This window comes from Quercus robur, chromosome 4 (genome assembly GCF_932294415.1).
Source record: "Quercus robur chromosome 4, dhQueRobu3.1, whole genome shotgun sequence".
Taxonomy (NCBI): domain Eukaryota; kingdom Viridiplantae; phylum Streptophyta; class Magnoliopsida; order Fagales; family Fagaceae; genus Quercus; species Quercus robur.
The window spans coordinates 37,921,945-37,994,033 of NC_065537.1; the positions used below are offsets into that span (position 1 = coordinate 37,921,945).

The 72,089-nt window shown below is 36.6% G+C and overlaps 2 protein-coding genes across 2 annotated transcripts; both read right to left on the reverse strand.

Moving 5' to 3' along the window:
- Positions 1-35,011: 35,011 nt before the first annotated feature.
- LOC126721446 (desiccation protectant protein Lea14 homolog) lies at positions 35,012-37,455 on the reverse strand. The gene is made up of 2 exons (XM_050424478.1): positions 37,175-37,455; positions 35,012-35,420 (listed from the first exon to the last, which is right to left on the reverse strand). Exons 1-2 carry the CDS (start codon positions 37,378-37,380, stop codon positions 35,171-35,173), a joined length of 456 nt encoding a protein of 151 aa, XP_050280435.1. The 5' UTR covers positions 37,381-37,455; the 3' UTR covers positions 35,012-35,170.
- Positions 37,456-67,280: 29,825 nt separating this feature from the next.
- On the reverse strand, positions 67,281-69,225 carry LOC126721445 (desiccation protectant protein Lea14 homolog). Its single transcript, XM_050424477.1, has 2 exons — positions 68,974-69,225; positions 67,281-67,647 (listed from the first exon to the last, which is right to left on the reverse strand). The coding sequence occupies exons 1-2, from the start codon at positions 69,177-69,179 to the stop codon at positions 67,398-67,400; spliced, it is 456 nt and encodes a 151-aa protein (XP_050280434.1). The 5' UTR covers positions 69,180-69,225; the 3' UTR covers positions 67,281-67,397.
- Between the last annotated feature and the right edge of the window lie 2,864 nt (positions 69,226-72,089).

Sequence of the window (72,089 nt, forward strand, 5' to 3'; positions counted from 1 at the left end):
CATGGCATGCCTTAACATTCATAGGTCCACATATATCCGAATGGACTTATTCCAAAGGATGAGTTGCCCTTGGAGCCTTACCAAAAGGCTTCCTATAGGCCTTTCCAGCTAGACAAGGTTTACACATAGGTAGGCTTACATTAGTGATAAACAACAATAGGCCTTCTCTAGCTAGTCTAGCCAATCTATCTTTTCCTATGTGTCCAAGTCTAGCATGCCACATTACAGAATAAGAAATATCATTGTTATGAGCAATAAGAGAAAAAGAGGAATGATCTAAATCCAACATAAAGAAATCATTAAATAAATAACCATGTCCATACAAGGTTTTATTTAAATAAAAATCCAACTGAGGACCATCGAAACGGAAACTAAATCCAAGTTTAAGCATAGTAAGTACTGAAAATAGATTACATTGGACACCAGGTGCATGAAGCAGATCATGAAGAAGTAACATACGTCCCAGAAACAATTTTAGCTAGAAGGTTCCAACTCCTATGACTTCTTCTTGAGTTCTGTTACCCAAAATAACATACTGTGTGCCTGTTGGTATCTTTTTGTAATACACACACCCAACTCTATCTCTGGCTATATGTTTGGTTGCTCCTGAATCTACAATCCACCCAGGAATAGTATGAGCAACAAAAACATGTGTACAAACATAAGTAATAGCAGAGTTGTTAAGAATGGATACCTTCTTCAGCTCAGTGCACTCACGAGCGAAGTGACCCTTCTTACCACAATTGTAGCACTTGATCTTTGCCTTGTCCTTCTTAGCACGCTTGCCCTTTTGGCACTTTGCTATCTTGCCTTCTTTAGGCCCAAGGTTACCAGCTCTTTTGGCATTCCTCCCTTGTCCTTTGCGTTTAGGCCTGAATTCCTTCTGCTGCCCAAATTGGGCGATAAGAAGGGTGTTTTGGTGCGCCCCTCTGCACTCTGCCTCAAGCTTAAGATGACGAGAAATATTAGCAAAAGTCTTGATATTCTCACTATGTGTCAAAACGAACTTCATTTGCCCCTAAGTAGGTTCAAGCAGTGAATGTATCATTGCTGTGACTTGTTGTTCATCAGAGAGATTATTGCCAGCAACCTTTAGGTCACAGATCAATGTAGACATTGTTCTTAGATGTTCAGCCATGCTATGCTTTGAATCCATAACATATTGCTCAAACTTCAAAGTAAGAGCTCACAACCTAGTTGCTGAAGTCCCTCCATAGGCAATCTTAAGCTGGTTCCATATCTCTTGGGCATTTGGGTAGTCCTCAAACTCCAAAATAAGATCATTGTGCATGCTACTTAAAATAGTGAAGGGTGCACAACGATCTTTCTTAACCCAAGACTCATAAGCCTCTAAGTCACGACAATGTTGGGTAGTATTCCCATTTTCTGGTCGCATCATCACATTGGTTAGGGTTTCAAGGACCTCTTGTTCATTAAGCAAATATTGAATTTTTCTATGCCACATATCATAGTTGGTTCCATCTAGTTTCTCTCCCTTAGATCAGCAACTACATTCTTAGTGGCCATGTTCACTACATTCATTACACAAGTTGACATTAACACATACATTTTTAATTTTATTTCCAAAAATCATAGAAGCAAGCAAGCATAGACATGAAAAATGGGTGATCCAAACCCTTTGATATGGGCCAAGGTATATGGACGATGATAAAGACCATAGGGTCTAGATCGAGTCCGAACCAAAAGGCCAAAACACAAGAAAGTGCGATAAAAGGAACAAAAGGGCTGTAATAGCACATGACATGACAAATAAGTCTAGGCTCAGGCATGCAAACATGGCATGGAGTGCACAAGCACATGGAAGATGGCATAAAGCATAGATCCAAGCACGCAAGCATGTGAAAACATAGATCTAGACATATAAGCATGTGAAAACCTAGATCCGAGCATGTGAGCATGTGAAAACATAGATCTAGGCATAGGCATGGCAATGTGTGTGAACATGTGAAAGCTAGCACATAAACATGGAAGAATATGAATCCAAGCACGTAAGCATGTACAGATGTGGATCTAAGCATAAGACATGGCGAAAAGCATACAAAAACATAGATCCAAGCAAAACATAACCATAGACATGATATCAAGCATGTGAGTACATAACCCTAACATCAACATAGAGCAAAAAGATGAACAAAACATAGGAAACATTGCATAAAACCCTAAGCATGTAGATCTAAACATATAAGCATGTAAAAACATAGATCTAAGCATAAAAACATGGCACAAGGCATAAACATGTAGATCCAAACGACTAGCATGTGAACAAGCATAGGAACATGTGGATCTAGCCAAACAACACATGGAAAAGGTAGATCTAGGCATAGAAATCATGGCATAAAGCATAAAGCACATAGATCGGGACAAATAGACATGTGAGCAAGCATAAAAGAACATGGATCTAAGCTAAGAACATGCTAGAAACAAGATGAAGCAAGAAACATATCAAAGAAAGTAATAAATCATGTTATTCAAGAAAAACAAACAAGATAAATGCTAGAAAGAGATTTAGAAGGTTAAGGGTGTGGATGATAGCTAAAAAAGCTACATCCACACCCCTAAACCCCAAATCCAAAGTGTAGAACCAAGGAAAGGAAGATTAGGTGCAAAAACAATACCTTGTGTTCTTGATGAAGAGGGAAGAATCAAGAGAATTTGATGTGTTTTGGAGTGTTTTTTGGTGTTTAGAAGAGAGACAAAAAAAAAAAAAAAAAAAAAAAAAAAAAAAAACGTAGAGAAAAGTTGGGCAAAGGGGGAAATTTCAAAAAAAAAATCTCTTTTCTCGTTTTTTGGGGTGTGCCTGTGGTTATTTATAGCCTCAGGATTGAATTTCGAGGCAGCGGCCCTTAAAGATCTTGGCTTCCTGATTCTGAAAAGGTGTGGAACCTAAAAATCCAACGGTCAGATCAAAAGTTATGGCTCTCTGAAGTTTGCGATGCGTTGATCGGTGCGTCATCCCGATTTTCGTGATATCTCAACCGTTCTAACTCCAATTTTGACCCATTAATATTCGTTGGAACAAGAATTCAATAATCTTCATAATGGCATTGGTTTCAACTCATTATGGCAGCTGAATCAAAATTAGGGTTTTCAGGCCCACTCGGGATTGACTTCAGGTCAAACTTGGTCAAACTTGTTAAAAATATCCTAGAAACTCGGGTTTCGTGTAAATCTATGAAAAACGTTGTTTTGTGGAAGTTTGGACCTCGTTTGACTTTTGATTAAACCTAGGGCTAACCAAGGGCATTTTGGTCATTTTGGCAAAAATAGGCACTTTGGGTGCTTCGATGCCCGAACGGGTTGTGCCACGTCATTCTAGATGTTCTCATAGCCCAGTAAAGAGAAAATAATATTTTTGGATTTTCGGGAGTTCAACACGCAAATCGAGGGTGAACAAAATACAATATCAACACCCCATCAGAAGGATCTGTCCTCCTTGAGCCATCTCTTCTATGGCTATTCTCCTCATCCTCATTCCTATTAACTTTGCGATTTTCCTCCTGTTGCAGCTGCAACCTCATCTCTTGGTTCTGCCTAGTAAGCTCATCTATATTAGCTGATGGGCCAAGAATGTATTGACCCCTTGTGATGAATTAACCAATCAATTAGTCAAGTTAAATAATTAATTCAATTAGCATGCAACAAGCGTGGTAAGATAAACAAATCACCAACTAAGTTAAAATGCAACGGAAAATAAATTGACACGGTGATTTGTTTATGAATAGGGAAAACCTACACGGCAAAAACTCCACCGGATGATTTTAAGGTCACCACTCCCAAGAATTCACTATTATCACAACAAGCAATTATAAGTAAACGAATCTCAGTACCTTATACCAACCTACAGTTGAACCCTTACCCCAATACCTAATTGGACTTGTTTTGTAGTGACAATCACTCCTTTCAGTGCACGGCTCCCAATACATGACTAACCAATTCGATGCATGGATCCCAGTACGTGGCTTACTCACCAACTTGAGAATGATGTTGGCTGCAAAGTTCTTCAGTTCATCAACACGATGAAGATCACGAAACTCCTTGGTTACAAAACCTTACGGTGTACAAACACAACAGCTTCTTAAAGAGAAAGATGAACTAGGGCATATGTCTCTAGTTCACAATATGCTTGTGAAAAACTTTTGCATTGAGGTGCATCATCTATGACAGCCCTTAAAACAATCTTTATATATGTTTAGGGTTGTGAAAAAAGAAAGCTCAAACATCTATTCAGGGATTGGAGTGAAATCAAATCTAAAAAACTGATTTTCATAAATCTCGATAGATACCCTATCTATCGAGCGGCTATCGAATATCGGGCTTAAACAGTCTTTTAAACCTCGATAGATACTAGCTATCGAGCTTTAAAAATCCTACACTTCTTCACTTGATTCTTGGACAGACTTGCATGGTTTTAACACTTGAACTTGAAATCTTGTTCCTTGAAGCATTAAACACATCCTAGATCTACCCAATTACAAATAAAATGCGTTTTGTCAAAGGATTAGCCAATTCTATATTGACATATGTTCCTAACATGATTCACATATGTCCTAACATTAGCCATGAGTGTCTGAATTTGCAGGGCTAATGTCACTGAATCTTGAGGTGCGTTAAACTCCATCTGGATGTTAGAAAGGGTAGAGCTACATTTTCAAACTATGGTTTGAAGTCTTCCCTACAGACAATGCCAAGCTAATGATGCTAAAATCGTCAGCTACTTATGTTCATCCAGACGAAATGTGACGTTGGTACCTCAAGGAACCTAAACGAGATCAAGTGATGGGACTTTGCTCGATTGGTCCCCAGTGTGGTGCCAGCCATAGAACCTCCGATGATAAAGTCAGATGATGGTAGAGTAAAATGAGCCAAGATAATTATAGTATGCAAGTCTTTTTGTATCTGAATATATGTGTGTACCTTTTCTAGGAGTCTGGCATTGTTTATATAGTGTTTTCCCTTCTAGCCGTTGGTGGCATTCAATGGTGGCTTGAATGCCCTCTCATAACGTCTTCTGATGGCTTAATGAGTTAACCTGATGTCTCCTCCAACAGCCATATTTCCTGCATTTATTGATGTGTAACGGCTTCCCATTAAATGTCCATTTAATGGTATTTTTGGTCGTCCAATGTGGATTGTCTAGACGAAGGAAACTACTTGGTTGATCAGAATCCAAGGCAAGAGAAAATCAAAAGAATGGTAAATACAAGGTCCAAGGGATACAAAAGGAAGAGACGACTTCTTCAATTTTGTTCGTTACACAACTGGGGGCTATATCCCATTTTGTAACCCGACCTCATGTAAGGTTTATGTTACATGCATGGGAGTAAATGTCATTAAATGGGTCAGATTGGCTGGCAGTTCATGCCCATTTTTGGGCCAAACTTGAACAAATTCTAACATTTTTATCTTTTAACTTAAAAACAAAATATATATGAAACTGTATCCAGATACTTAAAAGACTAGAGTTCAACTTTCGGCCGCTTGCATTTCTGTTCTTGAATTGTTTGGCTTGAAATATTGAAGCTCACATTGCATTTCAATTTTACAACAATATGTTTCTTAATTATCTTCATCACTTGCACTTACCCTGGAATTCTTGAATAGCTGCTCAAATTGAGTAGTCCCGAGCTCACGTCAGCTTGAAGATTTGGGTAGGACATAAGCCGGTCCGTAATTATATCCACCGTAATATTCACCCTCACCATCCTCCTAGCCTCGGCCTCATCTGGCGGTCCTTGTGTCTCCCCAACCACCATGGCATGGTAATAAAGGGTTGTGATAGTGTGTGTTACTATATTTGAAGGATACAATGTTAGGATTTTTTATAGACACATCGGCAATTACTGATATGTTCACCCTAGGCTTAGGGATCGTGCCATAAATCAGCTCAAGCCTACTGATATTAACCCCATTCAGAATGATGATGGGGTCCTTGAACACCCCAAATATAAGAAACAAGGTCACAATGGTTGTGATTAGAATAAGGAGTGCTATGCACCCATAACATTTGTTGCGTGTTGTGGGCTTATCTTTTCTTTGTGTGAGGCCGCCTCATTTTCGTCACTCCTTAATTGGGTAGCAGGGGCTAGTGGTTTGATGTGTTCCGCCTCCTCCTCCATGGCTAAAGGTTGGAGGAGGCTGTGGAATAGGTTGTAGAATAATTTGAAGTGTTTTCCACTATTCTTTATAATGTTATTGAGATCGATCTTGATTGGGGTATTGAAATCATATGATTATCTTAATCTATATATATATATAAAACCGAAGCCTCTGCTGGCACCACAATTTTCCACGTCAGCACAATATTTAAAAAATAAAAAATAAAAACAAAAACATTATAACACCTCAAAACCCTAGCAACCTTACCTCTCTCTCAAGTTAAGAAATATAAAGCCACAGTTTCTGCAAACTCTCTCTCTCCAAACGTAAAAATTCAACCCCTTTAATTTCTCTTTATATTTTTGAAGCTTATATAGAGTAATAGTGAGTTATGCTGATTTTGTTTTTTTTTGTGTGTGTATAGATGGTCATAATATTCCGGTATTCCAAGAGAAGTTTGTATTTTCATTAATTGAAGGCCTTAGAGAGATAAGTGTTGCAATTTGGAACAGCAATATACAAAAGACGATTTCATTGGCAGCGGAAAGTAATTACTTTGTCTCATATTTTTGTTTTTTGAATTGATTTTGTGTGCTTTTTAGACCCTTTTGGATCAATTTTGTTAATTGGGTTTTTTTTTTTTTTTTTTTTTTTATAGGGTCCAATTGGGGAAGGTTCTTTCAAAGGATTACGACGACCGCACTTGGTGTCTGTATACTAATAGTGGGGGGTAAGTGCTATAAATTACTAACCCTTTTAAGTGTATAATCTGTTTCTAAAATTATCTATAATATTTTGTCCTCCAAAAATTTTATCTCTTTAATTTTAATATATTGTGTTTCTTAAGTTATAGACAGATTTTCTTTGTTTCTTATTTTCAATAATAAATCATTTTATTGCAATATCGGTAATTGTTTGAGAAATCCAATATGTTCATATCTCTATAGAATAGAGAATAGTAGAAGCCAATTTTATTACAACTACTTAAATTGAGTTGACTTAATTCCGTACAATTACAAAGTATAGCATGAAAGATAATGGAATTAATTATTGTAATTTTTATTTTCTTTCCATGTTTTTATTGTTGATGAGATATTAAGGCTCAATTGCATAATATGTGTAAATTTTTCAGAATGCTACTTTAAATAGTAAATCAATGTGTCTCTTATATTTGGGTATTAGTTAAAATTATTTTCAAATAATTGTACCAATAAAAGTGAATATGTATAAATTTTGTTTAACTATCCCGTGCATCGCACGGATTAGCGACTAGTTGATATAAAAGTCATTGACCACCACACAAATCATTTTATTACAATAGCTCTTACAAATAACCTCTGACCACAGCAAAATTTCATTCTTTTTTATTGGGCGGGGATGTCACTTCATGGCAACTACTTGATGTGTTGTGTAATTAATTTAATGCAATAAAGTCTTCCCTTTGCATTTTACACCCCCCCCCCTAATGAAATAGACACAAAAATTTAGATGAGGTTACTATTAGTATTAGGAAAATGTTAATGAATGTCCTTAGGACATTAATTAATAATTTATAATAAAAAAAAATTATGGGAAAAAAAAACAATTAATATTTTGACAGCTTTTTTCATTTCTTACAAAAGTAGTGTCAAAACTTTCTTAAAATGAATTGTTAATCAATGTCTTAAAGGTACTCATTAGTATGACCCTTTCAATAATTTGATAATTACAATAGAAAATTAGGAATATATTTGAATCCTAAACATCTTAGTTAGAAAAATTAAAAAAGTGACAACTAATTAAACTACAATACTCTTAATATCTTTACCATAATTGAGGGTATAAATTTAGGTAACTGATTTATAAACGACTGTAAGCTTAGAGTTAGAGGGTCCAAAATACAAATAAGAATAATTTGCTTTCCTTGCCCGATCGAAAGAAAAAAGTACATTAAGCTGTACGGACTACTTGGCAATTAATACTAGTATAATGTACAAGCTGTATAATAAAGAATATAAATAATACTTGTATACAAGCTGTACTGACTATTGTAATTATCGAATTATTTATATCAATAAATATATATATATATATATATTAATTAAAAAATTATATAACTAACATATATACAAGCTATACGGACAATTGTAATTATTGAATTATTGAAAAAAACTATTGTAAGTATGTTAATATATCATTTTTGTTATAATTCGTAATACTTTTTTTATGTTATCTTGTCTAAAAACAAAATTTTGTATTTTTTTTATTATTTTGTAATCAAAATATCGTCATTTTTTTACGTGTTCAAATGTTCAGAAATTAAAGTGGTATATTTACATTGTTGTAATACATATATATTGCAAGAATTCCTAAAAATAAAAATAAAAAGCTGATTTAAAAACAACACCAAATTTAAAGAATATAAATAATATTTTAGTGTATATATATTAATTATATACTTGCAATATTCTATTCATTAAAAAAGAAAATTTCTCTAAGTGGAGTACATGATGCATGTAGCCAAAATGATAAATATAGGACATATCCAATATAAAAAAACAAAAGAATGTGCAAGCCTAGTGCCACATTGAAACATGATTCATGCCATTATGATTAAAAAAACCCAAAAAAAAAAAAAAAAAAAAAAAAAAAAAACCTCATGAGATCACCGTATGAAGTACCACTTGATATATATATATAGGTCTTAACAACCGTGGTCATCAATTAGCATCATTGTAGTTATGCCTTGCCACTTTCCTGTCTAAGTTTACTTAATGGGTAGAACCTTCTTCTCTCAGTCAAACATTTACTAAATTCAAGCCCCCTTTCTTTTTTTCTTTTTTTTCTTTTTTTTTTTTGAGAATCAGATCAATAGAACCAACAAAAAGAGAATGGGTAGAACCTTCTTCTCTCAGTCAAACATTTACTAAATTCAAGCCCCCTTTTTTTTTTTTTTTTTTTTTTTTTTTTTTTTTTTGAGAATCAGATCAATAGAACCAACAAAAAGAGAAGCAAGCAATTACACAACATTGTTTTGGATTACAACAGACACACAAAGAGGAATCTCTTCAAGCCAAGTCATCTCTGTATCAAAATGAATAGCATTGCGGGCCAAAGTGTGAGCAACCTGGTTTGCCTCCCTCTTTGTGTGATGGAATTCACAGCTTTTCATGGCCATTGACAAATGTTTCACGTCATCTATTGATAGGCCAAAAATGTATTGACCCCTTATGATAAATTAACCAATTGATTTAGCCAAGTTAATTAATTAATTCAATTAACATGCAAAATGCGTGGTAGCACAAACAAATCACCAATTAACTAAAGAATAGCAGAAATTAAATTGATACAGTGATTTGTTTACGAATGGGGAAAACCTACACGGCAAAAACCCCACCAGGTGATTTTAAGGTCACCACTCCCGGGAATCCACTATTATCAAAACAAACAGTTACAAGTAAAGGAATCCCAGTACCTTATACCAACCTACAGTTGAACCCTTACCCCAATACCCAATTGGACTTGTTCTGTAATGACAATCTCTCATTTTTAATGCATGGCTCCTAGTACTTGACTAAACAATAGATGCACGGATCCCAGTACGCGACTTGATCACCAACTTAAGAAAGATGTTAGCTGCAAAGTTCTTCAGTTCATCACACAATGAAGATCACGAAGCTCCTTGGTCACAAAATCCTAAGGTGTACAAACACAGCAACTTCTTCAAGAGAAAGATGAACTAGGGCAAATTCTGTCTCCGATAACAATTTGCATGAACAAAACTTTGCTTCACACTTACGCAACTTATGTAACCTTTGACAGCCTTTAAAATAATCCTTAAATATGTTTAGGGTTGTGAGAAAAGAAAGCCTAAACACATACTCACAGATTGGAGTGAAATCAGCTCTGAAAAACTGAATTTCATAAACCTCGACAGATAGGGTATCTATTGAGCTAGCTGTCGGGCTTCAACAGCTTTTTAAACCTCAATAGATGCTAGCTGTCAAGCTTTAAAATCCAGCACTTTCTCACTTATTTCTTGGACAGACTTGCATGGCTTTAACACTTGAACTTGAGACATTGTTCCTTGAAATATTAAACACATCCTAGATCTACCCAATTACAAGTAAAGTGCGTTTTGTCAAAGGATTAGCCAATTCTAAATTTGACATATGTTCCTAACAGCAAATCACATATGTCCTAACATCTATGATGTGTCCAATAGGGCAAGTAGTTTCAACAGTATCTTGGATAGTTTTAACCACCGAAAATGAGTCACTCTTAATTATAATACAACTGAAACTAGTCTCAATTGCAAACCTGATAGCCTGCCGAATAGCCAATGCCTCAATGACCTCTGGATCTTGCACACCTTCCACTTTCTCCAACAAAGCAGCCAGCACCCATCCTTGACTGTCATGCACCACCACACCTATGCTTGCTTTGTTAGTTCTTTGAAGATAGCTCCATCAACATTAGCTTTGAACCAACCTTGGGAAGGTGGTACCCATTTCAAATTTTCCTTCGGTCTAGCAGCTTTCATTCCTTTCTTCGTGGATTGAAATTCAAGTTTGAAGTTGTTGGCCCAGGTAACCACATCATGAGGGACTTTATCAAGCTCATTCACTCTTATTTTGTTTCAGCAAAACCATAAAGACCAAGCTAGGATTGCGAATAGCTCTAATAGCTCTGGCTAATCTAATTGGAAAATAAAATTTATTACCTCCTCAAAATTCTGGTGTTGTGATTTGCAAACCAAGCTCCAAATTGGGCTGCTTTCCCACACAATCCTTGCTGAAGGATAGAGCCATAGGATGTGGTTTGTGTCTTCTTTGTCTGCACCACATCTATCACAAACTTCCCAAACTTGCACTCCTTGTTTCTTTTAGTTCATCTTTATGGGTAGTGAATTAATTAGTGCCCTCCTAGGAAGTGCTTGGTCTTTGGAGGGATGTTCAGCTTCCGTATCTTACACCAAATAGTATCCTCTTTGATGCATGAGCTACTTAGTTGATTAGCTTCCTCCCTTGCAAGTACCATTCAATAGGCACTATGGACTGTGCATTTGCCATCCTTCGTTTCAACCCATATCAAACGGTCAGGTGGTTTTCCTTCACTCAATGGAATTTTTTTAGTAAGTGTAGCTTTTCATGCCAAAAAATTTGGTTAATTAAATCATTTCTCCATCTCATGTTTTCCTAATCAATGAGCTCTTCAACTTTAGCATCTTAAGGTAATTGATGAACTGGGGATTGGACTTTTTGTGTGTGAGTTTGGTAGCCATGGGCCTCCCCAAATTTTCACATTATTATCTCTCCCAATCTGCCACTTGCTACCTATATTTATTATATGTTTAACACCCTTTATACTGTTCCAAGCATATGATCACTTGGCTCGGTCATTTAGATTGAGTATATTCCCATCCAAAAAGAAGCAGTGTTGGAATACTTTGTAAGGCAAAGTGCTATTGTTATTTAATTGTCTCCAATATTGCTTTGCTAGGAGAGCTTCATTGAACTTTTTAATGTTGTTTAAAGCCTATACCGCCTCCAAATTTGGGTTTACAAAGTCTCTCCCAATTTACCCAGTGGATCTTGTACCACCTATTATCACCACCCCACCAAAACTTCCTTATCATGATCTCTAGTTCCTTGCAAAGAGAGGTAGGTATCCGAGAACAACTCATCACATATGTGGGAATTGCTTGTGCGACTACCTTAATTAGAATTTCCTTGCCAACCTATGATAGTAGTTTTTCACCCTACCCTTGTATCACTCACCACACCCTCTCCTTTATGTTGCTAAAGGAAGCTCGTTTATTCCTCCCCCACAAAAGATGGCATGCCAAGATATTTTTCGAACTCTTTTATCTTTGGAATGCCAAGACTCGCCTGTATGGTGTTCTTTGTGTCTTCATCCACATTTTTACTAAAATGGATAGTAGTCTTGTCTTGGTTCAATTTTTGCCCTGACTCTACTTCATATTTCTGTAGGATTTGTTGAATATTTCTACATTCCTCAACATTTGCTTAGTAGAGAAGTAGGTTGTCATCTGCAAAACAAAGGTTTGTGATCATGGGACCTCCCCAACTTATGGCCACACCTATGATTTTTCCCTCCATCTCTGCTTCTTTCAATTTAGCTAATAGACCCTCTGCACAAATAAGAAAAAGATATGGGGAGAGAGTGTCTCCTAGACGCAAACCTCTCTCCGGGTGAATGGAACCATGAGGTTCACCATTAATAAAAACAGAATATGAAACTGAAGATATATATTGCATAATCAAAGAGACCCATTTTTCCTCAAAGCCCATTTTTTCTCATTACTTGGCTTAGATATCCCCATTCAACTATATCGTATGCCTTACTCATGTCAAGTTTTATAGCCATAAAACCCTTTCTACCCTCACATCTAGTTTTCAAGTAGTGTAATGTTTCAAACACCACTAAAACATTATCAGTAATCAATCTACCTAGAACAGATGCACTTTGAGTTTCAGGTATGATTTTAGATAGAATGGGTTTTAGTCTATTAGCTCCCATTTTTTACATGATTTTATATATAACATTACATAAACTAATGGGGTGAAATTCAGACATTCTTTTGGGCTTGAGACTTTTGGAATTAAGGTGATGAAAGTATGGTTTATACTTTCTGGTATTTTACATGAGTTCAGGCAAGAAAGAACAGTATTAGTAACATGAGACACAATAATATGCCAATATGAATGATAAAAGAGTGCAGGCATACCATCTGGCCCTGGGGCCTTTAGGGGAGCCATGTGTCTTAGAGCTAGGTAAACCTCCTTTGTTGTGAACTCTTGTGAGATCTCCCTATTCATGTCATCATTAATGAGTTCATGTACTCCTCTGAGAGACTGTTCACCTAGTTATGGTCTCTTTAATGTGAAAAGGTTTGTGAAATATCATACAGCCACATCCTCAATTCTATCTACATCTTCATGCCATACTCCATCATTATCTTAATTCCTTGAATCCAATTGCCCTTCTTTCTCCTTAAAGCATATGTGTGGAAGAATTAGTGTTTTGATCCCCACTCTATAGCCAATTAATTCTAGATCTCTGTTGCCACATCTTTTCTTCTTTTATCAAGAGCACATTCACTTCTCTTCTCAAGTCATCCTGTTGTTGGACAATGGCCTCAATTCTGGGTTCCTCTTCAAGCTTATGTAATTTCTTTTTCTTTTCCTACAAAAGATTGGTAATCTCTCCAAAGTCCCTTTTGCTCCAGTCTTCTAAATTCCAAGAACATAACTGAATACACTCAAAAAAAATTTCCATATCTCCATCTCTTTCCTTATCACCACATGAATTTCTAACAGCAGCTTCATACCCTTCTTAGCCCACCCACATCAATTCAAACCAAAATGGATTATTCCTCCTTTTGTCTCTATTTTTTGTTCTCAAAATAATTGGCCTATGATCCAAGGAAGCCATTGTTAAATGTTGTATATACCCTTCATGAAAGGTATTTATCCAAGTCGGGTTTGCAACCCCACCATGAAGTCTTTCAAATATGTCCGCCCCTTCACCATTCCTTCTGAACTAAGTGAATTTTGGACCTCTGAATCCCAAGTCCATTAATCCACAATCATCTGAGGCATCTCTAAACTATTGTATTTGTCTTTCCGACCTCTAACGCCCTCCCCACTTCTCATCAATGCTTAGTATATTATTAAAATCACCAAGGCATACCCATGGCTCATCCATATCTCTACATAGGAGCCTTAAAATTCCCATGATTCTTGACGCTTGCAAGTTTCTGGGTGTCCGTAGAAACCCATGAGTTTCCATTGACCTTTCTTTGGGCACTGGATGGTAGCGTCAATATGATTCTTCGAGTAGTTGTTGATGGTAAGAGGAAGGTTATTTTTCCAAAAGAAAACAAGCCCTCCATTGAGGCCATCCCTTGAGCATACCAATTTGTTATCATAGCGTAATTTAACTTGAATTTGTTCCAAATTGGATTCTTCCACTAGTGTCTCCATGAGAAACACCACGTCTAGCATCTCCTTTCTTACCATATCAATTAGCTCTTGAACTATCCATTGATTGCTGATTCCACAACAGTTCCAACTTAAACAACTCATATCGATTTTAGCGTACCATAATTCATCCAAGAAAATATCCAAATGGGAATAGAAAGTTTCAAGGGTACAAACAACAAAGCATGCAAACCAAAGAAAAAGGAAAAGTCCCAAAGTCTAAACCACAGATTATCAATTATAGAAAATACAAAATCATATAAAACTACTCACGGTTGGGTTACTTTGATCCTCATCTAAGGTGGCTTTATTCAACAAGAGTAGCTAAAATCGGCATGGAGAAGCCACCCTTGGCCAAATCACACCAAATCTAGAAATGCCCACACTTGCTGGAAATTCATCCCATAAAAAGTTACTTCTGGCGACTTCAATCACCCACACCAACACAAATCTCCACAGAGGTTGTAGATGGCTGAGAGTAGCCATTGAGAATCCAACCAGCAACAGCACTAGTGGATTAATGTCCCTTATGGAGGAAGGGGGAAATTGCCCCCGTTGGTCCGCCACAAAACAAAAACAAACAAACAAACAAAAAAGAGCCCTACCCCTAATCACACTAATAATTTTATTTTTTTCATTTTTGTTCGTTTATTTTATATATTTTTGGTGATGTATTTATTTTATATCATTATTATAGTCAACATACTATTATCTATATAAAATATGTCAAAGTTTATTTGAAAAATTGGGGGGGGGGGGGGGAGGGGGGGAATTTATAAATGAGTCTTAAATGTTCAAAATCTATAAGGTAAAAATGGAAAACAAAGGGAGAGGAAAAAAAAAAAGGGAAAGGGGAGTCAACCCTTATGCCCTCAGTCAAGGGCCTCCCCAAAGGGGCATGATGGCTAACCTAATCCCATTAAATTGCATTTGTTACCACTTGACATGTTACTAGCCCTTCCATTCGAAAGATTTTTTTTGTAGGGCATTATCCTTCACCCACCTCATCTCAGGCTCTCTAAAGGGTGAAAATATATTGTGTTTCATCTCTAGACAACAGACCTCTCATAGCACATGGATCCCATACATCAATGGGACCCATATGCTATGAAAGGTTCTTTGCATGGAGCTAAAACACAATATACCTTCTCCTCCAAGTGGCACGGGTGATTGGACAAAGTCCCGATTTAAGGAAAGCAACATTAAAAATTCATCCTAAAAGGAAGCTCTTTAAAATTTGGCATTCTATCTAGTTGGCTCCCCAATGAGTTGTCTCTTCTTGTTACTTGGATGCTTTTCTAAAATTATATTTGGCATTCTATCTAGTTGCTCTTGTATCTTTCCCACTTGTAACTCTAAAGATCTCTTCCGTTTCTCCGGTAAACCATTATGCAACCGACTATGTCTCCAACGATGTTCCATAGGTAAATAAGCTCGATGATTAATGAATCCAATTTTACTTTCCAAAGCTTCTGAATATGGTTGATCGTTGCAAGTGTAACAAGAATGATAACCCTTTGTCCTCCACCCGGATACGTTACCAAATCCAGGATAGTCATGTATTGTCCACAACAAAGTTTTACGCATCTGAAAATGCTCTTTACTATAAGCATCATAAGTTTCTACACCTTCTTCCCACAACTCCTTCAACTCATCAACCAATGGTTTCAAGTAAATATCAATATCATTCCCCGGTTGATGGGGACCGGGAATAAGCAAGGACAACATAAAATATGGCTCCTTTATAACCAACCAAGGCGGTAAATTATAGGGGATAAGTATGACAGGCCACATACTATAATTATTGTTCATATTCCCAAAAGGATTAAATCCATCTGTAGCCAACCCTAACCTTACATTGCGAGGTTCGAGGGTAAAATCAGGATGTTGCAAATCAAATTCCTTCCACTCCTCACTATCAGCCGGATGCCTCATTATCCCATCGTCCACACGTTTGTCTATATACCATCTCATGTCCTTAGCTCTTTGGCTTGACATGTACAATCTCCTCAATCTCGGTGTCAATGGAAAGTAACGCAATACTTTATGAGGAATCTTCTTACCTTGGGTACGTGTATCTTTGTACCTAGGCACCTCACACACCGAACATTTATCAAGATTTTCATTTTCCTTCCAAAATAATGCACAATCATTTTTGCATGCATCTATATGCTCGTATGACATACCCAAGTCACGTAATATCTTCTTTGCTTCATAAGTTGACCTTGGAACCAAGTTACCTTTTAGTAAAACCTTTGTCAGCAATTCTAGCATCATATCAAGTCTCTTATTACTTAAGTTGGTCATTACTTTTACATTCAACATCTCAATAACAAACTTCAAGATACTATAATCAGTGCAACCCGGATACAACTCACGTTTTGCATCTTCCTCAAGTTTGTCAAAATGACGCACCTCCTCATCTTCGGTTGCATTTCTTGGTTCCCCTCTAATTCGGTCATCTACCAAGGCATCGATACCATCCATATGATCACCATCCGACATTTCATTATCATGAATGTTCTCGTTCAATACACGAGGTTCTCCATGATTATATCAATTAATATAAGATTGCATAATTCCACGATGAAGCAAATGGATACGCACAATTTGAGGAGATTGTCGATAGCAATTCACACAGTGAATACACGAACACGGAATATTACCACTCAAGTCCACAACTACTCTTGCAGAATTAATAAATGCATTCACCCCTTCAATATATGGATGACTTAATCTGCCATCGGGTGTCTTACCCATTGTCATCCAACTTTTATCCATGTTTGACTACAATTATAAAATGAATCCTACTTTAGTAAGATAAGGACAACTCATGCATAATGTATTCTAACATCTAAGTCTATAAGCCACTGAGATAAAGTTCTATCACATTCATGAATGCACAAGTCTATATTAATACTTAAACAAATATACGTTGCACACACAAATATACACTTCCAATATGAATTTAAACCACCTTATAGCACCATGCAAGCCACCCGTTTGCTCCAATACAACAACCCACCACAAAACCAATCACAAACATCACAAGTATAGAGTGCTTACAAGTATTGAAATTGAATAAAGTAATATTCATTATATCTAATTAACAAGTTCCATTCACATTTTCAAGAAACTAAAAACACTCCCAATATGAATTTAAACAACCTTATAGCACCATACAAGCCACCCGCTTGCTCCAATACAACAACCCACCACAAAATCAATCACAAACATCACAAGTATAGAGTGCTTACAAGTATTGAAATCAAATAAAGTAATATTCTTCATATCTAATTAACAAGTTCCATTCACATTTTCAAGAAACTAAAAACACTCCGAATATGAATTTAAACAACCTTATAGCACCATGCAAGCCACCCGCTTGCTCCAATACAACAACCCACCACAAAACCAATCACAAACATCACAAGTATAGAGTGCTTACAAGTATTGAAATCGAATAAAGTAATATTCATCATATCTAATTAACAAGTTCCATTCACATTTTCAAGAAACTAAAAACACTCCCAATATGAATTTAAACAACCTCATAGCACCATGCAAGCCACCCGCTTGCTCCAATACAATAACCCACCACAAAACCAATCACAAACATCACAAGTATAGAGTGCTTACAAGTATTGAAATCGAATAAAGTAATATTCATCATATCTAATTAACAAGTTCCATTCACATTTTCAAGAAACTAAAAATACTCCCAATATGTATTTAAACCACCTTATAACACCATGCAAGCCACCCGCTTGCTCCAACACAACATACCATCACAAATCCAATTTCCAACATCACAAGTATAAAGTTTTATAAGGTTTTCAACTAAAATTTACTTACTTTGCTCAAGCTAAGCTTACAACTTTCAGAAAAAATCCAAAGTTATTGCAAACAATGTGAATTTAGCCTGCAAAAGAAAAGTTAAACTTATAAGTACTTCAGTTTTTATAATGAATAGCTCTTATGAAAGGCTAAATATGTTACTGTGACAACATCCAATCCAAGCACAAAAAAAAGAAAAAAAAAAGCCAATTCGACAATCTTACCAAAACCATCACAAGGAAATCTGATTGTCATCTCTAGCATCAAACAATACAAATTCCTTCAACATCGGACTAGAATTCTAGGGTTATTAAAGGCTATACTAAATAGCCTCTTTTGAGTCATTGTAGATGGCCTTTTCTTACTACTTATCAAAAAATAAATGGCCTTTACTTACCTACTTTATGAAATTGTACAACCTAACAGCTCTATATATATATATATATATACCTTTTTAAGTTTTTTGTCATTAACCAAACAAGTTTAGTGAACAAATCCCTTAGTAGTATAAACCATACATGTTTCTTTCAAATAAAGAACACAACAGTACAAACAGAAACATAACATTTCAGCTCCTAAACTTGTTAATCCACATCCGCTAACATCAAACATGTGATTGAACCCAACTAAGCATGGTAAAATTGTGTTCCTCACCTTGATACATCTCTTAGAGGCCAAAGATAGGATGATATAGGAAGATCATGTATTGCACAACCAACTCAATGTCATAAAAATTAGTTCCTTCCAAATATACACTTCCAAAAATGCTCTAGAGTAAATTACCTGAGCTGGATAGACCTCTCCTCCTGTAACATACTGGATAGACCCATTCTCAACAAAAATAAAAATACCCATTCTCAACAAACATGAGCTGGGATTAATTACAACAAAAATACCCATTCTCAACAAAATAGTTCAAATATTTTTCAGCTCTAAGGATGGTAAAGTCAGTATGTTACTGCCATTTCTCAACACTTCAGTTTTTCTTTACTGCCCTCCACCTTGCTCTTACAAGGGGAGACACGCCATTTGGGCTAGATCATTGGCGCAATTTCTCAAAACTAGGCCTCTATCGAATACTCAATCAAGTTTAATGAACTTTCTTGTTAGTTTAATGAAACCCAAATAAATAAATTACCACCAAAAAGACAATACAAGCAAATTTAATCAAAATCAACACAGTAGCATCATATAGTGACACAGGTTTGTTTGTTTGTTTTAGCTTAAAACTCCAATTTAATTTGTGTGTAAATACATGTAGGTTGTTGTAATATGTAAGTGATCCTACTTCAGCGATAGAAGAAAGAAAGAAGAAACTGAGATTTAATTAATGGCTAGCTCAAGCCACGATTGAGAAACAGGAGGACTCCTAGATCGTTAAACAGAGTAATTTATTGGATAAAAATAGCTCGCTCGATCAGCACAGCACTCAAGACTCAAGAGGATTTTATGATCAGTCTCTACTCTCTAACAGCTGGTAATAGCCAAAGGTAACTATTTATATTTATTATTTAAAATTAGTCATCCATATTCAGTTATTTACAGATTTTATTTTATTTAAAAAGCTTGTAAATTTTTTTAGCACACTATTAAAGAGAAAGTCTCAGGCTTCTCTAGGATTAAAATCCAAACTTAGGTGATTTGCCCAGAACCCATTAGCAAAGCTCTAGTAAGTATACTTCGATTTCTTATTTTCTATTGATTCCCAAAAAAAATTCACCGCTAGCTTTTTATATTTTAAAATCTCACCAGCAACTTATACAAGCTTCATCCAAAAGCACTAAAAGTTTCAATATTTCACAGAAATTAAAATTATCATGTTTTAGATTATTAGATAAACAAAGTTTTAAACTTTTCTTGCAAAAATTACAACAAAAACCTGGTCTCTGAAAATACAACCTGAACTCCAATTTTGTTTCCATAAAATCATTTTTGTTTCCATAGAATCCAAGGGTGTTGTTGGGAAAGAGCATACCTTGAGAGACCTGAGCCTAAGGGAATGAAAGAAAAAATAAATAAATAAATAAATAAATAATAAAAAATCAGAAAAACCTTACCGATCGTCGCGAATGGCAACGGCAATGGCAACGGCAACGGCGACGGCGACGGCGACGGCTTCAACAGCAACGGCAACGGCGACGACTTCAACGGCGACGACTTCAACGGCAACGGCTTCAACAGCGACGGCTTCAACGGCAACGGCTTCAACGTCGTGTAATAGACCTCGACGGCGACGGCTTCAACGTCGTGTAATAGACCTCGACGGCGACGGCTTCAACGTCGTCGTAATAGGCCTCGACGGCGACAGCTTCAACATCGTCGGAGATGGCGTCGACGGAGATGGGTTTCTCTCTTTTTTTTTTTCTAGTGTGGGTTTCTCTCTTTTTTTTTTGAGCGTGAGTTCTCAGTTCTTTGTTTTGCTGAGTGTGAGCTTCTCTTTTTTTTGGGAGTATTTATAGTGGTATTTTAGCGACGAAATTTTTTCGTCGCTAAAGACCACTTTTTGTGACGAAAAATAAATTCGTCACTAGAAGTGGGCAATAGCGACGAAATAAAGACCACTTTATAGCAACGAAATTCTTTCGTCGCTGTTTCCTACTTCTAGTGACGAATTTCTTTTTCGTCACTAAAGAAACCATTTTTTTTGTTAAGATTTTCAGCGATCGTCGCTGTAGCATATTTTTAGTGACGAATTTCTGTTTCGTCACAAAAGGACCCAGAATTTCTTAAACTTTTAGCAACGAATTTTATTTACGTCACTAAAGAAACTATATTTTGTTAACATTTTTAGCGACGAAATTTAACTTTCGTCGCTGTAGTATACTTTTAGTGACGAATTTAGATTTCGTCACTAAAAATATACCACAGCAATTCCTACAGTGACGAAATATTTCGTCACTAAAAATTTCAACTTTTAGTGACGAAATATTTCGTCACTATAGATTAATTACACTCCCGCCAAAATTTCCCTCCGCAGGCGCCCATTTTTTAGATCTCAATAGTGACGAAATTTATTTTTCGTCGCTAAATGTTATAATTTTTTTAACTATTAGTGACAAAATTCATATTTCGTCACTAAAGTTGTATTTTTAGCGACGAAAAATATTTCCTCACTAATTTTCGTCACTAAAAATACATTTTGTTGTAGTGGGAGATGGAATTTCAAGCAAATATAAAAATAAAAAATAAAAAAATAAAAAAAAATCCACTACTATTATATTGTACTCACTCTGCCCATATTCCTTTCAACACTTGTGATTTAATTTATTATTGAAGCACCTTTCACCAACCCCACTAGTAGGTTTTTTGTGTAGAGAATAGGTTTTCTTCCATTTGTGTAGGATCTCTTTAGGTGATAAGCAACATCAAGATTTAATTTAGTTGAGAATTTAATAGTGGCTTTCCATTTCTGAATTTTCCACCCACAATTATTCTTTTCCCATAATTAATAGGTAATGAAGTTGTAAGATGGAATAAACCAGGGAATGTTAAGACAAGGGCAGCTTTAAAGTTGGTAAGATGGAATAAACCAGCTGAGGGCTGGCTCAAATTGAACACCGATGGCTCAGTCATCAACTCCACTGGCCTATATAGGGTGAGAGGCTTATTAGGGATAGTAGTGAATAATGGGTAGTGGGATTTGCAAAGGTTTTTTGTGTTTCCTCTAGTTTCGCTACTAAGTTGTGGGCTCTAAGGGAAGGTTTAGCTTTATGTGTAGAATTGTGGGCCCAAGTCGAGGAAGTTGAACTTGATGCATCTGCAACAATGTCCTTAGTTGCTAGCAATATCAATTCTAATGGGGATCTTTCTGGCCTTATTGATGATTGTAGTGAATTGTTGCTACAACTGCCTCAGGTTAAAGTGTCTCACTGCTTCAAGGAAGCCAACTGCTGCGCTAACGCACTAGCTAGATTGGGATTAGCTTAAGAGGCTGTTTCTTTACATTTTGCATCCCCCACCCCCCCTCTGTTGTTCTCCTTTTATTTGCTAATGTACTGAGAATGTATTGTTCTAGACTCTGTCCATCTTTGGCTGGGGACTTTGTTGTTTGATTTATGATATCTATCCTTTTTACCCAAAAAAAAAAAAAGAGCAAATGCATTGAACTTTGGTAATGTGGGTACCAATATCTAAAGTTAATGAACATCTCAAGTAAGTTCATTTTAATTTATAGAGAACTAATATTATTACATCTAGTATGCATCTTAAATTCGCTTAAACTTGAGAAAATATTGTAATTGATTTTATAAGAGTAGATTTATTTGGAATTTGTTCCGTCCCTTCAAGGAGGAAATCCCACATAAATCTTAGTGTTCTTGTATGTGATTGGTGTTTTGGTGATGATATTTTCTATTGAGTGATTAAAGTTCTTAATTAATTTTCTTAATTCAAATTAGATTAGATTGTGGCCCAACAGATTTGCAGAGGTCGTTTATAACCAAAAAGACACGTGATACATTGCAAATCTAAGATATATAAACAATGAAAACAAAATCAATAGGGGAAAGGTTTAACTCAAATTTTTTTTCTTATCACAGTGAAGCAACAATACCCTAGCTGTATAAGGACTTGTATTTTTGCTCTTGAATAGCCTAACTGGAAATATTAAACATCATGGTACAATTCTTATTCACATTAATACATTTCTTGAAAACCTTATTCACTTTAACTCGCCCTGGAATCCTTGAATAGCTGCTTATATTCAATAGCCCCGAGCTCACATCCTCGTTCACATTCAGGTATGACATAATTTGTTCTGTACTAGCATCCACCGTGACATTCATCCTCACCGTCTTCCTTGGCCTCACATGGCCTGCCAACAATTGGACCTCCCTAACAATTATGTCATGGTAATTCAACACTGTGGTGGTGTTATCATATATGAAAGAAAACATATTTGAATTTTTCATAGTCACATTGGCTATCATTGACATGTTGGTGTAAATACCTCATTTTGTACCCAATTAATAAAATTTAGTTCCCGGTTCCAATGATGAGCTTGACATGTCTAGAAAAGGTAATTACAGTTATTTTGATAGTTTGGAAGTAATCACAGTTCAAAAGTGCTCAAACTGCTTTGAAAATGATGTTGAAAAATGACGTTTTCTCACTATTTTGACCATAACTTTTGATCCACAAAGAATATTTGAGTTAGGTTTATTTCATTGGAAAGCAAATATCCTGGGCTTCAATTTGAACATAAATTTTTCCTACGATTTATATTCAGTGAGTTATGACCACTTAAAGTTGGGCTATCAAAGCTGTCAAAATTAGGGCTTTTAGGGAAGCATTCGTACGCAAGAATCATGCATGCATGCATACACATGCCCCAACGATGCGTACGTAGGCCGATTTTCTAAATTCCAGAACTTCAATTTAGGGGCCCAAAACATTATTCTTTGATATGGGCCGGCCCCTAAACCCTTGGGAACATCCAAAGACATCTAAAAGGCCCTGAAAACCCTAGTTTAAACATATAAATACATCCTTATACCTCCAAACTCAAACCCTAGCGAGAGAGAGTTGATTTTTGACCTAAACTCTTCCAGAAATATTTCTTTCTCTGATTTTTCTGCGCTCACAGAAAGCACATTTTTTATTTCAAAAAACATCTCTCTAGTAGTCTTAAGGCAGAAACTATTTTCTAATCTCTTTCAAAACCTTTTTCAATCAATCTTTTCAAGAATATCCTTTTATTTTGAGTTGTGATTACTTACAAATTATTTAATCCTTCGATTCCCTTGATTATCATTGAATCTTGTTGTGTAGGCACTGAGGGGCCAGTTAAATATCAACCAAGTTGTGTTTCATAAGCAAGATGAGTCTCTCTTCATAGCTCTTCCTTAATTTGGATTTTTATAACTTGTTGTTCTTAGTTTGATTTATTTGTTATACATGCTTAGAAATGTTATTTCCTTTGTTTGATTTTGTTTTGTAGTTGTCTTACCATGTTTTGAATAAAGGGTTGAATTAAATATTAGAAGCATACTAGGTTTTGTTTTGAATGTTGCTTATGGCTTGCTTTAAAACTGTGTTTCTAGGAGTGTATGCGTGCACATACTTTATGTATGCATACTCATACTTAAGGCATGCGTACGCATACTTCATGTATGCGCACATATACTCATGCCCAGAAACACCAATTTAGGGTTCCTGCTATTTTATTTGTTTTACTTAATTTTAATCACATGTTTAAATCCTATAAAGCTAGTTTTCACATGTTTAGCATTAGGGTTAGTAGAATAACATGTTTCACATGCTTGGATTGATAGATTGATGATTAGGGTTTATGCTTTGATAAACCACATGAACATTCATGAGAACTTAAACTTGCATTGATGCATGGGTGCAATGATACATTGAGGTAAGTGAGATAAGTCATGCATAATTACATAAACATGCATTTGATTTGGATGATGAGCATGATATGGTTGATGAACATGATGAATATACTTGGTTGATTTCATGATATGGTAGAGTTTTTATGCTATGGATGAGTGTCGGACATTTGCCATGTTTGGATGTTAGATACATGTTAGTATGTGTGAGTTTAGAATAACATATTAGAAGACCCTTTGATGGGATTAGGATTTGGAACACAATGAATGGAGGCTGACCTACGAGTTGGGTGGGGTTAGGTGCCTAATACCTTCCCATCCCCATACCTGAACTCCGGACACGTACTCCAGTAAAAATCAGTCATTCTACAAAGGCACTATATTTATGGTTCTTAAACCTAATCTAGGTGACCACTCCACCATGGTCCACCCTAAGTCAAGGTGTACTTCCCACCGATTTAGGAAAACCCAAAAGCCCGTCGCGAGCACTTGTGCCCACAATTGGTCCCGGGCTTAAGGATGGAGCGGTACATTGGCTTAAGTTTAGTGACTATGACCCCATTTATTTTGACAATGGGGTGCTTGATGTCGAACACAGTGAACAATAGAGTAATGGCTGGAATGGATATGATAATCAATATGCAGATTGAATAATAATTAGTAAGCAGATTGTAATGCAAGAACAATATTAATCAGATTTTGTATGTGGGTTCTTCCTTAGGTTTGTAGCCACCTCTTCATCATTGCCACGGGAGGGGTCGTTGACTGAGCTACTCCTTATCTTCTATGGCTTCTACTTAATTTTCTAGAGTTTGGGAGGGGTGGAGGGGGTGTTGTAGTAGGTGAAGTGTTAGGGATTCTTGTTTTAGTTTTTTAGCTACCAATAGTGTTGAGGATACTTCAATGACTCTGTATTTTGCCTTAATTTATGTAAAGTATTTTTCATATAAGTGACAAAATTATTTTTGTTAAGCGTTGACAAAAAATGATAAAGGTTTGTACTTGGTGCCATGATCTTCTCTCTCTCAGGGTCAAATATCCGAATCCATTCAAGTTCTACCCCAGCTAGATTTCATTCCTATGACGATATCAAAACTTTACCACTTTAAATCTAAAGGCACAATCCGTACAATGCACTCAACTTAGTACCCGTTTTGATGCTAATTATTGTAGGAGTGTCTACGTTTCACTTCTTTTTTTTTTTTTTTTTTTTTTGGAGAAGAGCGTTAACTGAGTTCTAGTGGGTCCTATGTACTATTCACAGGATCCACAAACCTCTTTTTTCAACAAAACTTTCATTAAAAATGGGTCCTACGGTACTATTCACATATTTAAAAATTATTTGCTACAGTGTTTTCAGTTTTCAGTTTTCAATTTTCAGCAAAATAAGCGTTATCCAAATGGACAATTATTTATTCAAATTTCATGTGGCTTGCTAAAAAATATATATCATAACCTTTATCATGATCACACCTAGCCACTTTTTGGCTTATCTTTCTTATACAGCATAGATTAGTTGACTTCACAGAGGAATATCATACCTCATTAGGGTGATCGTGTGAACGATTACACACACATATCCTACTAACAAAAAAAAAATAGTGACTAGATTCTGATTTTTGGCTAGCACATGCATACCCACGACACTGCTCACATTGGAGTGCCTTTTCCTTTCCTATATATATATATATATATATATATATATATATGTCTTTGATAGTTAGGTATAGGGGAATTAAAATGGTGCATGTCTCTTTGAAAACACGAGAACATGTTAATTTCAAGTTTTTTAACAATAACGATACTTTTATTCAATAAGAGATTAGAATAATCTCTATTTAAAATTTTTAATGACGGACATTATATGCATTCTTAGAACATCAAAGACAAGATCCAAAACTAGATTTGTGTGGATCCAGAGGATTCCTATGTCTGTGTTGGTATCTTGAGTTTCGTTTTTCTTTGTTGACATATGTTGGGTTGATTTCTGTCCAAATTGTTAGTGAGCGGTAGGAAAAATTAGTTGGTTCTAATTAATCTGCAATGTGAGATACTTTGTTAAAATGTTGTCTTCTGAGAATTTGTGTAAATGTGTTCAGCAGGTACTCTGTATTATTGTGATTAATGAAGTTTATCATTCATAAAAAGAAAAAATGGATTCTCTCCCACCACTAATGGATATGGGAGCAAAACAAATTTTGGGATCACAAAGATATAGATAGCTTCTACAACACAAAAGAAAGATACCCAAACAACTGTTTGAGATAATTTTAATTTTCGCATATAGATGTAATTTCAAATGTTCCAATGTGATTGTCATTGTATCGATGATTGTTATCCTTTTGTTTCAAAATGACAGGTTTTTTTTTTTTTTTTGATACCAGAAAGGAAGGAAACAAACTATACAATTGCTGGGTGAACCCAGCAACAAGGACCAAGGACTCTAACAGCAATCTTAACTGTGTTACAGTCTTACAAACTGTACCTAAGATAGCCCCGGGAACAAAAAGAGCTTTGCAACACAAGCCTTGTTGCTGTAAGCTTAACATATCAGAGAGCATAGGTTTTTTTCCTACCAATTAGGACTACATTGCATATTACGGACATGAACTATTCTTTTACTACAACACATGATCAAAATTCTGCAGAAACCCAGATTTTTAGCTTTAACAGCAGCCTCCACGAAAGCTTCTTGAGTTGCTGCAGTAGTTGTTGGCACTACTTGAAAACATGATCCTTCCCTGTAGATTTGTTGCTTCACAAGCAAAAGCAGTCCTCCTTTGTCTATTCTTCCTAGCTCTTGCTATTTTGATAAGTAGCTCCTAGCTTCCTCCAATATTCTGGTATTTAGTATGATTTCCTTTGTAAGGTCCGTCATGGTTGTCCTTTTCAAAAGCTTCCTTAAACCTGCAAGTCAAAGGAGTAGTTAGAATGACTTCAGTGGGATTAGGGGTTTTGCCATCATGAGTTACCATGTTCCTGTGGTTCCATATTGTCCAAAGGAATGTGAAAATGGAACAAAGATAATTCATCCTCTCTTGGTCCATCTGTCTTAATCTTAGCATAATGTTGCTCAGCCAATATTGAACACCTATGTTGCTAAAGTCTGAAGTGTGTATGGCAAGGGAAGATCCATGCCAACAAGCTCTAGCGAATGAACAGTGGAGAAACAAATGGGAAGTAGATTCATCCTCTTAATTGCAAAAAGGGCATGTGCTATGAGTACTAATACCTCTGTTTTTTAAAGTAATAAAGGTAGGAATGCTGTCCTGCATGAGCTTCCACACAAAGAGATTCACTTTGTGAGGAGTTTTCACCTTCCAAATTAGCTGTCATACCTCTGTTGGAATTTGATGTGGTCTGAGTTGAATGGGAGATTTTGAGACATCTTCCTTAAGAAGTATATTGTAAGCAGTCCTAACTTCATACTCTCATGTGGTTGAGTGTTTCCAAAGAAGCTTATCCGAAACAACACTAGTCTTTGATATAGGAATACTCAAAATTTTAGAACATTGAGGTGTTGTGTAAATGGATCTAACCAGGTCAGCTTTCCACATACCAATATTGTGATCAATGAGATCAGCAACAGTGCCAGTGATCAGATTTGGGTTTTGCAGAATTTGGGCAGGGCATTGAAACCAATCTGAGTGTTGTATAGGGATGTCCCTTCCTTTCCCTATCCACCATCTACCTTCCTTCAGCTTTGGTTTGTCATGTTTAATTAAGTTTCCCCAAAACCAAGAGTGGTGAGATTTAGTCTCACATTCATGAATAGAACATCTTGGAAAGTACTTAGCTTTGAAGGTTTTAGCAACTAGGGATTGAGGGTTTTGGCTTATCCTCCAAAATTGCTTTGCAAGCATTGCTTGGTTCATGAGGTTGAATTTTTTAAAACCAATGCCACCCTCTTTACTATTTTGGCACATTTTATCCCAATGGACCAAGTGTAGTTTATTAACACCCTACTCATGCCCCCACCAAAAGTTTCTAATGATTGAGTCTAATCTCTTGCAGATAGTTTCAGGGACTTTGAAGCAAGAGAAAGTATAAAGGGGTAAGGTTTGGAGAACAGAGGTAATGAGAGTACCTCTACTTGCTTGGGATAGCAGTCTTGCTTTCCAACTTTGAAGCTTGGATTTTAACTTGTTCACCAAAAATTGGAAATCATAAACTCTCTTTCCTCTCAATTTAAAGCCAAGACCCAGATATTTGCTAGGGTTAGGACCAAGTTAACCTGAAGAGAATTGGCTAAGGAAATTTGCTCATCTTCAAGCATGTTGGGGGAGCAAAAAAGGTCTGATTTGGCCATGTTAATGTTCTGCCCTGACAAGTTACAGTACCACTACAGGATATTTTGGATATTTTGAAAGGATTTGTTGTCTTTTTTGAAGAAGAGCAGAGAGTCATTAGCAAAGAAAATGTGGGTAAAGGTAAATCCATTTTTGCCTACCTTAATCCCCTGAATGTCCTTATAATGTTCAACTTTTAAGAATGCAGGGGACAACTGATGCGAACCTCAATAGACACACTTTGAGACCCAACAAAAATATTGGAATATGTTGCGAACCTCAATCGACACGCTTTGAGACCCAACAAAAATATTGGAATACTTGCCCAAGAAAGCTAAAATTCAGATTTTGATAGAAAACCCTGACCCAACGTTTATAAGTGAAACGCGAACCAAATGTATAAGTAACACCTTGACCCAATGATTATAATTGAATCACAAACCAAAGGTATAAAGTTTTAACGCCACAAGAAAGAATCTCTAATAAGTTCACAGTTCTTGAAGAACCAAAAGAAGAGCAAAGCCTCACCTTTTCTGATTTTTATTCAATGATATATGAAAAACGTTTACAGACTTAGATGACTATTTAAGGGCTCCATAAAACTTGACAAACAAAAAAATATATTCTAAAATAACTCCTAATTGATACCTAACCATATCAGGAATAAAGTTTGACCTAAAAAGCATTAAATGCACCTAAAAACAAGGAAATAAATCACCTAAACCTAAAATAACGTTTTTTACATAAAAATACCAAAAAAAATAAATTACAATAATTAAATAGTAAATTGTGTCCTACATCAGACCCCTCCTCTTGAAACAAACTTGTCCTCGAGTTCATCTTTGAAATCTAAAATCTTCCGCTCCAAATAAACAAATACTTTGAATGCTTTAATAACTTGATCCGGTTCTGAAACTTGAATCCTTCATAAAGTGTAGCATAAAATTTCTTCTCATCTACTTTCAATTTATTTGCAACATCAATCAACCAAGGGTTGAAAATAAAAGTAAAATTTTCTACTCCAAGAAAATCAACATATTGTATAGTCATCTTCAACAAATCAACTGAGACTTGAGGATTGTGAGTTGTGGACTCATCCTCATATTTGACCTCAATTGAATCTTCCACAATGTTCTCAATAATTACCATCTCTTCTTTTTTTTTTTTCTTTTTTTTTTCACTTTTTTTTTTTTTTTTTTGGAGCTTGGTGCACTATTTTGACCTAGTGCACGTCACAAAATAAGAACAAGGAATAAAGAACACAAAAGGAACAAGATAGGATGATAACAGGAAACAAAAGATAAAAGGGATAAAAACTGATTTTAGAACCTGTGCTCTGATACCAAATGATGCGAACCTCAATAGACACGCTTTGAGACCCAACAAAAATATTGGAATATGTTGCGAACCTCAATCTACATGCTTTGAGACCCAACAAAAATATTGGAATACTTGCCCAAGAAAGCTAATATTCAGATTTTGATAGAAAACCCTGACCCAACGTTTATAAGTGAAACGCGAACCAAAGGTATAAGTAACACCTTGACCCAATGATTATAATTGAATCACGAACCAAAGATATAAAATTTGAACGCCACAAGGAAGAATCCCTGATAAGTTCACAGTTCTTGAAGAACTAAAAGAAGAGCAAAGCCTCACCTTTTCTGATTTTTATTCAATGATATATGAAAAACGTTTACAGACTTAGATGACTATTTAAGGGCTCCATAAAACTTGACAAACAAGAAAATATATTCTAAAATAACTCCTAATTGATACCTAACCATATCAAGAATAAAGTTTGACCTAAAAAGTATTAAATGCACCTAAAAACAAGGAAATAAATCACCTAAACCTAAAATAACGTTTTTTACATAAAAATACCAAAAATAATAAATTACAATAATTAAATAGTAAATTGTGTCCTACAACAACACATTAGCACACAAAAGAAAGAGATAAGGGAATATAGGATCCTCCTATTTAAGGCCTTTTGATGGTTTGAAAGTCTGAGTCATACTACCATTAATTAAAAGGGTATATTGAACAGTTAAAAACACTCCATGACCCAACCAATCCACCTTGGACTAAAATTCATAACCACTAGCACAACCTTCTGGAATTTCAAGTCTACCATATCATATGCCTTACTCATGTCAATTTTTAAAGCACCAAAACAATACTTCCTTCCCTTTTTCTTTTTCTTTTTTTTGCAAAATGGAAGGAAGTTGTCATCATCCCATTTTGATCTTCTCTAATTTTTGCAAAATATTGATGCAATTGGGATCAATGTCATAACAATATCATTTCACCAAAAATTTCCCGGACCAAAAACAAGGTTTAATTAAAGATCCAATTGTCATATTAGGATAAAAATGATTCATCTTCAAAATACATGAAACTCTCTTCGTTCTGACCATTTATTAACAAAAATGGGGCTTGAAATAAGTGAAACAGTTTATTTTGAAAATTTTGTGGTTCTAATGCCTTTTTGGGTCTTTGTCAGGACACTTGTCATGATTCCCTAAAAATTATGTTAAGTAGTTTGTAGGATTTATTCAAGTTTTTGTGAATTATGTGTTATTGTTTTATTGGGTCCAGTTGCTCTTAAAACACTTTTCATTTCTTATTCTTATCAGGTTGTACTTGTAATTCTTCCTAAAAAAAATTTTTTTACATGTAATTGATTTGGAAATCTAATCAACTTTTGTTATATTGTAGAAACATGTCAAGATTTATTGCAGATCAAATTAATTGCTAATAAAATTCTATATTACAGTCATGTCTTAAGTGCACTATATATAGTTTATGTTCTAATCCTAGCTAAGGTTAAAATTGAGGGACAGGGACTCCATTGAAGCCACATGGCACGTCCAGATTATGCCACATGCACACATTCCAGGACTCTCCAAGTTGACCTCATCGTGGATGTTCTTCCTGATGCCATCATTTTTGTCCTTCTTTCTAAACAAGGCAAGTTAGTAGCTCCTTATTGACCCGAGTAAACCCAACCCCTAGGCGAGTTTAGCAATTGCGTAAACTCCCAAATCTTAAACAACAGAGCTTAAAATAATAGTCAATAGTTAAATTTTTTTTTTTTTTTTAAACTAAAACTATTACAAATTTTACTACATAAAACATAAAAACTAATGTAACAATAAAGAAAATTGGTGGACTTCAACCATCTAATAAATACATATTTGAAAAAAACTTTATTGTGATTTGTGACATTTTCTTTTCTTTAAAAAGATTGGTGATACACCATTATATAATTAAATTGGTAGCAACCCTAGTATCACTAAAACAAAAAAAGAAAGAAAAAAAAGATCTCTTTTAGGGTTGTGCTCACATTTCATCTTCTACTGCAAATAGAAATGAAATATCTCATGGGTTTCAATTAGTTCAACTGGTAAAATCTCTGATAATTGAATAAGAGATTTAGAATTCAATCATCGTCTACACCAAAAACTAATTAGTGTCTTATTATTAAAAGCGAACGTCATAGGTTGAAACTCTCACACACAAAAATCTAATTAATGCAAAACTAAAAGACCAAATAACAATAATAATAGCAGTAATAATAATAAAACTTAAACCTCAATTTTTGCGCCTGTGAAGATTACTCTTCGTTGGCAGCGCATCAGAGCAAGCTTTCCACTGAAAGTGTTTTATTTTCCCCGGGACTTTCAGCTTCCAAAGGCTCCTCCAAAACTTGACGACGGAGTCATTATTTGAAGTAGATGCCGAATCATAGTCCTCCTCTTCAGACAATATTTTATACCCCGTCTTAACTGTGTACTCCCCAGTTTTATCCCATGGCCAACAAAGTCTGTCCCAAGGAGCATAAAGGGATTGCTTTTATTCTGCTTGCGTCAAAAGGTAGAAAGGTTTCCTCAATAAGTTGAAAATTCCATGTTGCTGAGTCTCCATCAATAAGTGCATCCATCGTATGTAGCATCTCTTGGAAGGTAAGGACCTGGTGAAAAAAAATTTCCACGCCCTGCATCTGGCAGCCACCTATCTTCAAAGATCTTGATGTTTGACCCATCTCCAATCCGCCATCTAGCACCCATAGAAATAACCTTTCTAGCCTGTAGGATGCTTTTCCGAGCAAACAACCCCGACAAAGCTTTAGCATCAAATATAGAGCCATTTGGAAAACATTTCGCTTTGAAAACCTTATAAGGAAGGGATTTAGTATCGTTTATCAACCTCCAAACTTGTTTTGCGAGCATGTCATCATTGAACTTCCATAAGTCCCTAAATCCCAATCAACCCACTGCTTTTGCTTTGCACAAGGTCCCCCACTTCTTCCAATAGATTTTTCGACGATCTACTCTTTGCCCTCATCAAAACTTATGGATCATCATCTCAATGTCATGGCATAGACTAATAGGCAACTTAATGCATGTCATAGCAAAGGTAGGTATGGCTTGCACAATGGCCTTTAATAGTACTTCATTTCTTGCTTGTGACAATAGTTTTTCTTTCCACCCTTGCAGCTTATTCCAGACTCTTATCTTTTATATAGTTCAAGCTCACCCTCTTATTTCTCTCCACAACCACTGGTAATCCAAGGTATTTTTCATATTTCTTTATTTACAAAACCCCAAGCAAGAGCTTGATGGAATTCTTCAAAGCTACACTTACTGATTTGCTGAAGAATAAGGTTGTTTTCTTCCTATTTATCTACTGACCGGATGCAGCCTCATAGTGTTCCAATATTTCTTGACTAACATGGATATCCGCCAATTTAGCTCTCCAATATTTCTTGACTAACATAGATATCCTCCAATTTAGCTCGGCAAAATAGAAAACTATTATCCGCAAAAAATAGATAGGAGATTTTTGGGCCATTCTTGCACAAATAGAAAGCACCAATTCAGGTTAGAGAAACTGCTTGGTTAAGTAGCTGTTTTTTTTTTAAATATAAAATGTGATTTTTTTTTTCTTTTTTTTTACTTAAGCTTCTTTTGTAGCTGCTTTAACTTTGCTTCACCTTAGACCCGACCTTTAGGCTTCAAGATTGCCTCTTAAGGCTGACTTGTGTTAAGCCTCTCTTATATAATTTGTTATGTCCGCGTAAAAGCTAGCTCAGTACCTTCTTTATGTCCGTGTAAGCCTCGCTCACAAAAGCCACATAAAAATAGCAACATGAATCTTTGTTTTTATCCGTGTAAAATGGAGTGTGGTCCACTTCGAGGCTCTAGGACAAAATAAGAAAGAAAAAATTAGACGAAGTAAGCGTGATGGACAAAATGTCGGTTACCTTTTGATTTGTCAACCTTTACACGCTCACCGATTAACAAAAATATTAAGGAGTGTTTGGTATATGCATTTAAATAACAGTTTTCAGTATTTAAATAATATTATACGTATTTTTATATAATTTTTTACCCGCACATATTTTCAAAAAATACAAATAATATTAATAAAACAACAATACCAAATGGGCCCTAAGTTTTATAAAAAGAGAAAACATCAAATAAATAACTAATTCCTATAATCAAAATTTAAATAATTTCACAATTTCTTTTAGTTGGATTGTGTACTATTATCCAATTCATTGAGTAATATGTAATAAATCCATATTGAGACTATCAAATAATTTAATGGTTAAGTGGAGTTATAATAGTATATATATAACTATATATTATAAATTAGTGGCTCATGAATTGTATATGGAAAAGAAATTTTTAGTCATGTTTTATTGTATGTATATGAAAAAAAAAATCAAATAACTTTATTCAGATAAAGTTGAACATGTTCAAAAAAAAAAAATGAATCAAATATAAACATGTAAATATTGTTTGATGATAAGTTGATCTTGACTTATGTTTTAAATAAAAATAAAATTTAATACTTGATTCAACTTATTTATAACCTTATTTAAACATTACTTTAAAGTTAAATGTAGTGTTCATGTATTCTAATAAGTATTATTGTTTCCTAAAAAAAAAAAAAAGGATTTAAGTGTAGTGTTACAAGAATTTTGACTTCAAGATTTCATCTGTTATCTGTTAGCATCCTAACTATAGGGTTTAAAATGAAATTTTCCCTTACCTTTAATTTTTACTAATCAACTGTAAATTATATACCACAAATGAAAAGGTTTTAGTTGGTTAGTTTTAGACAATTCAATGGTGTATCTTTTCGAGGGTGGGAATTCACAGGTATATCTTGGTTAATATACATTCCAGTCCACATATAGAATTTGACAAAAAATTGAAATAATTTGGATCTTGAGAAACGTTGTAATCTAAAAGTATTTTGATAATCAAGAATTAATTAACTCAGTTTTTTTTTTTTTTTTTTTTGGGGGGGTGAGATATGAATTTACAATTATCAGTTGAGCAATTATTGCCTGTGTTATTGGGCGTAATAATTGGAGAGATTACACCATTGTATAGATAAAACTTGGAACAATTATTGGCATACAGCACGCTGAAAGGAAAATTCCCATATGTATTTAGGCAACAAATTAAAATTGAAGATGGGAATAGGATACAAGAAGTAGTTGTTATTCATCAGCCAACAAAAAGATGCTAAAACAAAAACAGTATTAAGAGTGAGTATGATATTCCACAACCATTGAAACTTAAAGTTAAAACATGTCAGAGAGGGTAGGTAGCTTGACCTCTCCCTTGGTAGAAAGGGGAATGGTAAAGTTTCCAATGATGGGAAGGTCAATAGTGAGACCCAAATCCAACTCATAGTCTATGTCCCAATCTGCACAAACATCCTTTGCCAAGCTCACCAATATACTGTGTGCCACCTTCACTGGAACCTCTAGCAATGTTGTGTCACTCGCCTTCAGGGACCCTGGGTCTGGAATTGTCCCTGATGCAATCACCCTGGCCCACACATACATACAATTACAATTAATTATTGCAAATTTTATTTTGATTTTTTCAATCCATAACATTTACATTTAAAACAAAAAAATTAAGTTATTATAATTTACAACGAGATAAAAAAGAAAAGGGGTTTTAAATTTGATCACTTGTAAATATGCAATTACAAATAATCAAGCCAAAGTAATAGGAATTAGACCTAAGACAATTCCAAATAGAAAAACTTCAATCATTTCAAATTCAATTTGTTTGAGAGAGGAAAAGGAGTGTTTATCACAAATAGTCTAAAAGTGCATTTGGATACCACTTATTTTGCTGAAAATTGAAAACTGAAAACTGAAAAAAAAAAATTAAAAAAAAAATTTCCGGTTACTATTCATACTAAAAAAACACTATTCATATGTCTTAATGCACTGTTCATGTCCCATAAACAATGCACCAAACGCTGGTCCAAAAAAAAGGGGGCTGAAACGCAAAACATCCAAACATGAACGTTATCCAAACGCTCACTAAATAGCTTTGAACAAGTTTTAAAATTGTTTAAATTCTTAGTTGATCACAAATTAATGGTGTACATAATGGTGTAAGTAGCTTCTTCTTTTTTATTTTTTTTAATATAAGCCGGAGCAGACAAATCAGCTGATATTATTATAGTGTTAAGTATTAAGATATTATTATAGTGTTAAGTATTAAGATGATGAAATATTATCGATCCATATCTATTCACAGTAACATGACTAGCATATCTAGTAAAGTAATGAGAAACACATTTTCCTTTTATCTCTTAATATGTGAACAACTATGAACATGAAAGGAACCTATGAGAGTTTTTGCCTCCTTAATCAAATAACCGAAGAGGCCAAGGAAACTCGAAGAAATGATCATTGTAGCTTTTAACCCTTGGAAACCATAATAACTTTGATAAATTATGTATAGTTGTATACCAAATATAAAAAGTGTCGATCAAATATCGTCCAGTCAGAACTTCATCTTTTGAGCATATGCCCGCGGTAGATTCTTCAAAGGAATTTTTAGCAAAAAAGATGTGGTATTGTGGAAGCTCTAAATTCCCTTCGAAGAACACCACCAAGCATATGCTTAAATTGATTTTTCTTTTTTTCTTTTTTCTTTTTTCTTTTTTTTCCTCTTTAAAAATGCTTTAAGAAGCCACAAGCAAAAAGTGATCACGCTCTTTGAAACTGCCATAAGGTACCACGTACTGAAGAATTGTAACTAGATTAAAATGAACAAAGTTGGAGTAATGTCCATGTTCCATGGTGCAAATGAAAAACATATAAAGAATGGTAAAATTAATTCAACCTAATTTAATTTGGAAATTTAGTCTGCAAACGTAAAGTATGAGCCACAATGAATAAATGTCATTGAATTCGGTACTATCCCATGATTATTATTATTATTATTATTATTATTATTATTATTATTAAATAAAGAGAGAGTTATCACATGAACTGGAATCCTCTTTTCCCACATATATGGGATCTGATATATATATACTTCCCATGAAATTTACAGATCGAATAAACAGAAAGAAATCAAACGAAAAACCCACCCAAAAAAAAAAAAATTCCATCAATACAAAACGGCATGCATGCACTCGATCGTTTTAGATCAAAACTAAATATTCATGACTCTTCAATAACATCATGGATCACATAAAATGAGAAAAAAATTCAAAAACAAAGCAAAGATCATGATATAGCAACGAGATAAATAAATAAATAAATAAGCGCTACCTGCCAGCACTCTTGAGAGTGTAAGAGATCTCGCAAATGGGTATGGGATGTCCATAAGGGTTGATCACAGAGACCTTGGCGAGATACTCCACAGAATCACGGCTCACACGCTTGAAATCAACATCATCGATACTAGCCTCTGGCTTCTTTATGTTGGCCACCTTCTCTGCCACGAAGTTCTTAGCTTTGTCCAACAACTGCGACATTTTGGTTGAAGAGATCGAAAGCTTTAGAGAAATAGTCAGACCCAGCCCAGTCTGTCTGTGTGATCTATCTTGAGGCTTTTTATATAGTAGGAGTAGGATGGTGACAACTTTTATAGGTTTTTCACACGTATATATTACTCAAATCAGGGGGCGGTGACACCTCATACTCATATTACGATCTTACGCTTGACGTTTTTTCCGCGTTTAAAGATCTACGATCTGAATTTTTTTTTTTTTTTTTTTTCTTTAATTGACAGGATTTGAGCAAGGATTATGACTTATAACCCCCAAAAAATAAAAATAAAAAAATAATTGGGAAGGGTGTTTGATAGAGTAGATTGAGATGGGATTTTTGTAGTTTTTGTAGTTTTTTAAAATATGTGTGAAAATATATGTAACGCGAAACTGTATATACGTTCACTCTAACGCAAAACTCATTCGCAAAAAAATAAATAAATAAATAAAAAAGAGGACTTTTACAAACATAAAACTCATTTTTATGTGAAAAGGAAAAAATATACTTCTTCATTCTAAATTTCATCTTGATGAAGCAGTGCATTCAAAATAGGTGTGAGAGTAATCCCTTATAATTATAACTTTGCAACACTTAACTTTTTGCCATTTATTTTGAGGTTAAGTCTAACAAAATTTAGTATTAAAAGATCAATTCACCCCTTTCTAAAATAAACATTGGTTTTTTTAATGCTATATTCGGTTAAACTCAACTGAAAAAGTGATGGGAAGATCTAAAGTATTACATGAGTTTTAGTTTATGGAGTTAATCATGTATTTTTGTAGTTCAAAATATAAGTGTAAAATGAAGTATAGTTTAAGGTGAAAAAAATGTAATTTCTTGAGTGTAAAAAAATGGTTTCATATACTTTTTTCTTTTTCTTTTTCTTTTTTCTCTTTTCAGATTTGTCATTTTCTTTTTAATATGTTGATTTGACAAATTTGGTTACATATATACCTGTTACCTTCATATATTCTCCTACATTAAGTGCAAGACAACCTAAAAAGAATATTCTAATCCTTAAGATAGCTTGCATAAAATATTCTTCTATCTCTTTTTCTAAACGTGGGATAAAGTTGTAAGCCTGTAATTAATAGTCATTTTAATCTTTTATCCTCCAAAAGAAAAATAATTAGAAAATTATATTTTATTCTCTTAAACTATACCTTCATTTATTCTTATGCTCTAAACTATGTGAAACAGAGAAAGCACACTTACCCCAAAATTTTCAACAAAAAGCTAATATGTTTTAATATTGAACAGAAGCTTACGTTAAGACTAATCGAAGAAGCATAATAAGAAATAAGGTTTCTAGCCTGGTCCTAGTACCTTAACAAATAGTAATTCTCATTCATTTCTGAAGATTAGCAAGCATTAGAAATTCAGAGAAAAATAATTGAAAGAGAGCTGAGGAAAACTGACCTCCATTGATAGCTGTGTTTAAACCTCTTGAGTAGAAAAAGGAGAAAGAGAACTGAGAATCTGAAGAGGTACGGCCTTAGAGATGAGTATGACACATTTACGTCTTAGAAATCTATCTTTTACGTAACGATAACTATTATTTATTGAGTATTATGCAACTTATATTGCTTATAAAGGTATCTAATGAGAGTAGAAAACATTTTTGCACGTAATTGCTCTCCAAATGGCAATTACAATTTTCTCGCAATAATTTCAACCTTACTATTTTTTGTAACAATTTCAACAGCTTTTACCGTTTCCAACTTCTTCTACTTATCATCTATATATATATATAAAACCGAAGCTTTTGAAGCTTCCACAATTTTCCACATCAGCACAATATTAAAAATAATAATAATAATAATAATAAAACCTTTTTAAAACCGAAACCAATTCTACCACTATTTTTTTTTCCTTTTTTATTTTAGGTTTTATAAACTGGAACCCAATTCTACCACTATTTTATTTTTCTTTTTTATTTTAGGTTTTATACGGCTTTCTCTCTTTTGCTGTTCTCTCTAGCCTCTGCCTCTCTCAATTCTCAAAACCCCTAAACCATGAAGAAATCAGGTAATAAAAACTGAATTTGGGTTAGATTTTGTTTGAACTGAGGTCTTTGGGTTAGAATTGATTTTGTTTTTGCTATTTGCGTTAGATTTGATTTTGTTTAGGATTTTTTTTTGGGTAGAAGAGATTGAAACGGCGGTGTGGCCTCTCTGCAAACTGTTCTTCTTCCCTTACGGATAAATCTCTCTCGGTAAGGAATCGGTAGCAGTCTTAAGATCATGCGTATCCAATTTATTCCTCCCTCTTTATCTTTCTAAATATTTGTTTTATTAATTTTCGTTGGCTTTGCTTCTTTTTGTTGATTCCTATATTGAATTACTGTTGTTGTGTTAGTAATATTTTCTATTCAGTTTCTTTTGTTGATACTGTCGTTGGGTATTGTTAGTGCTGCTTTTGTTAGGTTTTTGCTAATATTGTTCTTGGGTATTGTTAATGCTACTTCTGTTAGGTTTTTTTTTTTCTTGGATTTAATTTTGTGAATTCTTATCTTGGTTTTAGGGTATAGTTTCTCTTCTAGATATAAATTCGAAATTCACAAGGAATTTTAAATTTTAATTTGAACCAAGATGGAAACACAACAGACTTTGAGATTGTGTATTTGAACTTTTAGGGAAATCTGATCTTTGGGTTTGAATTTTTTATGATTCATTTTGTGGTGGGTTTGTGCTTTGAGATTAGAGTTTGGTATTGGTTTCTTTTGAATTGTGGGTTTGGGTTTGATTTAGAGGTGGATCTGTGAATATGAGGTCATATGTTAAATATTTTTACTGAACATATGAGGTCACAATGGTCTTTATTTGAACGTTTAAGGGATATTGGGAAGAAGGTTTGATTTTTTATTGATTTAGTTCATGGTGGGTTTGTGCATTGAGATTAGAGTTTGGGATATTCTCTGCAAATTTGAAATTTATCATTGAGAATGAATTGTGCGTTCATGTTGCTAAACTCATCTGAATAGAGATTGTAGTAATGCATGTCAATGACTACATGGTTGAAGTCTTTAGCAAATGAGAGTTGCTCCTTTGGATCAGCATTCCCCAACTGGTTTGAGAGGATCACATAAGCACTTGGTGTGTACTTTCTCACGGCATCATACCTGGATTTATAATAGTTTTTAAGGTTGTCTAGAGTGACTCCTGGTGCATGAGGTTCGTTCATTAACTCAGTTGCTGCAAGACTTGGATTGTTGGCATAACTGCACAAAAAAAAAGGGTCTAATTTAGGATTTAGGGAACATTCAAAATTCATTAGTTTTTTATTTATTTTTTTATTTTTTTTTGAGAAGCAAAATTCATCAGTTGCTCTAATTACATTTGGGTCTTAAATTTTTTTTTTTAAGTCTTGGTATTAAATTTAGGTTGTGAGTTTTTTATCGTAGTTGTTTTTATGGGTTAGTTGAATGGTGGGTTAGCATGCAAAGCCAAGGTTAGCGCCATTAAATAGGGATAAGGTGCCATTGCAAATCTTTAGAATAATATATAGTTCATGGCTGTGGGAATTTACTTTTTGAACTTAGTATTTTATAAATCTTGGGGTCTTGAAGCTTTATTTCATCATAGTTTGCCACAAATCCATTGGTTTTGTATGTATGACCTATTACCTATCCCTTTAAAAGAAAAGGTCTGTGAAAGGATGTTTTTGGCCCCTGTTTGATACTTTCTCAATGGGTATCATGATTCATGACAAAGTTACTAAAATCTGCCCACCCATTTTAAGAGAGACTCATGGCCATCATCTATCTCTAAAGTATGATCCTTCATTACATCACTTACCAGATTTTATTTATAGACTTATAGTAACCCTGTTCTCTAATGGAGAAAACAAGGAATATTAGAAATAGAAGCAGTTGCACCCTGTTTCAGCATTAGAGTCTCATTTGCTATAGAGTTTATAAAATTAATTTTGCAAGTGATAATGTCCTGGAGTTTTGAGAAATCTTCTTTGATCTTTTGGGAGTTTTTGGAGTTAAAGTTTTGTGATTAGGATTTAGGGCTATTTTAAAATTGTTTTTCTACTTTTAACAGAAAAACATTTTTATTTTTCATTTTCCTTATCCTTCTGCCATTTATTATATATCAAATTTGTATTTTGGCAAAAAGTGCCAGCCTCCCATCGCCGTCATATACCGCCAAAGCCGCTACCAGTGCAGGTATTTTAATTTTTGTTATCTTAGATTTAGGTATTTGGATTTGGTTTGATTTTCTTTAATTTAGGTATTTGGATAATTGGTTTTGATTAATGTTGAATTCGTGCAAAATCGAAGATATCTGCTTCTTCTTCAACTCTTTCTCAACCTTCCATCTTTTCCCTGAAAAACACAAAACATGAACTGACCTCTGGCCTCTGGCCTCTAGGTTATTGGTGTTATATACCATAATTTTATTGGTCTTTATTTGTTTAGGTTGATTGAAATAAATAAAATTTAGTGGTAATATGTTATTATGCTATAAATTGTTGTTAATTTTAGTAAATTTTAGTTTTTGCAGTAGGGTTAAAGGTATGGTATTTGTTTAGTTTGGATTTCTTAGCTTTTAGTTTAGTTTTTTTTTCTTAGCCTTTCTGAGATTTTTTACCCCAGCTTCATTGATTTCTTTTTTGTATTCTAGGGTTGATTAAATTGTAGTTTTAGTTGCATTTCTCTTTGTATCTGTAATTGATTGAGTTTGGGTTTGGAACTCTATAACTGAGTTTAGTACTGTGTTTTGACGATAATCAATTTGATTTTTTTTGTGTGGAAACTGAGCTATGGGTTTGAATTTGTTTAGTGGTAGTCTATGGTTGTTCTGCATTTATGCTTGCTTTCAATCAATTTGATGTCAGAATTATGACTTAGGATCCGATTTGCTTTTGTTACAAAAAACACTTTAAAGTTGTCTTTCAATCTCTAAGATTTTCTATGCACAATTTGGTTTTAATGGATTTGTGATTTTGGTACTAAAGACAGTGGAACAAAGGAAATTTTTTTGCTTTTATGCACAATTTGGTTTTAAATTGAAACAGAGAGGAATTAAACTCTTTTATTTAGTTATTTAAGGATACAGCTCTACTTCAACATTTTTTAAATATTATGAATACAATGAATATTTAGTGGAAGTCAGGAAATAAATGAAATTGAAAAAAAAAAAAAAAACCATAGCAAAAATACATGGTATTGGGACTTATGTACAAATTAAAAACTGTTGGGAGAAGCTGTCATCTTTTGGGACAATAATGATATTTTATGTCCTTCTATTATGGATATAATTTTTATTTATTTTTAATTTAAAAAATTAGTAGCATTCTCGTGCGATGTTCTTTTATAATACTTATTAAACCAAATGTAAAAGTATATTATGATTATTGTAATATATTACTTCATAATATCCGTATTTATCTCATTTTTAATATTACTTCATAATATTATATGTTTCATCTTATATCAGAGTCAATTTAGCTTTCAATAATTGAAATTAGAGAGATATTTAAATCTGAATGTGTTAACATTTGATTTAAAACTATCCCGTGCATCGCACGGGTTTGCGACTAGTATTTACTAATAGCCTAGTCTTTTTCTTTCTTTTTTGATGAATTATAGCCTAGTGTTTTGTGGCATCGATCCAACCACTTGTCCAATACATTTGTCATTCTGTCTTCAAGTTTCAGCATTATAATCTAATGGTCAATTATTCCTAAAAAATAAATAAATAAATAAAAATTAAAAAAATATAATGGTCAATTAATTTAGTATATCGCTAGTCCTTTCAGGTCAAGAATAAGCGAGCATTTCTTTTTTTTATAATGAATAGTACTTAGGAAATTTCCTTAATTTGGAACAAATTAATAATTAGAAGAAATGAAAATATATGAAGAAAGTCTTCGCGCACAACAAAATCTTACATGACTTGTTTCTCAAAAAAAAAATCTTACATGATTTTCACAACCTTAATTTAAACTTTAGTATGATTTTTTCGATAAAATAAAAGGTGTATAGACACCAAAATTTTGATCTTATTGGGTGACCCACTGGTCCCAATGTTTTTTTTAGGAGTTTGTCTTGACAATGTGTGATGATTGTAAACACCGTATTTTGTCCACTCTCAATTTGCATGCAGGACTTTGAAAATTCCAAAAATATTATCCTTTAACCACAGGACCACGGAAACATCTAGATTGACATGGCGCAACTTGTTCGGGTATCGAAACACTCAAAGTGCTATTTCAGGTCAAATTGACCAAAATGCCACTAATCAACCCTGAATTGACCAAAAGTCAAAGTCGGTCAAATTCATCCCAAAATGACATTTTTCATGTTTCTAAATTAAACCCAAGCTACTCAATGATTTTCATTAATTTTGACCAAGTTTGACTCGAGATTAACTCTTGGAGGTACCAAAAACTCTAATTTTGATCCGACTGTCAAAATGGGTTAGGACTAGCGCCATTACCAAGATTATCAAATTTCCTTTCCAATAACTATTCATGGATCAAAATCGAAGTTAAAACGGTTAAGATATCTAAAAACCATGAAAAGCATATTAGCACACTTTCCGAAGCCATAACTTATGATCCAACCGTTGGATTTTCAATTTCTTTAGTGTTCTAGAAACTAGACATCCAAAGCTTTCTAAGGATACAAAGATCAACTCAATTCAAGTCTAGGAAGGCCTTAAAATATGCGTTCAAAGTTTAATTGGAAAATGCCAGAATTGCTGACATCAACAAGGTGGCCGGTAGCTCTACAAGGTGCACCAGAAGCCAAAGTGGCATTTTTCCAGTATAAATGCCCCCAGACCCCTCATTTTGCACCCAAAAAAAAAATGATTTTCTAGGCAGTTTTGGGCAGATTCTCTCTCTTTCTTCTCTCTCTAATTTCTCTCCCAAACACATCCAAACACATCAAAACACCTTCAAACACCTTATAGATTCTCATCTTTTCTCTACAATCTTAAAGGCAATGTTCTTGCACCTAATCTTCCTCTCCTTGGTTCCATACCTTGGATTTGAGGTTTAGAGGGTGTGGATGTAGCTTTTTAGCTACAATCCACACCCCTTTCTCTTTATTGCTTTTCCTAACTCCTTTTTGCTTAATAAAATGTTTTTTATTGCGAATGTTTTTATTGCTTTTCCTAGCATATCTTCATAGTTTTTCTAGCATGTTTCCTTGTTTTTGCCATGATTTACCACTTTGATGTTGTTGGCCTAGCCTTCTTGGGTTAGGATATATCTAAGTTTCATATTTGTGCTTAGATCCACATGTTTTTATTCTCCTTGCCATATTTATGCTTAGATCTACATGCTTATGTGTTCTTTGCCATGTTTTTGCTTAGATCTACATGTTAGTGCTTAGATCTATGTCCCTATGCTTAGATCCATGTGTTTATGTGCTCCGTGTCATACTTGTGTGCTAAGATCTATGTTGTTTGCTATGCCATGTGCTACTTTAGCCCTTTTTGTCCCTTGTTATTTCTCTTTCTTTGTTTCGGCCTTTATTGGTGGGGTGTAAATCTAGATCATGTGGTCTAGCCTACATCCTCATGCCTAGGACTATATTAAACAGTTTGGATCATTTTCTTTACATGTCTATGTTTACTTGCTTGCTTCTATACTTTATCTCCATGTTAGCCTCTCTAGATCTAGGTTTTGCCATGCTTTGTGCCCTCCATGGGCTTGTGCTTGTATGGTTACCTCCATCCCTCCTAGGGTTTATTTAGATGTAACCACTTGTGAGATACACCTCCATGGTGTTGGTGTGCTTGATTTAAACCTTTCTCCGTGCAATGTTGTCATGCTTGCCTTACTTGCTTTGTGCCACCCGTTTGGCTTTCTTTGCTTCTTTGCATCTTTGTACACTTGCCTATATGTTCATGCATGAGTCTATGTGTGTCCATACTCCAATCCAATGGAACTATGGACACTCAATCCAAACTTACATTTGTCCTCCTAGGACACCCCCTTTTGTTTGATAACATGTTTGTTTGCCTCTTCATATGCTGCACATGTTTGTTCGCCCCCATTTGGCATCTTTTCCAGCTTGTCTTTAGCATGCTTTTCCTTCCATTTGTTTCCTTGCTTGTCTGCTAGCTTGTTTCTTTTGTCCTTGCATGTACACGCATGGAGCGTGGATGCTTGGAGCAAGAGTGTGACCTCCTAGGCACGCGCAAAAAGGGCAAGGATGCAAGCCCATAAAGGACAATGTTCAGTAGATTAGGGGGCCTAGCCCCTCTAGAGCAGTCTTCTCTTTCCCTCTATCTAAGCCTCTTCTCTAGAGTATGTATTAGGATCCCCCTCCATGTACCCCCTTTTATTTTCCTACTCCTTGCTTGGGTTGCGTTCCCTGGGTATGGCAATATGCCAATATCTATTTTATATTTCTTGTACCTTGTTGGGTCATACCCTTAGAACGTTGGCAATGTCTAATTTACTTTCCTACTCTGTGTGGATGCGTTGTGCATGATGTACATATCTATCTATATATATATATATATATATATGCCTACGTGTGTGTGGGTGATTGTGCACTTTGTATGATAAACTCCCGTGGCTACATGAGCGACCCTTTCTAGTCATGAGAGCTCTTAACCTTGTAGTATGGGTATGCGCTCAAGGCAATTGCTGTAGGTGCATATTCATGCTATATTATGTGCACAATCATCACGGTGTGATTGTCTTGATCCATGTCACCCAGTGACATTGGTTTTCCCATGTATGTGACACATATCAACATGCTTAACACTTTGGAAGGCTTCAACTTGTCACGATGCGAGCATGTCAATACGCGTCGTATACATAAACGCGAAACCCTACCAGTGTGCCATGGTACACCGAACATAAAACTCTACCAAATTTTCGTCATGAAAATGGGGCATCCCTAATTGTCGTATTCTCATGTCAAAAGCTTGGTGAGAATAGCATTTTGCATGCTATGACGCATCTGAGGCGAAGCGCTACCAGATTTCTGCCACAAAAAATAAGGTGAAATTCTGCTAGATTTTCGCCATGGAAATTTGGCAATGACTTCAAACACGCTTAGAAAGCATCGATTGAGACCACGCCCATTCCTAAATCAAACCTCAAACCCCAACACATTTAAAGCCCCGAAAGCTAATGCCAATAGCTTGTTTTCAATTGCTAATGTCTAAAAATTATGATTTTACCAAAATAAAGGACTATCCACGGACAGGCGTTATGGGTTGTCTAAAATCTTCCCCACAGGTAACTAGACTTTCGAACTCATGAATAAAGATTTTTTTCCCATCCACATTAGATTAGGAAAAATACCCTTTTTCTTAACCTAGGATCAGTAATAAAATCGAATAGAGTCAGGTGACCAATCACACCTTAGAAAAACCCAATGATTGGTGGCAACTTCACTTACCCTTGGTAATATCCTTAAAATCGACTCATACTCCAGTCACTCACCCGAGGTACGACACACCTCCTCCACATATGTGCACGAGCATCACCATGATGGTCGAGCAGCTGTGAGGCATTGACAATGATGTTCGTGCACTATGACATTAGGGTAAGGTGTGTGTAGACCTATTCCCAAGGTCCCTAGCCTTAATGACAAGAAATCAAGTCATTACCAAAATGATCAGCACCTTGGGTGGATCCAATGAGTCAATTATTCCAAAAACAGCTCAACAAAACCAAACCCAAACCCAAACCCAAGTCAAAAGCTAAGCCTAAGAGCCCATGCTTGGCCTAATCTTCCTAAGGCTTACAAAAGGTGCGTATGCTGGGTATAAGATGTGTATGAGCCCAATTTGTGGTGTACACAACTTTTGGACAGAAACCTCAATTCACTCCATTTCTATTTTGGTGAAATTCTAGGACAACTAGCCTAATTAACCTGCTACTCAAATGTCCCACCTAACCCTAGAACCCTATTCTCCTATCCATTTTCAAATGAGGCTTTCAATGTCATTAATAGACTTACTGGGAGTTTGAAGCAACTCATCGTGTATGTCGAAATTGCTTGGACAACCGCTTTGATCAATATTTCCCTTCCGGCCTGAGATAATAACTTTTCCTCCCATCCTTGAAGTTTCCTCCAAATTTTCTCCTTTATGTAATTGAAACTAGCTTTTTTCCTTCTCCCAATCAAAGAAGGCAAAACCCAAATACTTCTCATATTGCTTAATCTCCAAAACTCCCAATGCAATTTTGATACATTCCATTTGCTCATTTGAAGTGGATTTGCTAAAGAATATAGTGGTCTTACTTTTATTTATTTTCTGGCCTAAACATTCTCCATAGGAATCTAAAATGTTTAGGACCTTCTAGCACTCCAAATCTGTGGCTCCGCAAAACAAAAGACTATTGTCTATGTTAGGACATATGTGAATCATGTTAGGAACATATGTCAATATAGAATTGGCTAATCCTTTAACAAAACGCACTTTACTTATAATTTGATAGATCTAGGATGTGTTTAATGCTTCAAGGAACAAAAGTTCAAGTCCAAGTGTTAAAACCATGCAAGTTTGTCTAAGAAATAAGTGAAGAAGTGCTGGATTTTAAAGCTCGACAGCTAGCTCGACAGATAACATCTATCGAGGTTTAAAAGGCAGCTTTTGCCCAATGCTCGACAGCTACTCGATAGATACCCTATCTATCGAGATTTAAGAAAATCAGTTTTTCAGATCTAATTTCACTCCAATCCGTGTTTACATGTTTGGACTTTCTTTTCTCACAACCCTAAACATATATAAAGATTATTTTAAGGACTGTCACAGTGGATGCAAGTGAGTGCAACTTGATGCAAAGATTTTACACAAGCATATTGTGACCGAAGATATATGCCCTAGTTCATCTTTCTCTTAAAGAAGCTGCTTCATTTGTACGTCATAGGGTTTTGTAATCAAGAAATTTCGTGATTCTCATCATGTTGATAAACTGAAAAACTTTGTAGCCAACATCCTTCTCAAGTTGGTGGTTAGTCACGTACTTGGATCTGTGCATCAATTGGTTAGTCATGTACTAGGAGCTGTGCATTGAAAGGAGAGATTATCACTACAGAACAGGTCCAATTGGGTATTAGGGTAAGAGTTCAACTGTAAGTTGGTATAAGGTACTAGGATTCCTTTACTTGTAACCGCCTATTGTGATAATAGTGGATTCTCAAAAATGGTGACCATAAAATCACCTAGTGGGGTTTTTGCCTTAGAGGTTTTTCCCATTCATAAACAAATCACCGTGTCAAATTTATTTTCCGCTACATATTAACTTAGTTGGTAATTTCTTTGTGCTACCACACATATTGCATGTTAATTGAATTAATTAATTAACTTGGCTAATTAATTGATTAATTTATCACAAAAAGTCAATACATTCTTGGCCTATCAAGTGATATCAGGGCAGGCACATTCTGATTAGGGTTAATCTTTGTTGTGTGATCCATTAACCCCTATTGTCATGGATAGAGGAAAATCCTTAATTATACATCCTTTATTTGATGGCACTAACTATGCATACTGGAAAGTACGCATGAGAGCTTTCTTGCAGTCATTAGATGAAAAAGTGTGGCAAGCTATGGAGATAGGCTGGACCAAGCCTAAGGAACGCCGGCTGATTGGGATGATGCAAAGATCAAAGCAGCTAACTTCAATAGCAAGGCATTGAATGCCTTATTCAATGCAGTCACTAATGAGGAGTTTAAGAGGATATCATCTACTTAAACTGCAAAGGAAGCATGGACCATCCTCCAGACAACCTATGAAGGAACTAAGGTTGTCAAGGATTCAAAGCTTTAAAGGCTTATTACAAGCTTTGAAGAAATCAAGATGGAGGAGGATGAGTCATTCGATGAGTTCTATGCCAAGCTCAAGGACATAGTAAACTCAATCTTCAATCTTGGGGAAACCATTCCCGAACCCAAGATTGTTAGAAAGATGCGTAGATCTCTATCTGAAAGATTTCATGCCAAGATCACCGTAATTGAGGAATCAAAGGATATTGACAAAATTCCTTTGACATAGCTGGTTGGTAATCTGCAAATCTATGAGTTGGTTTTGACAAGGATTGGGAAATCTAGTAAGGGCAAGAGCATGGCATTGAAGGCCAAGAACAGTGACATAAATGAGTCTTCAGATGATGAAGATTCTAAAATGAAATCCTACATTACAAGGCAATTCAAAAAGTTTATGAAGAATGCCAATACCAAGGGAACTGACAAAGACCGCAAGCAGTCCAAGACCAAAGAAGGATGCTAGGGACGGCGGTTAGTACACTGTTCCCTCAAGACCAAAGTGCTTTGGGTTTCAAGGCTTCAGTCACATGAAACAAGAGTGTCCTACGTATCTTAAGACCATTAAGAAGAGTAAGGAACTTGCTGCAACTTTGAGCGACACCGAGCCTAAGGATGATTTTGATAATGAGGATGATGAAATCCTAAATACCTTCATTGCCACTGTAAATCCTACTGAGGAGATTGTTGAAGATGTGGATGATGAAGAGGACTTGATGGATTCTAAGTTCGAGAAAATGGATGATCAAGATGATATCCATACAGCCTATGAAAAGTTGTATAAGGTTTCTGAGAAGCATGAGAAACTATATAAGTTGGCCACCAAGAAGCTGAGCGATGTGGAACTTGATCGAGAAGAGCTCTTCACAAAATTTGATGAAGCCAATCAGACCATTGGAACACTACGATTTTAGAACAATTTCTTAGCGGAGAATACCAAGAAGCTTGAAGCAGAGCTATTTTAAGTCAGAGCTCAGTTGGAAATGACTTCAAGTGCAAAGCTTGACGAGATGCTCAGCCTTCAGAAATCTGCTTCTGATCGAAACAGTTTAGGGTATGACTTCTCTTCTCCTAGTGTTGCTTCTACTAGTACTATTGTTTTTGTTTCACCTGCTAATAATGTTGAATCTAAGAATAATGATGTGAAAACTGTATTAGCTAGTGAGGACATAGATAAGGGTAAATCTATCTTAAGAGCACCCCCTAAGCTTGATAAAAAATAGACTAAAAACTCTAGGGCTAAGAAGGGAAACACTAAAAAATCTAAACAAAAGAAGCAACATCTCTGTCATCATGTAGAGCAGCTAGACATACTCGACTAAATTGCTATAAGTGGTTAGCCACTCAACAAAGTAACAGTATGATCTCATCAAGAAACCAAAATCAGTTTTCATCCTCCTTTGCTCCTCTTAGAGATCTATTGAAAGCTGTCATATTCCTTTCAAACTTGAACAATTTCAATTCTGCCCCCTCATCGCCGGATCAAAGGTTTGCAAAATGTAAAGGTTCTTCCAAGGTGTGAAAGGAAAAAGGCTCTAAGTGATTTAGTCACTTTTTCTCTCTCTCCCCTTTCTTGTTTTTGAGTATGCATTACTTGTGTGTTTTGCCTTCTTGTTATGCGTCAGTTTAGTTTTGTACTTTGCTTTGTTTAACATGTTTTTATTTATTTATTTTCAGTGTTGTTTTATTTTTCTTTTCATAAAAATTTTAAAAAAAATTAATCAGAAAAATACAAAAACAGTGTGTGTTTTGTGTACATTGGTACTTGTGTACCTTGAATGGCCATTAAAACAAAGTTTTCTAAACTTTGTATCATTTTGTAGTTTAGATGAGCATCTCTATGCACAACTAAACAAGAGCTTTGTGGCTTGTGTTTGTGATGAGTAAGATTAAGTAATCTCTTGTACTTAACACTCGTATCACTCTTTTTGACGGGAAGGATTAAAAAATCCTAAGAGAAAGGCATAAATAATCATCTCACCACTATTGCCCGCCAATCATGAAATAACATTTGTATGTTTCGGCATAGCAAAAGTGCAATGTAAAAAGTTTAACATCATTGGGTATTTCTTTTCTCTCTCTTATATGCCCATGCCTGATATTCTTAACAAAAAAAAAAATATGCGAAGAAAAATAAAAGCAAAAAGAGTCAAAATGCTTTATAAATGACTGCAAGCATGTCTTCTATGAGATGTGGGAGTTATAGGATGTACCTCGAATGTGATAATCCCCATCAAGCAGTTATGATTATGTGTAAGTTAAAGTGATTTTTTCATATCTCAAATCGTCATAACATGTAGACACTTATGCAATCTTGCAATATTTTTCACACACAACATGCAATATTCTTTCTACTCTTGATACATGTATAAGTACAATGTGATTTGGCCATCACAAGGAATACATGTGTTAATGTATACTCACTAAACTGTCTTGATTTGTTTTTGAAATATAAAATTGGTTAGACTTGTTGTGTGTGTGTGTGTGTGTGTGTGTGTGTGTGTGTTAAATCTAAATGCTTGACATTTTCCTGTTGAGAAATGTTTTTGAGAGCTTAAAATGTTGTTTGGATCTTTGGTATGCTTGATTGCATTCATATATGTGTTTTTCTCTTCTTTGAAAAACTGTTTTTGTGCTATCTCGACAGCTTTTCGATACCTCTCGATAGCCAGGCTATCTATTGAGCCTCTTAAGCTTCCTTTCTCGATAGCTGTTATCATAATTTTGATGCATCAAGGTTTTTGAGAATCAAGATCAATAGCTTCTCGACAGCTTCTCGATCCATCAAGGAAGTTTCTATATGCTCGATAGATTCTCAATAGTTTCTTAATCCATTGAGGTCACTTTGTTGTGGACATCTCTCGATAGCTTCTCGATAGCTGCTCGATAGCTTCTTCTGGCAAATTTTAATTCTCGACACCTGTCGATCCATTGTGCTACATTTATTTCTATATATAGGGTCAGCACAAGATTTCTCTCATTTCTTCCTGATCTCTATTGATAGAAATTTTCTCCTCACCTTCCCAAACTCATCTCTCTCTCTCTCTCTCTCTAAACCTCAAACCCAGAAGCTTTTCGGCCTAAAGATCTTCTTCCTCCTTTGGTATGATCTCATTTCACTCATCTTATCATGCACTTCATTGTTTTGACCTAACTTTTGGGATTTTTTTTTTAAATTTGGCGTTTTTCAAAATTGATGAGTTTTTCACAAAATTTTTGGGTTGGTTTTTGTTTAAATGAGTTTAAATCATCATGCATTACAACACATTTGCATTTTAACAATGATTCATGCATTTTAGATGTGTGTTTAATATGTTGAAATGATGTGTGCTGTTAGGTTTGGATTGGGCTAAGCCCATGATGTTTTTACTTTTGCATGTCACATGCTCATGCATTTTTCATGCATACATACCATTTTTTTTTTTTTTTTGTTTCTATCATATTGATATTAAACTATTGGTGATTTTCTGCGTGTTTCTCTCTCTCTCTCTCTCTCTCTCTCTCTCTCTCTCTCTCTCATTAGTTGCTCTATGGCACCTAAATGGAAATCCACTCCGTCCTAGAACCCTCTTCGTTCCAAGGCATCTTCTTCTTCTCCTCCTATTGATTCTACTCTATCTCACATCAAGTTCCATGATGATAAAGCCCGTAAGGACTTTTCGAAGAACTTTTCACGACGCGACATTCATTTGAAATGCCAAGTCATTCTATCGGATTTTTCCGATACTGACCTTCCCACTATCATCTACAATAAGGGTTGGGAGTCACTGTGTGGCATCCCGATCACCTGTCCTTCCATGATCATACAAGAGTTTTACTCCCATGCACAAATTTGACTATTCTATACCTCATTTTATCACTCGCGTTCGAGGTACGCGTATGATAGTCACTCCAGATCTTATATTCGAGGTGCTACACGTACCGAGGGTAGAGTTTGCTGACTACCCTGGCTGTAAGCGTCTTAGGACTGAGTCCAAAGACGAACTCTCATCTCACTTTTGTGAGACACATTCATCTTGGGGTGATCGTCAAAACACCCCTTGCTCGGGTTTTGCAAAAGGTCCTAGGTTCCTTAACATGGTGATGACATTCGTTATTCATCCTTTGTCTCACTATAACTCCATCATTGAGCCTTGTGCTCGATTTTTGTTATCCTTTCTTGATGGACTTACCATTGATTTTCCCTCTCACTTTGTACTCTCCCTTATAGATGTCTATAGGGATACAGCGACCCGTGATAAACTCATTTTTCCTTCGGCTATCTCGTGGATTCTCCGCCATTTTTGTCTCCTATCCAGAGTCTACACACTTCTCTCCTATATGTGCTATAGATGCTGTTACCGTTAGATGGAGCGAGGCCCAACTTGACCGAAGTAGCTGCGGACCGTGACGACGACTCCTCCGATTTCTTCCGCTCCTTCTTCTTCTCTGGGTGGATTGACTCTCGAGGCCATCATGGCATAGCTTGTGCACATGGATGCTCGCCTTGACACTCTCAGTAATGAGTTGTGTCAGGTGAACACCCGTGTTAGTCATATCGCATGACGACAGGCTGTCATGGGTGGTTTCATTGCTTCTTCTTCTCCATCTCCACCGACTTCAGAGGATGAGAGTAATGATGGCTCCAATAGTAATGATGCTGATGAGGACAATGATGCTAGTTCTTTCGGTGACGACGAGATGACTACTTGAGTTACTTACCCTTTGTCATTCGTGACAAAAAGGGAGAGTAGTTTTGGAATGAGAGTAGTCATATATTTAGGGGAAGAGTCAGCATAGGACATTTGTGTGATAGGGTGAGTGTTTATATTTTAAGGAATGTAGTGAGGTTATTCTGTATTTTTCTTTTCTTTCTTTTACTTCTACCTCATGTATATCGGTCTTGTGACCATTTGACATACATCATACTTATCTTTTGATATATATATGTTAATGTATGTTTATTCACCTATCTCTTCATGTGTTGTTTCTTTTCTCTCTTTATGCACATGCTTCTTATTTATTGTATGCAATCTTTTATTTCTGTTTCACACTAAGATGCCATGATGAGTTTTGTTTAAAGTGTTTTAGAAATACAGGTTATCAAAGTCTTTCTTGCCATGAACTCTCTTCTTGTAAAGTTTTTTAAGAGTTTGTATTAGGATAGATTTTATTGTATTCAACAAGTGAGTATGAGTTAAGTGGTTTATGACTTCTCTCATATGTTCATTTGTTTATTGTGGTTTTGTCACGGATTACCAAAATGAGAGATTGTTAAGACATATGTGAATCATGTTAGGAACATATTTCAATATAGAATTGGCTTATCCTTTGACAAAACGCACTTTACTTGTAATTAGGTAGATCTAGGATGTGTTTAATGCTTCAAGAAACAAGAGTTCAAGTCCAAATGTTAAAGCCATACAAGTCTATTTAAGAAACAAGTGAAGAAGTGTTGGATTTTAAAGCTTGACAGATAGCATCTATCGAGATTTAAAATGCAACTTTTACCCAATGCTCGACAGCTACTCAATAGATACCCTATCTATTGAGATTTAAGAAAATCAGGTTTTTAGATCTAATTTCACTCTAATCCATGTATACATGTTTAGGCTTTCTTTTCTCATAACCCTAAACATATATAAGGATTATTTTAAAGGCCATCACAGTGGATGCAAGTGAGTGCAACTTGATGCAAAGGTTTTACACAAGCATATTGTGACCGAAGACATATGCCCTAGTTCATCTTTCTCTTCAAGAAACTACTGCATTTATACTCCATAAGGTTTTGTAACCAAGGAGTTTCGTGATCTTCATCGTGTTAATGAACTGAAGAACTTTGCAGCCAACATCTTTTTCAAGTAGGTGATTAGTCATGTACTTGGATCCGTGCATCGATTGGTTAGTCACGTACTGGGAGCCGTGCATTGAAAGGAGAGATTGTCACTACAGAACAAGTCCAATTGGGTATTGGGATGAGGGTTTAACTGTAGGTTGGTATAAGGTACTAGGATTCCTTTACTTGTAACTACTTGTTATGATAATAATGGATTCTCGGGAGTAACGACCTTAAAATCACCTGATGGGATTTTTACCTTGGAGGTTTTCCCCATTTATAAACAAATCACTGTGTCAAATTTATTTTCTGCTGCATATTAACTTAGTTGGTGATTTGTTTGTGCTACCACACGTATTGCATGTTAATTGAATTAATTAATTAAATTGGCTAATTAATTGATTAATTTATCACAGGGATACATTCATGGCCTATTAGTTTGCAAACAATAAATAGTTTAGTCTTGGGCTGTATCTACAAAAAGAATAGCCCCAAATCTCCCCTTGAACTGCAGCTTAAGAAATCAGACCATGTAAGCCTTCGATGCAAAAGGAGGAAGAGGAATGGGGGAAAAGGGTCCCCTTGGGAAATACCTCTAGATGGGGTGATCAAACCGTTTGGCTCACCATTTACCAAGATGGAATAAGAGACAGATGAAACACAAACCATCATGAGACTTATCCATTGCTCATTAAAACCAATCTTCCTCATCACTGCTTCCAAGTAGGACCACTTAACCCTATCATAGGTCTTACTCATATCTAACTTTATAGCCATAAAATCAACCCAATATGTTTCTGCACGTTGTGAAGGGACTCAAACACTATTAGAATATTATAAAACATGAGACAGCTTTTTGTGAAAGTACTTTGGTGTTCAGCAATGATTTTGGGCAAAATTTTCTTTAGTCTATTAGCCAAAACTTTCGAAAAAAATTTATAAAAGACATTGCATAGACTAATGGGTCTAAATTCCGACACAAACTCTGAATTTTTGACCTTGAGAATAAGAGTAATGAAGGTATGATTGAGTTGATGTGGTAAGGAAGCATTATTGAGGAAGTGGAGGACAAATTGGGTTACCTCATCACCAAGGACATGCTAGTAGTACTGTTAGTAGAAAATAGGGGGCATTCCGTCTGGTCCAGGAGCTTTTAGGAGGGCCATCTTTTTGATTACTTCTTTTACTTCTCATTCCATAAAATCTGATGATAACTGTGTATCCATATCTGCTGTGATTATCCACTGAATGGTGCTAACTGCTGCATCCGTAGATTGTGGAGCTACTGACGTGAAAAGGTTTTGGTAATATGAAACCAAGGTATCAGTTATATCCTCCTGTTTTGAGGTTCATTCACCATTACTCATTCGGATCCTTTGAATCAAATTCTTTTTTCCTCTGGGTGGCTTTGCTATGAAAGTAAATGGAATTTCTATCACCATGAGTCGCCCAATAAGTCTTTGACCTTTGCAACCACATCCGAGTCTCTTTGTCAAGAAGTTCGGTTATCTCCTTTTTAATATCCTGAACCAAAAATTCACTCCTGTTCGAATAGCTTCCCTTTCAGCAGTTTTGAGTTCTGCCTGTAGCTTCTCTAACTCTCCCCTCACGTTGCCAAAATGCTGTTTGCTCCACCTCTTCAATTCCGACCCACACTTATCAATCTTCTTGATCACACGGATTGATGGACCATCATTAATATCTGAAGCCCAAACCGATCCAATGGTGTTTGTACATCCACTATCTGAATTCCACATTTCTTCAAAGCGGAAAGGTTTGGAGAGCCGAGGAAGATCTATTAAATAATTTAATGGTTAAGTGAACCTATAATAGTAGGACGTCCTATTATAAATTAGTGGCTCATGAATTGTATATGGAAAAGAAATTTTTAGTCATGTTTTCTTGTATGAATATGAAAAAAAACATCAACTAACTTTATTAAGATAAAGTTGAACATGTTCAACAAAAAAATGAATCAAATAATGATAAGCTTGAACTCGGCTTATGTTTTAAATAAAATTAAATGAATAAACCTGAAAAATATACTTAGTTCAACTTATTTACAACCTTACTTTAAAGCTAAGTATAGTGTTACAAGAATTTTGACCTCAAGATTTAATCTGTTATCTGTTAGCATCCTAACTATAGGTTTTAAAATGAAATTTTCCCTTACCTTTTATTTTTACTAATCAACAGTAAATTCTACATCACGAATGAAAAGGTTTTAGTTTGTTAGTTTTAGACAATTCACTGACGTATCTTTTCGAGGGTGGGAATTCACTGGTATGTCTTTGATGGAACAGAAATCTGTCAGTAAGAGTGAGCAGATGGAATCTCTTGTGGAATGTGAAGGTTTGCTCGATGAGGGACACCGGTGTGGTGCCTGCCACAAAGTCTCCGATGCCAAAGTTAGGATAACAATTAAAAACAGTAAAGAAGTCAAATGTAATTTCAGAGTATTTTTGCATATATCCTCTTCTGTTGGTCGTATGAGAGTTTTATACCTGAGGCCTTAAGAGCTAGCCGTTGAGGCTGTTTAATGCTCTCTGAAGTAACGCCCCTGGTCCAATAATTAGACTTTTAAGAGGCTCCCAACGGTCTACCTGGTTGATTTAGTAACTGCTCAGGTCATTGATTGACTGCATTGAATAACTCCCTGCCTTCGTCAATGATGATGGCTTTCTTCGTTGTTTCTGATGACCTCGTCATGGATGATTCCGCCGTCACTAGTGTTATCTTCGTCAGCGGGATGTAGAATCGTCATTCCCGTCAGTTGCCCCCCAGGTTCTGGGGTCGTTGGTGACACGTCATGACGATCACAGGAGATGAAAAGTTTTTCTGGTGACTCTTGGGGTTCTGTTCCGCTTTTAATGCTTAGTGGCGGCGCTACACGCAATCATGGCCACGTGGCGCGTGATGGTCTGTGGAATTAATGGCATGACCCTTGGGTTTCCCGCTGGTTTTTCAATCGTTTTTTGGCCCACATTTAAAACTTCTCTTTAACTTTCCTTCTACTTCTTAGAGAGTAAGGACAGACCGATTCTTCAGAGCATTTTCTTACATTCTCCACATTTCCTTGCGCTGTGCTTCTACTGTTCCACCATTGGAGGTACGTTTTTCTTTCCTTTTTCTTTCTTCTTTTCTTCTTTTACTGTAGCATAATTTCTGATTTGCTATTCCCTTTCGCTTCTATTCTGTTGTTGGTTCTTGTTTTTCTTTTGGGGTTTCAGTTTCGTACCTTATTTTTCTGCCCTTCGATTTCTGTATTTTCCATGGTTGATAGCTTGGAGGTTAGGATAGCTTGCCCGTCGATCTCCTTCCTTTTTGCGCGTCTAGGGGGGTCTTTGGGTACTTACCCTTTTTTAGAAAATTTTGTGTACGAAGGCAATAGTCTGAGCGTCGTTTTGAGCGAATTGTTGCCCTTGCTCCGTAAATCGCTTAATTGGTTCGAGGGTTTAGGAGGGAGAGGATTAATGTCTAAGGTTAGGTCTAGTGACCTTGAGACTGGGCTATCATCCAGTGGTGGCCCGGCTGAAGGAGATACAGCCGTCTCTGGCCCTCGAGAGGTTAGGGCTTTTTATGCCCTTAATGAGGTTTGTGGTCTGGATGACGAGACCGTGAATAGATTCAAGGATAGGTTTCAATTTCCATCTAGGGTTCGTGTTCGTCTACCCAGGGAAGAAGATAGGGCCTGTCACTTCTTTCCAGGCGAAATCTGCTTTTACGAGTCAACCTTCACCTGTGGGCTTAGGCTTCCCGTCCACCCGTTCCTGATGGAACTTTTAGATCACTTTGGTATAGCTCTTGGGCAGCTCATGCCTAACTCGTGGAGGATTGTCATCAACTGTATGCAAATATGGTTGGCTTCCAACGGGGATATGATCAGGATAGGCGAGCTCACCTACCTGTATCATTTGAAAGAGTCTAAGGAGTGGGGGTATTATGAATTGGTCCCTTGGGAGAGAAAGACTAGGATCGTCAAGGGATTGCCCTCGTCATTCAGGTATTGGAAGTCGCGATTTTTCTTTGTGTCTGGGGACGACTTCGAGACTCAATCCAGCAGTGATTGGGGTGATATCCCGAGGTTGCTCCGTCGGTGGGGAACCCCGACCTTAGGTGCGTCAGTATTTCTCCCCGTTGTTTCAATTTTGCCAATTTTGAGACTCTGGTCTTGCTAACCTCTTTACTTCTTTGCTTGGTATAGTTAAGAGACGGCCCGGACTGAAGAGACGGTATAAGGAACGCATAGAGACTGCGATCGGGTACGCTGAGACGATTGAAAGCTGGGACGAGCTGGTTGACCCCCGGTCTCTTGCGTTTTACAATCTCGGTCCTGACCCGTCTCCTTTCGTTCTTCGTCAGCTAGGCATTGAAGGCAAAAAGAGTAAGTTTTGACTTCGTCAATGTTTGATTCTTTTTATGTACACTTAAGCAATCTTTGACTGGCATTTTCTTCTTGCAGAGATGACGACAAAATTCAACAAGGACATGTATGCAAAGATGAGATCAAAGAAAGGCGAACCACTGTCCAATCTGGGGAAGAAGGCAGTGCGAGTTACTGGGAAAGGTCCTGCTTCCATGCCCCTTAGTATCGTCCCTTCCATAGCTTCCGAAATGACGAGGACTGCCTCCCCGACCGTCTCGACAGAGGAGATTCCCACTCCCGGCTCCAAAAGGCCGCGTGTGGTTAGCAAAGAGAAGGAGAAGACCGATACTCGTTCGTCCACCATTTGGGATGACGAGACGTTGGCCATAAAGAGGGCTCATGAGGTCGTCACTTCAACGGACTTGAAGGCTTTTTCTGACATGTCCCTAAACGATGTGGCTTCTCGTTATGTCCACAAACTCATCCAGGTATGGAGTTCTTCCTTTTATATTTCATCATTCATTTTTTTTTTTTTTTTTTTTTTTTACAGACGACTTCATAATTTCCTCCAGGTGTTGGGAGAGAGCCTCCATATTACCGCTGAATACCTCACTCAAAGGGCCAAGGTGGCGTCTCTGACAACCCGGATGGAGGCCTTGGAGAAAGAGAACTCTAACCTGAGGACGAACCTGATCACTTCCATGGATGAGGCAACGACTTTGAAGGAGAAGGTTAAAGTGCTGGAGGACGATCTCAGAGTTGAGCGCAGGTTGACTCACGAGAAGGACGAGCAGCTTCTTGCAGCTAAGGAGAAACTTGTGACCATCGCTGCTCGATCTGTGGAGGCTTTCCAGACCACTGACGAGTACAATACTGTGCTCTTCAGTTGGTATTTCAAAGGTTTCGAGCTTCTTCGAAGGTACATGATCAAGCATCCTTCTGGAGTCAACCTGGAGAGTCTGGACTTGGAAGAAGTTGACAAGGAAATGGCTCTGGATGAGGCGGCTTCATCTTCTGCCCTTGGCGATGACGCGCCTGAGCCTGCTGCTGACGTACCGGCCAGTGAAGGCACAGCCGATGCCTGATTTTGATACTTAGAAATTTTTTTTTTTTTTTTTATGGTAGGTGCCCGTCTTGTTTTGGGCCTTTTCTTTTTGTAAATCTAATTTCAAAACTGTTAATTTTATTTTGGAAACAATGATAGTGGCCCAGTGGTTATGGGCTGGAATAAAGCGTACTTACTTTTCCTCTAGATATCTTGGCTGATTTTCATCTGTCTACAATTTTTGTGCTTTGTTAATTAGTTGTGGCATCCTGTTTTGATTTGATGTACTGCGCTCTTTTCTCCGTCAACTGACTTCTGCCACTTGTGACTTTAGGGGGTGCTGCCTGGGCGACTTATGTCCAACCAAGCGAACTCTTGTTACTTAGTCTTTTAACCATACTTTTATGGTCGTCAGTAACTTACATCCATCAAGGCGGAATCTTGTTACTTAGTCTTTTAACCATACTATTATGGTCGTCAGTAACTTACATCCGTCAAGGTGGAATCTTGTTACTTAGTCTTTTAACCATACTTTTATGGTCGTCAGTAACTTACATCCGTCAAGGCGGAATCTTGTTACTTAGTCTTTTAACCATACTATTATGGTCGTCAGTAACTTACATCCGTCAAGGCGGAATCTTGTTACATAGTCTTTTAACCATACTTTTATGGTCGTCAGTAACTTACATCCGTCAAGGCGGAATCTTGTTACTTAGTGATTAATAGGCCTCACGGTCGACCAACACTACCTACGTAAAAACATCAGAGGAATAATACTTTTATTAACTTCAATAACGAATGCATTCGTGTATTACATTTACTCGTGGTATTTCTTTAAATGCTCAATGTTCCAAGGGCGAGGGAGCTTTTGTCCATCCATAGTTTCCAGATGGTAACTTCCTTGTCTAGAGTAGTGAATGACGCGATAAGGCCCTTCCCATGTAGGGCCCAGCTTCCCTTGAGTAGGGTCTTTAGTCGCTATAGTGACTTTGCGAAGGACGAGGTCCCCTATGTCCAGACGCCTAAGTTTGACCCTTTTGTTGTAGTACTCGGCCATCTTTTTTTGATACTTCGTCATTCTACCGGACGCGTTGTCTCTTACTTCATCCAGGCAATCCAGGTTGAACCGCAGTTCCTCGTCATTGAGTCCATCTCTGAAAGTTCCTCGTCTGATGCTTGTTACTCCAACTTCTACTGGGATTACTGCCTCCGTGCCATAGGTAAGCCTGAAGGGCGTCTCTCCTGTTGGGGTTCTGGCTGTAGTCCTGTATGCCCACAGGACGCTAGGTAGTTCTTCTGGCTAGGCACCTTTTGCTTCGTCCAGCTTGGTTTTGATTATCTTGAGCAGCGTCCTGTTCGTTACTTCCGTCTGTCCGTTTGCCTGAGGATGTCCCGGGGATGAGAACTGATTCTTGATCCCGAGGTCCGAGCAGAAGTCTCTGAAGCCTTGGCTGTCGAACTGCCTCCCATTATCAGATATGATCGTCAAGGGAATCCCGAACCTGCAAATTATGTTTTTCCACACGAAGCTCCGGATCCGAGCTTCAGTGATGGTTGCTAGGGCCTCTGCTTCAACCCATTTTGTGAAATAGTCAATAGCAACTAGAAGAAATTTTACCTGACCTTTACCTTGAGGCAGAGGACAGACGATATCGATTCTCCATTGTGCGAACGGCCATGGGGAGGCTATGGTCGTCATTTTCTCCGCTGGAAGCCGTTGCACATTCCCGTACCGCTGGCATCTATCGCACCTTCTGACGATGTCAGCAGCATCCCCCTGCATGGTTGGCCAAAAATACCCCGCTCTTATCACCTTGTTAACTAGGGATCTGGAGCCGGCATGGTCGCCACAGATTCCTCCATGTACTTCTTCCAGGATGTATTTGGCCTCGTCCTCGTCGACGCACTTTAGATAAGGCATGGAGAAGCCTCTCTTGTACAAGACGTCATTCAGGATCGTAAACCTGGCTGCTCTCTTCTTGACCTTTCTGGCTTCGTCAGTATTCTGAGGTAGGTGCCCGTCCTGGAGGAAGGATATTATGGGCGTCATCTAGGTGTCTGTGCTCTGGATGGAGAATACCGCCACCTCTTCAATACTCGGGTGTTTCTGGATCTCTATTGCCATGTCTGTGCTCGTCTTCCCTTCTTCTGATGACGCTAGTTTTGATACTTCGTCGGCCCCAGTATTCTGGCTCCTTGGTATCTGGACGAACTCCACTGTGTCGAACTCTTGAGTTAGTTGCCTTGTCAGTTTAAGGTATTTCTGCATCCTTTCTTCCTTTGCCTCGTACTCTCCACGGATCTGTCCGATTACCAGCTTTGAATCACTCTGGATCAGCAAGTTTTTGGCACCAAGAGCTTTCCCAAGCCGTAAGCCCGTCAATATTCCTTCATACTCGGCTTCGTTATTAGTGGCTGGGAATTTCAGTTGAACCCCGTATTTCATCACTTCTCCGTCGGGGGTGGTTATGAAGACCCCTACTCCCCCCCTCTTTTGGGCTGACGAACCATCTGTCTGTATTATCCATTTATCAACTTCGTCTGTAACTCCGTCTTCGCCTGGAAGAGTGAATTCAGCGATAAAGTCAGCCAGGGCTTGGGCCTTGATGGCTGCTCTTGGATGGTACTCGATGTCAAATTGGCTGAGTTCGATTGCCCATTGGACCATTCTCCCTGCTGCTTCTGGTTTGTTCATTGATTTCTTAATTGGTTGATCCGTCATCACAAGGATAGGATTTGACTGGAAATACGGCCTGAGCTTGCGTGAGGCTACTATAAGTGCAAACGCAATCTTTTCGATCCTTGGATACCTGGACTCAGCTCCTTAAAAGGCTTGACTGATGTAGTACACCGGGAGTTGCTTCTTGCCTTCTTCTCTAATCAAGGCTGCGCTTACTGCCGAGGCTGACACCGCCAGGTACAAGTATAGGTTCTCCCCTCCTTTGGACGGGCACAGGAGAGGTGGACTGCTCAGGTATTGCTTCAGCTCTTGGAACGCTGCCTCGCATTCGTCGGTCCAAGCAAAAACCTGCTTGAGGGTTTTGAAGAAGGGCAGGCATTTGTCTGTGGCCCTAGAGACGAACCTATTTAGAGCTGCTATCCTTCCTGTAAGCTTTTGTACATCCTTGACGGTCTTGGGTAAGGCCATGTCAATGATAGCTCGTACTTTCTCTGGATTTGCTTCTATTCCCCTCTGGGACACCATGAATCCCAAGAACTTTCCCGAGGCTACCCCAAAAACACATTTGCTTGGATTCAACTTCATCTGGTGTTTTTTCAGGGTTGCAAAAGTCTCCTCCAGGTCGTCCAGATGAGCGAGCTCCTCCTTGCTCTTGACGAGCATATCGTCCACGTATATTTCCATGTTCCTGCCAATCTGTTGGCTGAACATTTTGTTTACCAATCTTTGGTACGTGGCTCCAGCATTTTTCAACCCAAAAGGCATCACCTTGTAATAGTAGAGTCCTTGGCTTGTGATGAAGGCAGTCTTCTCCTGGTCTTCTTCAGCCATCTTTATCTGGTTGTACCCTGAGAAGGCGTCCATGAACGTTAGTAGCTTGTGCCCGGCGGTGGAGTCCACGAGCTGGTCTATCCTTGGTAGAGGGAAGCTGTCCTTTGGGCATGCTTTGTTCAGGTCGGTGAAGTCTACACACATTCTCCACTTTCCGTTGGCTTTCTTTACTAGGACGACGTTGGCAAGCCACTCTGGATAATATACTTCCTGGATGAATCCAGCCGTCAAGAGTTTGGTTACTTCCTCTGCTACTGCCTGATCTCGTTCTGGAGCGAAGGTTCTTCGTCGTTGCTGAACGGGCTTCCTGCTGGGGTCCACATTCAGCCTATGCTGGATGACTTCTGGAGATATGCCTGGCATGTCCTCGTGACCCTAGGCAAAGACATCTAGATTCCCCTTAAGGAATTTTATGAGTCTCGTTCTCATCTCGGGGCTTAGCGTCGTCCCTATCCTGGTCGTCTTGTCCGCATTTCCTTCTACCAACTCCACTGCTTCCAGGGTCTCTATCCCGTCCTCCTCTTTTTCTTCAATCGTCCACGTGTGGTTCTCTTTTCTTGCCAGTACGCCCTGATAGCATTCCCTTGCCAGGACTTGGTCACCCTTCACTTCACCCACGCCGTTGTCTGTTGGGAATTTCACCTTCAAACAGTAGGTCGACGTCGCCGCCTTCCACTTGTTTAGGGTGGGCCTCCCTACGATGACATTGTAGGACGAGAGGCAATCTACCACCAGGAAGTCTACTTGTTTGGTCAACTGCAACGGGTAGGTCCCTGCCGTCACTGTCAGAGTCACTATTCCCCTGGGGTAGACCCGGTCTCCACTGAAGCTGACGAGCGGAGAGTCAAAAGGGCAGAGCCTTTTTGGATCTAATCTCAACTGCTGGAAGGCTGGAAGGTAGATGATATCTGCTGAGCTCCCATTATCAATAAGGATCCTCCTGGTATTGAACCCTTCTATATTCAGCACTATGACCAGGGGATCATTGTGAGGCTGCTTTACTCCCCTGGCGTCTCCTTCATTAAAGGACATGTCTTGGTATGTTCGTCGATGCTTGGACGGAGGCATGGTGTGGACGCTGTTCACCTGTCTGTGGCATGCTTTTTTGAGTGATCTAAATGATCCTCCTGAGGATGGTCCTCCCGTGATCATGTTTATCTCCCCGATCACTTTTCGTGGAGGCTGGGACGGATGGTCGTCATCCCGAGTAAAGGACTCATGTTGGGTCCTGTTGTCGTCTCTGAACTTGCTATATTCTCCTTTCTTTACATATTTCTGTAACTTTCCTTTCCGTATTAACTCCTCTATTTGTTCCTTCAGGTCTCTGCAATCTTCTGTGTTGTGGCCGTGGTCTCTATGGAACCGGCAATACTTGTTCTTGTCACGTACGTTGGGGGACGAGTGTAATGGCCTGGGCCATTTGAGATAATGCTCGTCCTTGATCTGCGTGAAAATCTTATCAACAGGCATAACCAAAGGAGTAAATTTTACCTGACGAGGATTTTTGTCGTCTCTCCTTCTATTCCCGTCATTGTTCCGACGTTCTAGTCTGTCTCTCTTTTGCCCTCTGCGGTCGTCTTCCCTTTTGGACTTGTCTCCTAGCCTCTCAGTATCTTTTATGGCAGCTAGAGCATCTTCCGCGTTCATGTATTTTTGTGCCTTCAGAAGCATCTCAGCCATTGTCTTCGGGGGGTTTTTGGCAAGAGAGGCCACAAGGTCTCTGGATTTCAACCCTGCCTTGAAGGTCGTCAATTGCACCTTGTCATCAGCTTCGTCCACTTCCAGAATTTCCCGGGTGAATCGCTTGACATATGACCTCAGCGTCTCCTTCTCTCCCTGTCTTATGGTGAGTAAGTAATCTACTGGTCTCCTTGGGCGTTGTCCCCCTATGAAGTGGCGCAAGAAAGCACTACTTAGCTGATCAAAGTTGTCTATGGACGAGTTTGGAAATTTAGTAAACCACTCTCTTGCAGCTCCTTTGAGAGTCGTAGGGAAGGAACGACACAATATCTCGTCAGGTGGTTGCTGAAGACCCAGAGTCGTCTTAAAGGTATTAAGATGATCCTGAGGGTCCTTGAGTCCGTCGAATGGTTCTAATTGAGGCAGGCGAAACTTTGATGGCACGGGGCAATCAAGTACCGCTGCAGTGAAGGGCGAATCTGTAGCCCTTACCATCTTGTCTACACTCCGGTCTGTCTTTTCTTTGATAGCGCTCCTTAGTCCATCCATCTCTTTCCTCATTTCCCGAAGAAGATCTGAGTTCTGTTCGTCCAGAGTAGTTGGTCTCCGGGGGGTTTCCCTCTGTTGGCTATCCCCCTCTCCCTCCGTGTTACCCTTGGACCGGTTTTCTTCCTGTTGAGCTTGTTGAACCTGCTGGAGCCGCAGCTTCATTTCCTGGTTCTGCCTGATGAGTTCCTCAATGGTGGCTGCAAGGGCTTGAACTTGCTGGGCCAAGGTCGTTGAATCTGGGTTGGATTCCATCTGGATATGGAGAATTGATGGAAACTACATTTTCGAATGTAAATCTGAAAACTCGTCCCCACAGACGGCGTCAAACTGATGGAACAGAAATCCGTCAGTAAGAGTGAGCAGATGGAATCTCTTGTGGAATGTGAAGGTTTGCTCGATGAGGGACACCGGTGTGGTGCCTGCCACAAAGCCTCCGATGCCAAAGTTAGGATAACAATTAAAAACAGTAAAGAAGTCAAATGTAATTTCAGAGTATTTTTGCATATATCCTCTTCTGTTGGTCGTATGAGAGTTTTATACCTGAGGCCTTAAGGGCTAGCCGTTGAGGCTGTTTAATGCTCTCTGAAGTAACGCCCCTGGTCCAGTAATTAGACTTTTAAGAGGCTCCCAACGGTCTGCCTGGTTGATTTAGTAACTGCTCAGGTCATTGATTGACTGCATTGAATAACTCCCTGCCTTCGTCAGTGATGATGGCTTTCTTCGTTGTTTCCGATGACCTCGTCATGGATGATTCCGCCGTCACTAGTGTTATCTTCGTCAGCGGGATGTAGAATCGTCATTCCCGTCAGTCTTGATTAATGTACATTCCAATCCACATATAGATCAATTTGACAAAAATTTGAAATAAGTTGGATCTTGAGAAACGTTGTAATCTAAAAGTATTTTGATATTCAAAAATGAATTAACACAGATTTTTTTTTTTCTTTTTTTTTTGATAGAATCAATTTTGGTTGGTGAGATATGAATTTACAATTATCGGTTGAGCAATTATTGCCTGTGGTATTGGGCGTAATAATTAGAGAGATTACACCATTGTATTCTGTATAGATAAAACTTGGAACAATTATTGGCTTGGCAGTTGGCATACAGCACGATAAAAGGAAAATTCCCATATGTATTTGTGCAACAAAAATTGAAGATAGGAATAGGATACAAGAAGTAGTTGTTATTCATCATCCAACAAAAAGATACTAAAACAAAAACAGTATTTAAGAGTGTGTATGATATTCCACAAGCACAAGCACAACCATTGAAACTTAAAGTTAAAACATGTCAGAGAGGGTAGGTAGCTTGACCTCTCCCTTGGTAGAAAGGGGAATGGTAAAGTTTCCAATGATGGGAAGGTCAATAGTGATACCCAAATCCAACTCATAGTCTATGTCCCCATCTGCACAAACATCCTTTGCCAAGCTCACCATTATACTGTGTGCCACCTTCACTGGAACCTCTAGCATTGTTGTGTCACTCGCCTTCAGAGACCCAGGGTCTGGTACTGTCCCTGATGCAATCACCCTGACCCACACATACATAAAATTAAATTACCATAAATTATTGCAAATTTAATTTTGATTTTATCAATCCATATCTTTTACATTTAAAACAAAAAATTAAGTTATTATAATTTACAAAGAGATCAAAAAGAAATGGAATTTTAAATTTGATCACCGCGTCTATATGGTAAATATGTAGTTACAAATAATAAAACCAAAGTAATTAATAGGAATTAAACCTAAGACAATTTCAAATAGAAAAACTTCAATCATTTCAATTTCAATTTCAATTTCAATTTGTTTGAGAGAGGAAAAGGAGTGTTTATCACAAATAGTCTAAATAGCTTTGAACGAGTTTTAAATTTGTTTGAATCCTCAGTATTAAGAATTAAGACGATGGAATATCCCCACTTTATATCTATTCACACTAACATGACTAGCATATCTAGTAAGGTAACGAGCAACACATTTCCGTTTATCTCTTAACATGTGAAGAACTATAAACATGAAAAGAACCTATGAGAGTTTTTGCCTCCTTAATCAAATAACCGAAGAGGCTAAGGAAACATCATGGTTTCTCAAAGAATTGATCATTGTAGCTTTTAACCCTTGGAAACCATAATAACTTTGATAAAGTATGCATAGTTGTATACCAAAGATAAAAAGTGTCGATCAAATATCGTCCAGTCAAAACTTCATCTTTTGAGCATATGCCCGTGGCAGATTCTTCAAAGGAATTTTTAGATGTTTAATAAAGCAAAAAAGATGTGGTATTGTGGAAGCTCTAAATTCCCTTCGAAGAACACCACCAAGCATATGCTTAAATTGATTTTTTTTTTCTTTTTTGTTTTTTTCCTCTTTAAAAATGCTTTAAGAAGCCACAAGCAAAAAGAGATCACACTCTTTGAAACTGCTATAAGGTACCACGTACCGAAGAATTGTAACTAGATTAAAATGAACAAAGTTGGAGTAATGTCCATGTTCCATGGTGCAAATGAAAAACATATAAATGTCATTGAATTCGGTATTATCCCATCATTATTATCTATTATCCATTATTTATGCTACTATTTAAAAAACTTCTACTGTTGAATTATTCTTTTTTTAAGTTCAATACTACCCTTATGCCTCTATATTTAATAAAGATAAAATTAAAAAACATTTCGATAAAAATACAATTTTAACTTCCACTAAAACATTAATCCATAAATATATAATTGATCACATAAAATGAGCCAAAAAAAAAATCAAAAGCAAAGCTAAGATCATAATACATAGTATTATATAGCAACGAGATAAATATATAAATATATATATATATATATATATAAAGAAAAAAAGAAGCTACCTGCCAGCACTCTTGAGAGTGTAAGAGATCTCGCAAATGGGTATGGGATGTCCATAAGGGTTGGTCACAGAGACCTTAGCGAGGTACTCCACAGAATCACCGCTCACACGCTTGAAATCAACATCATTGATAGTAGCCTCTGGCTTCTTTACGTTGGCCACATTCTCTACCACGAAGTTCTTAGCTTTGTTCAACAACTGAGACATTTTGGTTGAAGAGATCGAGAGACCCAGTTTCTGTCTCTGATCTTTGTTGAGGATTTTTATATATATAGTTGCAGACATTGGGTCTTGACACCTCTTTCTTGAGGATCTTTCACACGTATGACTCAAATGAGGTGGCGGTGACACCTCATAATCATATTATGGTCTTACGCGTGACACGTTTCTTCCGCGAATAAAGATCTACGATCTGATTTTTTTTTTTTAATTTTTTAATTTTTTTTTTAATTAACAGGATTTGAGCAAGGAATATTATTATGACTTAAGACCAAAGAAAAAAAATTTTGATGAGTCACTTTCCGGAATTTCTACCTTTGGAATGAAACTGTCTATACGTTCACTAACGCGAAACTCATTCGCACAAATAAAATAAAATAAAAGAGGATTACCGACATGAAACTCATAAAAAATAAAATAGAATAAAAATAAAAATAAAAGAGGACTTTTACCGACATGAAACTCATAAAAAATAAAATAGAAATAAAAGAGGACTTTTACCGACATGAAACTCATTTTTTTGTGGAAAAAAAAAAAAAACTTTTTCACTCTTAATTTCATCTGGATGAGGCAGCGCATTCAAAATAGATAACTTTGCAACACTTAAAAGGTTGTTTGGCATTATTGTTTAAACAACAATTTTCAATGTTTAAATACAGTGGTGACTCCAGGAATTTTTTCAAGGTGTTCCTTAAAAAGTATAATTTTTTTCAGTAGCGATTTCAGGAATTTTTCCCAAATGTATTGTTGTTTAGTTGTTTCATTAATTTATTTGTCTTTTATAAACTATAATTCGTTATAATGTTGTTTCATTAATTATAAAATTATTAATTGTTGTTTAACCTAACATAATTTAATTTGTCTGTCTTTTATAATGATTGATTAATTAAATTATTAATTATTGTTTATTAGTTGTTTTCCCCAATTAATTATTGGTTAATTAATATCCCAAACAAACAAATTAATTAGTTCAACTAATTACTATGGTTGTTTGATACTTGGAATATCACACTATTACTTAACAAAAAAAATAAAATAAAAGTCAATAAATTGTGTAGCACAAAAATATTTAGGCCGTATAGCTTAAGTCCAAATCTAAAAAAGAGTGATTTATTACATATTTTATGACCATTAGTTGAACTAATCAACTAGTGCACAACACACAGCCATATTTATTAATTATTAGTTGCACACTAGCACTAATACTAACACACAGCACACTTGCACTACCCGGCCCCATGCCCCATCCACCCCCCAATTCAATAGACAAACCCCAATGCCCCATGACCCCCTATCACAAGACTAGAGCCAATTATATAAAGCCAATTTATTGCATCTCACCAAAAGACACCAACACTAAAAGACAATTAATAATCTCACCAGTCACCAACACCAACACCAACACCAACACCAACATCGGATAAAGCCAAAAACACTGTTTAAGATAATATAACTTGATTCTTGACTAGTCTTCAAATAACAAAAGCAAAAGAAACTGGGGAACTAAACTACACTTGCCCAGTTGCCCACCAAAACAGTCAAAGCTTTTTTTTAGAGAAACCATATTGGAGACTCTAATTATGCTCCATCAGCAACTAGATACACAGAGTAAAACAGGGTAAATATTAATAAAGAGAGACTGAGATAGAGATGAAATACCTGTTGAGGGAGCAGGGGGGCCTGAGTTTGAGGGGCGGCGCCTTCGGGCACAGTGGCGAGGTGAGGAAGATCGATTGGGCAGCACGTTGTCGAGATGTAGCTTCCGTTTGAATGGGAGATCGAGTTTGAGGCTGGCCCGATTTGGCAATCCACGATCTCCTTCTCCGTCCAACGCGTCCGTTCCGTTGGTTGTTGGTTATTGGTTGTTGCGTGACTTGCGTTTGTGAAGTCTTTGAGGCCCGATCTGATTTCAGTATATTAGGTTAGGTTTTTTTTTTTTTTTTTTTTTTTGTGGAGAATCCATGGGTTATTGGGTTTGCTACCCTTTGTTGGGCTTGCCATCAGTTTTTCTTTTTTTAAGAATCCGTGGGCTTGCTACTTGCTCTATTACAATTTTTTTTTTTTTTTTTCAGATTTTAATTCAAATATTTTTTTGGTTTTTTTTTTTTCTTGAAAGTAGAACAAATAAAATATTTTTTTTGTTAGGGTGTTCCTAATTTTGATTGAGGGTGTTCTTAATTTTTTTTTTTTAAGGGTAAACAAATAAATTTTTTTTTTTTTCGGTTCAGGGTGTTCCTAGGAACACCCTAGGACCAACGTGGCGTCGCTACTATTTAAACAACAATAATACTTCTGACACGTATTTTTATAACACTCAAATATGTATTTCTACAATACTAAAAACTGAACAACAATACTTAAACACTGTTACTAAAAGGGCAATTAACTTTTTGCAATTATTTTGAGGTTAAGTCTAACAAAATTTTAAACAACAATAATACTTTTGACACGTATTTTCATAACACTCAAACACATATTTCTACAATACTAAAAACTGAACAACAATACTTAAATACTATTACTAAACGGGCAATTAACTTTTTGTCAATTATTTTGAGGTTAATTCTAACAAAATTTAGTATTAAAATACCAATTCACCCCTCTCCAAAACAAACATTGGTTTTTTAATGCTATATTCCGTTAAACTCAATTGAGAAGGTGAAGGGAGGATCTAAAGTATTACATGAGTTTTAGTTTATAGGGTTAATCATATATTTTTGTAGTTCAGAAGATAAGAATAAAACGAAATATAATTTTGGGTTCATATACCTTTTTTTTCTTTTTCTTTTTTCAGATTTGACAATTTTTTTGAATATATTGATTTGACAAATTTGGTTACATATATTCCTGTTACATTCCTATATTCTCCTATATTAAGTGCAAGAAAACCTAAAAAGA

Excerpts from the sequence above, each read along its gene's own strand:
- LOC126721446 (XM_050424478.1), bottom strand. The coding sequence starts at position 37,380 with ATGTCGCAGTTGTTGGACAAAGCTAAGAACTTCGTGGCAGAGAAGGTG. Across the intron at positions 35,421-37,174 it reads ACTCTCAAGAGTGCTGGCAG|GGTGATTGCATCAGGGACAA; the intron begins GTAGCGCTTATT and ends TGTGTGGGCCAG.
- LOC126721445 (XM_050424477.1), bottom strand. The coding sequence starts at position 69,179 with ATGTCTCAGTTGTTGAACAAAGCTAAGAACTTCGTGGTAGAGAATGTG. Across the intron at positions 67,648-68,973 it reads ACTCTCAAGAGTGCTGGCAG|GGTGATTGCATCAGGGACAG; the intron begins GTAGCTTCTTTT and ends TGTGTGGGTCAG.